Raw genomic sequence first — 72089 nt, 5'->3', positions numbered from 1 at the left:
TTTTTTTCATAGGCATGTATTTTGGGGGTGATACCTGACACGGGGATGCCATGGATATTCTGTGGTAGGCACCACACTTGACTGGGTAGAGAATTTAAAGTGCCGAAACCCTATAGGCAAGTGTATTCTTCTGATGAGCCCTTGTGTTGGGTTGTTGCCTCTGAATTATTTGTCTTTATTGTTTTTATTGTTTGGTGAATGACGACTTATACTGCCTGTCCATGGATTATTCTTTATGGTTGATTGTGTATGGCTATGCTGTTTGACCTATGTGGTTGTATGGATGAGTAGGGTTAAGGCCTCATTCAAGTGCTGGTCTATATTAATCACTAATTTAGGAAAACAGTTTTCCCTTTCTCCTTCTATCTCCTTTCTTTTTGTTTTTTTTTCTTTTTTTTGTGTTTGTGCTGTTGCATTGATGATTTCTCTTTTCATTATATATATATATAAATATATATATATATATATATATATATATATATATATATATATATATATATATATATATATATTTATATATATATATATATATATATATATATATATGTATATATATATATATATATATATATATATATATATATATATATATATATATATATATATATATATATATATAATATATATATATATATATATGAATGTGTGTGTGTGCGTGTGTATGTGTGGGTGTGTACTTACCAGTACGTGTAGCAAAACTGAAGCATCTTTGCTCTTCCTACCGTTCCTCAGCCTCGTCATGGCGGTAAGTCAAGAGTCCATGTAGCTTCTGATGGGGTCGAAGGTTAATTATAACTTTGCCGTCACTTCTTGAAACCACCGAGTGAGTCTAAGCCTGCTTTGATGCAATGAGCGATATTTTCTTCTGTCTTCCTTGTTACTTTTTCAACCCCAGAGAGGAGTGTGTCCGAGATGCTTTATTAAGAAAGATAAGTTCCGACTGACAGAGAAAACAGCCAACCATTGTTTTTATCTCTGTTTGATTACATTGTTGTCAAGGTATACTCTTCCTAGTGAATTTCGTGGAGTTCATCATTGCCGACTAGATCACAGAGTTTGACATCAACGATGCTTCTCATGCACGAGTATTGAATTTATGATTTAAAATCCTCCGATTCTGTTTATAAAAAAGCCAACGTACCTGAGCTAAGATATTTCTATATGAGCGACTATTTGATTCACAGTGGAGATAAGGTGGTCCTGAGATGATATATCTTATGAGCGATGGAGAGCACGGCCAGACCAGTGTAGTCGGCTTGACTTTGTTGAAGTTGTTAGGTCATAGCATTACTTATGAATATTTTTGAGTTCATCATTGCCGGCTTGATCACAGAGTTTGATGATTCTTCTCAGACGCGACTGGTCGAAGACGTTGAGAGCCCAGATGGAATTCCTGATGAAAAATATTCTGATTATTTTTACAAAGTAGCCAAGGCACTTGAATTCGCATACTTCCTGTATGAACGACTGCTCGAGTCACAGCGGGGATGGCGTGGGGAAAGTTCTGAGATGACATTTTAGATATCAAGACTTTTGTCTTTGAGGCTTCACGCCAATCAGAGAAAATACATCCGCCACATATGTTAGCAAAGACGGAACTTTTGAACCAAAAATTAGCTGTAACAAGATACTGAGCGAAGAAATAAAAAAAAGAGAAAGATGCTCTGCTAACTAGAGCCAGTAAGTTTAATAGATTGCGCCCAAATAAAACTCACGAAGATCATTTCTAACATATGAAATGGATAGATAGATTAAACAATATTTCAAAAAATTTTGGCCAAATATGACATGATTGTGAAATTAGGAATTACGAACTCTGAAACATGGAGATTGCAAAATTTAAGGGTTTAGGGTTGCCACTTGTCGAATTTAACCGTCTCACATTAATCCGTAGCATAGTTAAAACCGGAGGTGATAAATCATTTGAAGCAATCAATTCGGTTATGGAGGTTTTCAATGCATCATTATTAACAAATTACACACAAGTTCTCACCTTTCTCAGCTATATATATATATATATATATATATATATATATATATATATATATATATATATATATATATATATATATATATATATATCCATAGAATATCTTTTATGACAAAAAACGGCTTGAGCGAAGCAACAACGTAACCAAAGGGTGCATTTCAGAAATTTCTCAAAATAAGTTACTTTACTCCTAGGAATCCTTCGTGGAGTATTTTTTTTTTTTTTAGTTGTGAGTTACGTCTGCTGAGTCCTATTTGCATTACGGTAGTTGTAGGAAGCCAAACTTTTTATTCAGAGAAAATATGACAATAACTCCCCTTAAAATACTTAATTGTGTGCCTATTTCCTACTTTAGTCCCCTGATGTGACTATGTAGGACAGATAACCGTAGACAGTTAGAAAAGTGCTTATTTTGATAGCTTTTTGTCCTCCGTACCATAAGGTTCATATTTAGAGAGAGCCATTTTAAAGAAAATATAGAAATATGCCGGGGGGGGGGGGGGTAAAGTAACTAGTACGGATACATTCTAGTAGACAGGTGGACATGATACACATTTATGTGACCAGAATCATCCAAGGAATTTTATTCTATATAATTTGAAGGGCTGGGACTGGGGGTCTCCCCCCTCATGCTTGTACCTTTAGACATTTGTAACTGATAGGTGTTAAATTACCATTCCAACGAATCAAATGTATAGACAAGATATATCAGAGTAGGCTTTAGGGCTCAAACTTAAAAACTATAAAACTTGTTCAACAGGAAGTTACTTACACAAACGCAGAAGTTACGAAATATAACTCAAGATTTATTCCAAACTCTCTAACAATAAGTATATAATGCCACAAAGTCCCACGCTAGAATTCTAAAGTCAAAAGACATATAATGACACAAAAAGACATATATGTCTGCTATAGTTTTTTTCAGCAGTATAACTTTTTTAAGTAAATATCAACTTCTTATTAGATATTAAATTCCTACAGGGCCTTATCGCCGCATAGAACACATATTTATCCCGACGTAAGGGCTTTAGCAGAATAGAAGCGTTGTTAATCCGATACATACATTCATTGAACACAAACTTATCCCTATAGCAGTTTTGTTTATGATTTATGTTCCCCTGTAATTATATATAAAGTTAATTAGATATAGTTAATTAAATATAACGTTGCATCACTTTCGACTCACGATCTCTCAGGGATCATCCAGGGAACTCTTTCAAGCGACTAAATGTGATTGATTAAAACTTATCGCATCGCTAAATTAAGTGAAAATGTGAAATGTTAGGCTTTGTAGAAAGTGTCCAAGCCATATCAATAAAGAGCCAATTTTGCAGAAGTTATCCAACCCTAGTACTGATGCTACCACTCCTATTTATGACTACTACTGTCACCGCCAAAGGATACTTTCAAACGGAAAAAAACGATGTGTGCTTAAATTGAAAAATTCATATCCCGAAACACTTTTGATAAGCATCCTTCATGGGATGACTCAAATCAGTGGTTTCAATTTGGATAAATTAGGGGATGGGGGGTGAAACGTATTTTTTAAATCTAGAGAGGCTATTATGTTGTTCTTTCATTTTTTTTTTAATATAAGTACCGAAAAAAGGTCATTTATTCTTGGGAGGGACAATACCTTCTGCTTCTCCCCCCCCCCCCTGACACCACTGACACGAAGAGCTAGGAGGATAATAAAAAAAAATCAAAATCTACGGGGACGTCGAACACCTTAAAGCTGTAGCTATGGTAGTAATCATGATAGTTGGGGGAAATGGAAAAAAATCGTTTTAGAAATTGATCTAAGTATTTTCGTTTGTATAACAACTAAAATTACCTCACTGAAACGTTTTGTTCAAGAAATAAATCAAAAATAAAATACAATATTTTTAGAACTACGAAGAAAAACTGGATTAAAATAAAAATTGTCTCTCAATGCGTGCAAAAGTTTTCAAGAGAATGAAATGTGTATTAAAATGTTATTAAACAAAAACCTGGTCACTTTCACCCATCTCAGTGTGTGGGTCAATGATATGACAGTATATATCAGTTTGAAACCTTCTAACAGCTCAATCGAAAGACAACTGAAAAAAATAATTAACTATCAATCGATAAATTTAATAATTAAAAAATGGTAGACAACAATTTTACTTCTTAAGTTAAATATTTGCTATCCTTCTTCTTTATTTGTAAAATCGAAAGAACAAAGAACATATAAATGGTTTTTAATTTTGGAAAAAAAGATACAAATGTCATTTTCTTTTCAGGTTGGAAGCTTTAGGCGAGAAGAGGACAGAGCAGACGCTGAGCTTCGTCATATTCTTGCCAGTGATATGTCAGACACAGAATCAATGTCAATCAGAGGAAACTTATCGCTCTCTCTGGGAAGAAAAAATAAAGCTGGTTTGTTTCATTTTAATACCTAAATATCCTAGACCACAGTATCTGCAGTAGTAGATTCCTAGGAAATATCGGAATGTCTTTTTTCCTCTTTGTTATTATCTTGTAGATTGGCTATTGGTGAAAATTAAATGAGGGCTGTTTCGATCAGAAATGATGTAATTAAACTACTAAGGAGATGAGAACAAAAATGTTTTTACCCTCCCCCCTGGACTTATCTTAGGTCTATTCCGTTTTTTTTTTATGTTTATTTTCTCTGTTTCAAAATTATAAATCTTTTTACGCCAGTGCCACGTTCTTGTCAGTGTTGCCACGTTGAAGTGTGAAAATAAAAAAGGTAAAGCTAAAGATTTAAATTTGACAACGCTTATCCTAAAAATATTTGACTCTAAAAACCTAATTAAAATATTTTAACACTAAAAATATTTGATTCCCAAAGATAACTACGCCTCTTAAGCTGTTTAGGTTCGTATCTTTCACCATATTTTTTGCTGACCTCTTACCCATGGTTCCGTTATTTTGTTGTTTTTTTTATTTAATGCCTGTTAAAACCAAAAACTGCATGACTAGATATCGAGGTTGTTTTCGTCAAAAGTTGAATTCCTGATTATTCCCAACTTTTTAACATATATATGCCTCTTTAGTTCCCACTTGACCAATTCAAACAGTTATATTTCATTTTTACTTTCTTTGGAACTTTGATGACTTATGTTGGTTACAGTCGATACTCTTTTGATGGCTGCCTTGGGTTGATGGGAATTATTAGTGGTAGTGGTAACCCGATGATGGGGATGACTGTGAATAGTGGAAGTATAGGCTATGGTGGACTTAAGTTAGAGTTTGAGCGTCGACACTTTTCCACAAATAAAAACAAAGCGTTATTAATATACAGAAAGATAAAACTTGATTACACAATGGTTTTAAAAAAAAAACCTTTTCTATGGTGCACAGCTCCCTCTCCTCCGCAACCCCTAAAAATAGCTAAGTTGTAGTTTTTTTTTAACTTGAATCATACCTAAAACATTCGATAGAGGTTGTCCGTCAAGATGAAAAGAAGTTTGTATGGCGGTGGTGATGGTTTCTGGCCTTTATATAAAAATGAAAATCTTTAATACAACTTCAGTTTAGCGGGAATATGACGGCAGGATCAAGGAGCATTATTTATAATAATAAATGAATATTTACACAAGGAATTAAAAGCTAGGATAGTCTTTGACAAGAACCGAAAGATGATAAGTTTGTAAAAAAAAAAAAAAACTATTAAGAAATTCAGAGTTGCAAGCTCACATCTTTATGGAAAATCCAACTACCAGCTAGCTTTCTAAACTAGTAATCTGATGTTGTTTCTAACTTTTCTTTATTTATTTTTGTATTGTTTTCTCCTCTCTTTTGTAGTTTTGAGCTGTGTTTTTGGCTCCAAAATTTATACTAGCTTTAGACAGCTTTACAAGAGCCAACTTTACAGAAGAAAGGAAAAGCAGCACAGGAAATATGAGTTTTTCTCTTGTCCTGTTGCATTTGAATTTCGGCTCATACTTGCTTATTAGAAAGGAAATATCATTTTCTGGCAACAAAAAAATGTATGTTTTTGAAAATTAAAACATACGAAATATTAAAAAATTAATTAAAATGTATGTTTTTTGAAAATTAGATAAGAATCTGAATTAGATAACTTCGAAGACCACACTGCCTTTCCATGACGAAAGTATAACAGTTCAAAATAGGGATGAAGCCTTTTAATCGACAGTGAACAGATATAACATTTATTTAACTGGATATTTCGAACACATATACTGTGTTCATCATTAGCAGTAGTTTTACTGCATATCTGTTCACAATCGATTAAAAGGTTCCATCCTTATTTTGAACTGTTATACCTTAGAATCTGAATTAAATCTTGACTAATTTGAAAATAGAACGAGAACAAAAAGAGGTCTGAATAAAGGAATCATTTCTTTTACTAATTCCGTTGCCTTCTTTTTGTTGATCATAATAAACTGTATACAGGAATGAGAGATTAAACTTGCATAGTTGAATGATTTCAAGGGAAAACAACCAAAAACGGGAATTGTAAACATCAGACAAAGTCTAAATAAAATGAAACAACACCACACACTACAGGATATTTCATTAATAAAAGAAAGTCAAAGGATAAAATAAAATAAAAAAAAATAGTCTCATATGTCATCTAACTGATCTCACCAGACAGATAATACTAGCCTATGGGATTTTTACCTAGTAACGCCCGCCACGTTTGTAATTGACATAGTTTCTCTGATCCTCCTATCAGCATGGTCTGAATTAACATCGGACATCAGACAGAATCTGTTTTACAATTATATTATTATGGTGTCGATACATAATTCGTGCTAGTAAAATTTCAATTCCAATTTTGTGAAAATCTTCAGGCAAAAGAATTATTTTATTCTTGTACACTTTCCCCAGACAAATTTTTAAAAATCTGATCTCAAAATCAAATTGAACAAGTAAAAAATGAGAATTTATCGAATCGCATCTGCGTCACCTTTCTGTTGTTGAAAAAAAAAGTGAACTGGAAGCAAAACTTTAACCAATAGCCTTTTTTTAGGTCAAAGGTTGAATAATTTTGGTAGGTCAACATCACATAAGAGTGGAACCTCAGACGCATGTACCTCAGACGCGGAGGACGTTATTCTAGAGTCACTTGTAAAGACGGTCACGGCTCCAACGAAACCTCTGCTGAGAGAGAGAAAGAGAACTCGACATGCGGATAGAAAATCATGTAAGTCTTTCTGTCATATGCTACTCTTCAAGTGGAAATGCCCGATTTATTTGTCATATTTTTGCTGTCGTTTCACAGGATGAAAAATAATAATTCTATAAGAGCTATCCATAAATTATGCTTTTTAGATAAAATGTGTCGTTACCTTCATGAAAAAAATGGCAATTCTGGAATTCATTTTAATATATACAAAATGTTTTGGAAAAGCATTGATTTAAAATACTTTAAGCTGCCTAAAGAAGATAATTTAATATTTTCATTTTAAATCTTGAGGAACTCCTTTCCAAGGATGCCAAAACCTTTCCACGGATGCCAAAATTAACCTGGGAGTCAACGCCGAAAACCCTTGACACATTCCTGTATAAAGGGACAGGGAATTTCCACACCCAACTGTTTCGAATTACCCTCCTACCAGAATAATTTTAACCTAAATACAAAATTCTTAATGTTTCGACTCCCCCCTCTCCACTATCCCTGGAATAATCGCCTGATATGTCCATCCCTAGAAAAATTCTTTGGTACTACACTCCTCAAGAGTTTGACCTGTGTTCGCTTATTTTTTAGCTAATTCCTTTATTTATTTCTTAAGCTGTATAAGATTAAACCAAGTTAAGACATTATTCAACAGAATAAATAGTATATAACTAGAGCTTTTAATATAAGAATGTTTAAGTTGAATTTTAAGAAGGAAAATAAAATATCTAGAAAGTTAAACTAGTATAAAAAAAAATTTCTATTCACATTAATACAATCTAAGTGTTAAGAGATTTTCTTCTGCCTGCTCCTTTTTTTTTGTTGTTTCAACAACTTTGGTAAAAACAATATACGAAATCAAACAGTTCGTGGTAATGAACTGTAGTAAGGAGCGACCCGGCTCAATAGTAACCGACACTCTAAAAAATGGAATTTTGATACCAATAGCTACATCAAAAGTATCGTATTTTAATGCTGATTTTAGATATACAAGTTTCATCAAGATGAGTTATAGCCATCAAAAGTTACGAGCCTGAGAAAATTTGCCTCATTTTAGAAAATAGGGGAAAACACCCCCTAAAAGTCATACAATCTTAACGAAAATCACACCATCAGATTCAGCGTATCAGAGAACCTTATTGTAGAAGTTTCAGGCTCCTATCTACAAAAATCTGGAATTTCGCATTTTTTGCCAGAAGACAGATCACGGATGCTTTTTTTTTTTTTCAGGAGTGATCGTATCGACTGAGTGGTCCTAGAATCTTGCGAGAGGGCTCATTCTAACGGAAATTAAAAGTTCTATTGCCCTTTTTAAGTGACCCAAAAAATTGGAGGGCACCTAGGCCCCCTACCACGCTCATTTTTTCCCCAAAGTCACCAGATCAAAATTCTGAGATAGCCATTTTAATCACCATAGTCGAAAAACCTAATAACTATGTCTTTAGGGGCGACTTTCTCCCCTGCAGTCCCCGTGGGAGGGGCTGCAAGTTGAAAACTTTGACCTGTGTTTACATACAGTAATGGTTACTGGGAAGTGTACAGACGTTTTCAGGGGATTTTTTTGGCTTAAGGGGGAGAGTTGAGGGGGTGGGTGTTACGTTGGAGGATATTTCCATGGAGAAACTTCTCATAGGGGAAGATGATTTCAATGAAGGGGGGCGCAGGGTTTTCTAGCTTTATTTAAAAAAATGAAAAAATAAATATGAAAAGTTTTTCTACTGAAAGTAAGGAGCAACATTAAAACTTAAAACGAACAAAAATTATTACGCATATGAGGGGTTTACCTCCTCGTTATACCTCGCTCTTTACGCTAAAGTATTTTTAGTAATTTCAGCTATTTATTCTACGGCCTTTGTGATTAAGAGGTCATTCTTAAGGAATTGGGACACAATCTAAGCTTTAGTGTAAAGAGAGAGGTATCGACGAGGGTTGAACCCCCTCATATACGCAATACAAACCTGCGAATATAGAAGTTCGTTACGTAAGTTAATTCGTAAGTTACGTATATGATGCGTAATATACTCCGTATATGAAAGGGGCTTTTCCGCCTCAACGCCCCGCTCTTTACGCTAAAGTTTCTTACTGTTTTAAAAAGTTGAGTTAAGAGAAAGGGTCTAACTTTAGCGTAAAGAGGGGGGCGTTGAGGAGGAAAAGCCCCTTTCATATACGGAGTAATTTCTGTTCGTTTTAAGTTTTAATGTCGCTCCTTACTTTCCGTTACAAAAAATTGTTTGTTTTTTTTTTATTTAATAATGATAATAAATCCAAGTATGTGTACTTGGAAAAACTACAAATAACCTTCAGGCTTTTACTGGTAGATACGACCAATTGTCTTTACCGAAAAATTTCCAATGGACTTGTAAAATCCATTCGATGATTTTAAACCATTTCTTAGTGAGAAAACGAATGTAGCACATATCAGGGTGTTAAAATTTCTTTATTTATATCTTTCTTATTTTTCCTCTGTCTAAATAATTCTCTTTTTTATGAGAGTTAAGAAATGTAGAGCTTAAAATTGCTGGACTGTACTTCTATAATGTTTCTTATGACTGATATCTTATATAACATTTCTTGTTTCTTTTTCTCTTTCTTTTCATTCATTCTAAATTTTTTTTTCCTTTGTCGAAAGTTAATTTCTGCAAAAGGAGAGATTCCGAATTTGAGCACTTCTCTTTTTTAAGAGCTAGCAATCTGGAGCTGAAATCGCTAGACTGTAATTAGCTGATCATGTCATATAGCATTTCTAGTTTCTTTTATTTTTCTTTCTTTTCTACCTTTCTTAATGTTTAATTTGCTGAACAAAATATTAGTTCCTATAAATAAATAGACTTTCAATTAGATAACCTTCAAGGTTAAATGCCTACATCATATATTTTATGAAAAATAAGAAAAAACTAACATGTACCAGGCTATAAATGTAAGGGCAAATGTAAATTCGGAGAATTCTGTGTCGCCAAGTCGTGCAATCAAAAAATGTATTCATTTCGCAGGATATAATATTTTCAATTCCCATTTATTTTTACATGAGTTGAAAATTTTTTTCACCACACAGCAAGATTAATTCTAAAATAAATAAAAGTTTCCTGCTCAGGCACTGGTGAAAATGTTTTTTTTTTTTGCTTTGTTTTTTTATTAGATTCAGATTCTATTTTTATTCAAAAGGTATCTCTTTGTTTCGAAAAACTCTCCTTCAACGAGACATACAAGCTAACATGAGTAAGTTCTAAGCCCTCTGTAATGCTCGTGTGGCAATGTTAAACTAGCAACACACTAAATAAATTTTATTCCTTCGTCATAACATTTTCTTTTGGCCACCTTTTTTATAAGGAAAAAGGCTTCTAGTTGAAGAACAAATAAAATCATTACGTCGATTTTTATTAAATATATGTTGTCATATAAATCCTACTCAGGGTAATTACACCTGAATATTAAGTGATAAGTACTATCCGACAATATGTTTTAGGGGGGGGTATTCAGTTCACTAAAAGTTTTCAAAAGGACATTTTGTATGCAAATTTCTTCCTATAATCTATATAAAACATCCAAGATTTAATTTAAATTACAATTTTGGACAAGATAAGGCACAGAAGACCACACAAAAAACGAGAATTGTATTCGGAGGTAAATCTTATAAACCCTATGTCAAAGTATATTCCTCGCACAGCTTAGATACCAATATACAGTTATGAAAACTCGATTTATTTCTGGGACACAGTGCGCGGTAGTAATGCTAGCGGCTGGAAACAGGAAACTGGTATTGGTATCTAATTGGTAACAGGAAATTGGTATTGGTATCTAAGCTGTACATGCAACAAAACAAAATTGCGTTCCACCTATGGTGTTGTAGTACAATCTACGCGTCGGAGTGCGGACTTTGAGGAGGTGCCAAGTTCAGAGCTCTGTACCAAAAGCTTCTCATGGGCAAGATAGGAGTTTTCATAACTGTATTGGTATCTAAGCTTTGATTCCTCGTTAGTAAAAAACTAATATTAAATATTTTTACTTTAAGCTTTTTTGTGAAATCAGACTTCGATGTTCCAATGAGTTAGAGGAAAAGGTATATGTAATACAAGATTGTTTGCTTATTTCTATTCTCATCTGCTAAATTCTTAACACTCACGCTTTTTACTTTTTATCATTGCGTTTCTCAGATATTTTATAAGTGAGGAGCTAGCTTATAATTGCTACTAGTATAATTTAACTATCTGGTATTTAATTTTTAATAATCAAGTCTAAAACACGGGTCGAAGCCTCAGTTAAATCCTTAACAAAACTCATTAGCCTTGCTAAAAGGGATTCAAGACCTTTTTTTTTATCTCAAGATAGACATGGAATAGAAAAAGAAGTAGTGAATTAATTCAAATGATCTATTACAAGTTTAAATGGGAATTGAAGATAATAATTTTGGATTTGGATCCTGCAGCATTTCTTTATCGGACAAAAAGTCGCAAAAAGCGACTTCAGATAAATTTTTGATGAAAGATAAAAAGCTTCTTAACTTTCTATCTCTATCGTATATATGTATTTCTTCTATAGTGAAGCGATCCAGAACCCGTGAGAACAATGTATTTCTCCCACTTTTAGAAGATCCAGTCTGAGCATATTCGGTAAATAAAATGCATGTTATTTGTACTAACAAATTTGTTCTAAAAGGTGTATGTGGAATCACTGAGATTATTCTTGGACATTTTTCAAAGGTTAGTACCGTGAATCTTCTGTGACGGAGTTCAACAGGGAGTAAAAACAAGTTCTAAGTTTAACCTTTGATGTTTTTACGTTGAAACTGGAGTATTTATTAAAATAATTTTCGCATTAGTGATGGCACTGAGCCATGGTACATGGTAAAAAATTAAGAAATTTACGCCTGAAATCAGACATTGTTAAATCTTTCCAAACTTCACCGTTTTTTTTTTTTTCGCAATCAGAATTACCTTTGAACAGATAACATTAGTTCACACAAATAACCCCTTTTTTAATGTCTTTGTGTGCAACTAACAGATAAAACGAAAGATTTAAGAAAAATTTTACCCTGGTCAAGAAAATATTTAATAACCTTCACTTCGTAAAAATTCATATAAAATGTCGAAAAATGGATATCTGCTATTCGCAATGACAACGTGATGAATGCCAAAATGTGACTCAGTTTCTGTTGCTACAACAACATTACTACTATTAAAATGCCTTATTCAAGCATGGTGATACAATACAAAGGGGCATCCACACTTGGTCGAGATCAACAACAAAAGGTATCTACTGAGTGACTCTTTAGTCACTGTTAGTACCTTGTACGAAGTCAAGCAAGATCTTGCCTTTAATTGTCGTCTAAAGGGGAACGCATATCTGGTTGAGATTGACAGAAAAATGTGTCTATTGAGCGACTGTGTAGTTAGTACTAGTAACATGTACGAAGTCAAATGAAATTTTATCTACACCTGGTTGAGGTCGACAGCAAAACATCTATTAAAAATGACTCTGTAGTTAGTATTAGTACCGTGTAAGAGGTCAAACAAGAACTTATATTTAATTGTTTTCTAAAGGGGCACCCAAACCTAGCTGAGATCGACAGCAAAATGTGTTTATTGAGTAACTCTGTAGTCAGTATTAGTACCATGTAAGAAGTCAAATAAAATCTTACTTGTGATTGCACTCTAAACGGGAACCTACACCTGGTTGAGACTGCAACACTTGCAGTTTGGAACATAACATCTGAACTTGCAGTTTACACTTTCTTGCTTAATGTTCAACTCAGAAGCACACGCTGTCAATTCTGTTTTTTTTTGGGGGGGGGAGAAGGTGAAACGAACTAAAAATGCAAAAATCAACCAGTTTGAATATAGAAGGAAATTAATTTTTGATGAATTTTACAGAAATAAACCTCGTATTTAAACCAACGAAGACATCGGGTTTTAAATCCTGGTGAAAACACAGTAATTATTCTCCAGCTAAAAAATATACACTGATGGTATTTACTTAATTAGATCTTGTGTAGAACTAAATTTCTGACACAATATTTGTCTGGAATTATAACAATTTTTTTGTATTTTTAACATGCTATAACCCCCTGTTATGTGTCCTTTGTGCACGTCAAGTTTTGCTTTATTTGACAACACTAGTTTTATCTGTGATTCTTCTTTGACTATTTTCCAGATTTTATATTATGACAGAAGTTTTCTGATCTTCTTTCCCTTTTTTATGTTACAGGCTCAGCTTTTTCTCCTATTATACTGTATAACAAAGCTAGTACATCAGGGTCACGGTTTTTAGCGCCAGGCACTACTCTTCCCTGGCTTAAGTAAATAGTAATCAAAGGAAGAATAAAAACCTGTGAAGTGTCTGGGTGATTTCTATTCGTAACATGTGTCTTTCCCCGATAGGAGCCAAAGAGTATGGGCCACTAATAGGAGTAGAAAATGGCGCTAGTGTCGGGTGAAATAACATCAACGGCATCTAGCATTTGCCACCTCTCGATATTTTTTTCAAGCTTCGTCATCTTTTTTCTGTCAGGAACAGAGCAGCACTTATCGCAGCACTAATTTCACCAATTAGTCATTCTTATTATTGTACCGAAAAAAAAATGAAAGAAACGTCAAGTGCTAAATGGCAATGATAGTTGTTTTTTTTTAATTGTCGACACTAGAACTAGTTTCCACTTGCAAGTTACCCATACTCTTTGAATGAGAGTCACAGGGAAATTAAACCGAACATTTAATCCTCTTCTACAGGAAGACATGGCATTCTAAGAAGCTTGAATTTTGCCCCAAAATGATAAAATGTTTTTTTTTTTTTACCATCATAATCAAATTTAGTCATGTTCGAGTGAGGCAATCCTGAATAATTAGAGCATATTATGTAAATGCTAAGGGCAATCAAGTCAATAGGAAATTGGAACGGGCTTATTGACAAAAATTCTAATATATCTGCTAGAAAACCGTTTAACTCCCCTAAAATAAAACAAAAAATACCAGAAAATGATGATAATGACGATCGCGCTAAGCAGTTTACTTTGTTTTTGCTGGTCACTTGAGGCCAACCACCTACCACCCTCACAGAAGTTACATTTGATTTTGTTGGCAATTTTACATTATTTCTAAACAATAGAGAATTAATTTTCTATTTGGGAATCATTCAATCCACTCCTTGAATGTAAATAGATGCTAGATACCATACAAAAAGTACAACTAAGTCCGAATGGATTATCAGTTAGGCTTGGTTGGCAAATAAGTTTCATTATTCACATCTAAACATACTGGGAAAATTTTCCCCCTCTTAATTGTTGTCAATATTTTCTTGCGGAGTTTTTAAACTGAAAAATGCCCCTTTTTGATGTTTCCATTGGGAAAAAATCGAAGAAAAATTGTAAATTTGCCCCCCCCCCCTACATTTTTTCGTGAATTGACAGCACTAGAAATTATAGGTGATTATAGCTTTTTAGCACTTTTATTGAACTTCCTCGGTCGAAGATCAAACCTTTTGTCCCATGTTCCGTGCACTTTCTGTAGCTCGAGTGAGCCAAAATTGTGTACATTTCTTGATTTTCTGAAGTATTGGAGGTATACCTATAATCTTGAGCTGTTGAAGGTCATAAACGGTCCTTTAATAGGTATAAAATATGTATACAAAAATGTAAGTATGAAGAGCGAAAGTTGATCACAAGGTTTTCCAAAGAGACAGTATTTTCGCGAGAATAATACAAATGGGAAGAATCAATTTACCGTTTTATAAATTTGAAGTTAACATTGCCATTAGGTCGTAAATATTTAGATAAAAATAATCTTCAAACTCTTTAACCTTATTGGTTTTATCGATATAACTCAAATCTGTCAGTTGTCTCCTATTCTTTAATTGGCATATGGAGTGAAAAAAAAAGAAAAAACATAAAAATGGAGACTTATTTCAGGCAGTATATGATTTAGTTTTTCATCGTATTACAGTTTCATTACACCCATCACATTTTAAATTAGCCATTCCAGTACATATTTTTCTGTAACTTCATCGTAAATTTATATTTATTATATAATACATAAAGGAGATTGAAGAATGAGGTTGTAACCCGTCTGTTACTGCAACCAGCAATAAATCAGTATAGTTTATCGACATTGCTGTATCGATGTAATATTTGCTTCTTAATAATCGTGAAGCAATAATTGCTTCGCAAGTGGCTATTTTTGGAAAGTCTTAAAATTGTGAATTAAAACCAAATTGTATTATCAAAAGATAAAACGGAAAAAAAATATGATGAAAATTAATTTCCAGCACCTTAGAAAGAATGACCTTCGAAAAGACCCTAAAATAAGGAATCTAATGGCACTACCTTTATTCTATTAAGATGTGACCAATAAATTAATACTACTCATTAATTCTAGTACGCCGAACTTTGATGAACGATTTATCTGAAGACGAGAAGAAATTCCTTGCACAGTTAGCTTCACAGACAGCAGAAGTTATGTGAATGCCTGTGATTCTATGGACACACCCCGGTATATATATGTATATATATAGAAGTCTACGATAATGAACCGGTTTTAAAGCTGTGATACCGGTATATAATATTATGCACCAGTGATAATTTTTGTTGTTTATCTCTTTCGACTAAACTTTACCACAAAACGACCAAGTAAGAATATATTGCTAGATAATTTTGTACTAAAAATTATATTTCGACATTAGCTAAGGAAAAAACTATCGAGACAAAGAATTTTCAACTTCTACACTTAGAAACAAGGGAGCATACAAATTTCTGGCTATGTGTTGGAGGAATCCGAAAGATATTTAGAACTAGATTAATTATCAGTCGATGGTACTTATTGTAAAGTCATTTTTCTGTCCGCAAGGGTCAAATCCCATCCTTGCATGAACGGGATATCGTTACTGTTGTCGATGTCATTGATTAACTAAAGCATCTTTAGGATCTTTATAGCATAGCCCCCATCCCCCGGCCGACACCACTAGAAGATCTTGTTGACTATTCTCAGGGTTGTGGGAATCAAAATAGACTATTTATTTATATTTTTAGTTTAACGGTATTTGTTTTTTTACATAATAAATTAGATCTCGTAATGGCCCATTTGTTGAAAGGAATAACCTATTTTAGATTAATTTGGATCAGCCCTTTGCACTTTTATTAAAATTGCTGTATCTTTTTTTAAATAACATTTCAAACTAGGGTAAATAATGACAAGGAATCACTTATTATCAAGAAGACTTAATTCAAGTTTTGTGCATAAAACTTATACCATATAAAATAAATTAATAATGGAGGCTGATTTATGTGCAGGTTCTGAAGAGGGATCCAATTAATCCTTGTCTAATTTTCCTAATAGAATGTTGAAAAACCTTTGCAACAAATATCCGTAAAGGAGAATCTATATTTTAGTTGAAGTTTAGATATACTATGTTACTCTTTTTCCTTTGTTTTGAAATAACTGACTAACCGTTTAAATGTTACACGAAAATAATTGTTACACATATGTTGATAGCCTTGCCATCATTTTATAGCTATTATTGTATTTCCTTTGACGAATCTCCTCAGTAAATATTTCGTGGAGCTGCTATGGGACAGAAGCTTCTTTCATTGAAAACAAATGGTTTACTGTCGCCCATTGATTCTTTCCAACCCCAGCATCTGTGATTCATTTGTTGAATTCGCTTTTTTATCGCCTTATTCTAGTCTGTTTTTGAAATAAATCGCATGTTTGACAGTATAATAAAATTTAGTGAAAATTAGCTTTGCGTCATTCTATTAGGTTTTCTTTCTACTAGAGCGTAGTACCACTTTAGTTTCCTTTGGAGAGAGGGGGGGTCAATAGACAACGAAGTTCCAGAAGATGGGAGAAAAGACTGAACATCCTGTTTTTCCTCAATTTAGGGTAATAAAAAAAAAAAAGCGATTTGACAAATCTTCTGAATTTTTTTTGCCTGATCTCCCCCCAAGTAACATCTCTGATCTTGCCAAAAACTCTACGAAAGTGTCTGCCTTTTATAGACATAGTAATGCAAGAGGGACAAAAAGTTTTCCTAGTAAAATAAATACAATAATTCTCGCGTCAAGAAGAGGCTGCTATTGAATGCCAGAGGTTAGGTTAACCTAACCTGACATGAACACGCCAAACCCTCCGCTCCATTCTCTACATTAAAGGGAAAAGCTCTTACTCGGAAACGAAATATCTACTGCGTATCGAAAAAAAACAAAGTAAATATTCAACTACCCTCATGCAAATAGAACTGAGATTTAGTTGAAAAGTACTTACTACATCTAGCTATACAATTTTAAAAGAAAAATGCATGAATACCGTAATTATGTTATTTATTCATTATATAGTAACAAAATGACACATCCAATATTAACTACATCCAATAAAACTTCTCAATTTCTCTACCAATATAAAGCATGATAGCAGTCTATGTTGATGAAACTTTACAACGCCATATCTGAAAATAAAATGGAATAACAATCATACTTCGGTTATAGCCAACATCATTCAAAACCATATGAAACTCTGGAGGAGTCTGAAAATAAAACAACCCAGAAACAAAACTAAACATCAATTAGGAAGCTATGATGTGGCAAAAATCAAGAGACTGCTGTGACTGACAACTTTCTTTGCAGTGAGCTCAGTTTTTCTTCTACTACTAAAACATCAAGTTTATGAATGTTTCAGAAAGTTGTCATATTGTAACTATACCAAGGGGGAGATAAAATAAAAGTTTATAGTACCTGAAATAAAATAAACAGATTTTCTTAACATCATCCTTTGTTAAAGGGGGATAAAGACCAGAAAGGGTACATCCCTAATGCAAAAAAAAAAATTATAAGTCACAAACGTAATTTTTTAAGAATGTTTGTGTGGTAAGAATAGCGGTTACAACCTTCAGGATATCAAACAGTTCGTGGTAACTTTACTGTAGTAAGGAGTGAGCCGACTCAATAGTAACCGAAACTCTAAAAAACGGAATTTTAGATACCAATAGTTACATCAAACGAATTGTATTTTTATGCTGATGTTAAATATTCAAGGTTCATCAAGTTTAGTCTTACCCATTAAAAGTTACGAGTCTGGGAAAATGTGCCTTCTTTTAGAAAATAGGGAAAGACGTACAATCTTAACAAAAATCACACCATCGGATTCAGCGTAGTAGAAAACCATATTGTTAAATTTTCAAGCTCCTATCTACAAAAATGTGGAATTTTGTATTTTTTGCCAGAAGACAGATCAGGGACGCGTTTTATTGGGTTTTGTTTTTTCTTGTCTTTTTTCCAGAGGTGATCATATTGACCCTGTGGTCCTAGAATGTCGCGAGAGGGCTCATTATAACAGACATTAAAAGTTCTAGTGTCCTTTTTAAGTGACCAAAAAAACTGGAGGACAACTAGCCCCCTCTAGAGCCTTTTCCCCCTAAAGACATCTGATCAATATTTTGATACGCCAATTTAATTCAGAATAACTCAGAATAATCTAATTCAAAATTTTCTAGCATTATTTTAAAAAAAAATGAGAAAATATATAAATATAAGTTTTTTTAACTGGAAGTAAGGAGCAGTAAAACTTAAAACGAACAGAAATTATTGCGTATATAAGAGGGTTTGTCTCCTCCTCAATACCTTGCTCTTTCCGCAAAAATGTGTTTTTTTAGTAATTTCAACTATTTAATCTATGGCCTTTGTGATTCAGGGGTCATTCTTAAGGAATTGAGACAAAATTCAAGCTTTAGTGCAAAGAGCGAGGTATAAAAATACAACAATAGAAGTTCGTTACGTAAATTACATATATTTATTACTAATAAAAACGTTCGTAAAGAATATAAAAAGTTCAAGATGCCTTTCTAGGTAACCAAAAATTGGAGGGTAACTAGACCTCTAGGTGTTTTGATGGTGTTCCTTACTTTCAGTCGAAAAAAAATGTGTTCTTTTAATGTAATTTCTGATTGTTTTCAAATAATACCGGGAAATGTGGCTCCCTCTCTCTCTCCATGAAAAATTTCGGTGCTTGAGTATTATACGCCACTCACTCAAGTTTACGATGTGTAACTCGAGAACAAACCGGCTTCTTTGTGCGTTTCTTCGTTACTTTACAAACAAATTTGGGCTATATATTTGCACATTGGGAGGGGGGGGTAAAGTACAGTGGGTGTTAATGCAAAATGTGTTAGGTACAATTTTTCTACACATTATGCAGTAAGAATTGTTATCCAACTTCAAACTGTCCAAATACTTTCCTCCCAGCCCCCCTTATGCGCAAATATATAGCCTAAATCATGTATTTCTTATCTAGTCTGTCACTTGTGACAGACTGATGACAGTCTTGCGCTAAGCTGAAAGAAACTAAAGAAGAAACAGGTTTGCTCGCGAATTCTACACAGCGTAAACTTGAATCTGTAGCATGTAATACACCAGTACTAAAATTCCTTCCCTTACGGGGAAATAAAAACAACGTAATAAAAAATAATCAGATATATAAATAAATAAACACAAATAAAATTCTCAAATTTGGGAAGTCTTATTTTCCACGGGGGGTATTTTCCGGGGGAGGAGGGGTAAACACCGGCCGCCACAATGTCCGAAATACCTTTTTTCTCCAAGGATTAGGCCAACATTGCTAGTCGGCTTTTTCAATTCAATGCAAGGTTTGATGATGACAGGTTAGGTTAAATTAGGTTTGGTTGGGTGGCGTTGGGTCACCTTAGGTTAGGTTTTTAACCCATTTTCTGACATTTAAAACCAAATTTAACTTAAACTAACATTGTCTGAAATAACCTTAACTTTTACCATAGCGTGTTTGGTACTTAATAAATGAATGAATTAATTAATAAATGAATGAATTAATGTCAACATTGACCAGATTTTGGACATTCACGGTAACATAGAACTGACATTAGAAATGTATTTTGGGTAAGATTCCTCTCAAAACAGGTCATTTGAAAGCAGAAAAACTAATGAACTTTCCCTCCTTATCATTAAATCACTAAACAAAAACAAATTAGAATTAACGAAAAAAACAGCTTACTATTAGAAGTCTTGCATTGTCTAATGGCTTCATTGAACCCTTCACATAAGGTAAGGTCAGACTGGGTCTGAGCACACTGGAGAAACTGACTGATCTCCCAGGCACATGGACCAGATGAAGCTTGACCTTGCTGCTGTTGATAGCCAGGCTGTTGAGGGGCTACAGCTGGAGCTGCTTCAGCAGGCCGTGAGCCACCACTGAACATACCAGTCATGGCATGACCAATTGTGTGGCCCTAAAAGGCAATAAAAACAATCTTTAGTTATTTGAAACAAAACTTTCTTCCATCAAACACATAGCAAAATGAGTAGATGAAATAAGACGTTTACGGGCCAAGAAATCTAAGGGCCAATGGGTCTCATATAAAACTTGCTAATGTAGAAACAAAGAAAAACTTCATCAATTTTACTTTAAGATGCCTATAATGATGGTTTAAAAGCACTGCCAAGACTTGAGGACAAACCAGAAAGGGTATATACAAGTTAGGCCTCTACATCCACATTTTTAAATATGGATTCAGCCTGTATATTAATTATATCAAAATTTCCCAGAAAGCATAAACACTCCAAACCAATCTTTAAGGGGTGAAATGCTATCTCTCCCTCCTTAGAGCTTTGACTAAGTGCATCTACATAGTTATTATTCGAAATTACTTGGAAAAAGCCTTCTGGAAAAGAAGTTTTCTGAAGACAAGTAAAGGCCATATTAAACTTCAGAATAGAAGAAATTGAAACCTACAGTAACTCAAACTAAAAAACGACTATATATATATAATATTAAAGAATAAATGAAACCCAAAACGAACAGAAGTTAAATAAAACAATCATAGCAAGAAAAACATATAATAGGCATAAATGAATAAATAAACCTTAAAATGAGTAAAGCTGAAGTTGAATAGGCAAATCAAGCTTAAAACAAAAAAAAATAATTTGCTACTGAAGTTTAAAAAAAAACCAAAACAAACAGTAATTGAGAGGAATCTCTCGACTTTTCCCATGTAAATTCTAAAAGTCGTCTGAAAATCGTCGTATCGCCAATGCTTTCAATCACGGGGCAGGGGCCTTTTAAATTGATAGGGTTTCAAATAGCAATCAGATTAGTGGATGGGAACAAATCATAGAAAAAACAGCATTATTAGTTTTAATAATGAAAACTTTTAAAACTATTATATAGAAAACTTCAACTAGAAAACTAAACTTAAAACTTAAAAATTCTGCAAACGTTAACTAGTTAATAATTGAAAAAAGACTAGATCTCTCAATTTTTTATGCAATAAGCCTTCTAAGAAGTTTCAGCAACCATAATTTGAGACAGGGATGAGGAAGGGGCATTCTCCCTTCTATATGGAATAAATTTGGCCCCTGATAAATACAGAATAAATTCTGTATTTATCTAAAAGCTCAATGAGAGCTTGCTTCTTTGTTTCAGTTGGAATTTTTTTTTTTTTTATTATTATTATTATTTAATATATCCAAAGGATCAATGAGAGCTGGGATAATTTGGTCTTAAAATGCAAACTTTGAAGTATCTCCCTCCCTCTGTAACTACAAAACATCGGAAAGAATACGAACATTTTTCGCAGGGGACTGTTCTGTTGGAATTCTTCTATAAAATTCTATTTATTTGTCTTTCTTCCTCTCTGCAAGCATAATTTTACATGCTACAGCAGGATTGTCATGGGGAAATTCTGAGCAGGGATCAAATTTTCTGGCAAGATTTTTCCTTGGAAAACTGTGTTCAACAAAGATGCTGCAAGGTGACAACTCCCTTTTTATTGCAGAGAAATGTATCTGGTGTTCATTTTATACTTGAGAACTAAGAAGAATTAGGCTACTAGTCCCAAAAACTCATTTAATTTTCATTTGATTAAGTCAGGCTAAGAAAACTAGGCAACTGAAACGTCATCTTTTTGGTGTCTTACTAAAACGTCACCTTTGGTATCTTACTATATTCCTGCATTATGGAACAAATTTCTTCAGATAAGGATTAAAATAAACGCTAGAAACATTTTTGTGCAATAAGAAAGGAGATGTCATCTTGTAGCACCCCTGTGGACATACACCTGCATTTTACCACGGAAAAATATATTTAGACAACATGCTCCCCATTGAAAGAAAATTCTTCCTAGAAATTTTCTTCCCACAGGAAATTCCCCAAGACAACTTTCCCTACCCCTGCAGAAAAAAAAATACGAAAAATGTCCATATGTTTTTAAGAGCAGATACTATCTTGTAAGCAATGGACAAATTAAAAAACATAAAAGGCAATTAAACTTCCATTATGGGGTTATTTGATCATTTAGTAGTTAGTTAGGGAGGTCACAACTCACATTGAAGTTTTAGATAAATACATAATTAATTTTAAGGGAGAGACGAGGGGAGGGTAGGTAGAGGTAAAAATTGATATATAACCCTCAAGGGTTATAACAAAGACTTTGAATCAAGAATGGTTATTATTCCGTGGGGGGATACAAAAAAACTTTAACAAGAGCTAAAAGCTCATATGGCACTTGTGACGAGGCGAGAAGAGCTAAGAGCCAAGAGATCATATGGTATGAGCTCTAACAAAATTCTATGAATCAATAGATTGATTTAAAAAGAAAAATATGAGGCATAATGCCGGTCAGGATTTAAAATAAGAGCTCTGAGTCACGATGTCCTTCTAAATATCAAAATTCATTAAGATCCGATCACCCACTCGTAAGTTATAAATACCTAATTTTTTCTAATTTTTCCTCTCCCTTTAGCCCCCCAGATAGTTGAATCTGGGAAAACGACTTTATCAAGTCAAATTGTGCAGCTCCCTGACACGCCTATCAATTTTCATCGTCCTAGCACGTCCAGAAGCACCAAACTCGCCAAATCACCGAATCCCTCCCCCCAACTCCCCCAAAGAGAGCAAATTCAGTACGATTCTGTCAATCACGTATCAAGGACATTTGTTTATTCTATCCACCAAGCTTCATCCCGATTCCTACACTCCAAGTGTTTTTCCAAGATTTCCCCCTCCAACTCCCCCCAATATTAAACGATCTGGTCGGGATTTGAAATAAGAGCTCTGAGACATGAATTCTTTCTAAAAATCAAATTTCATTAAGATCCGATCATCTATTCGTAAGATAAAAATACCCCAATTTTCACATTTTCCAAGAATTCCGGTTTCCCCCTCCAACTCCCCCCAACGTCACAGGATCTGGCCGGAATTTAAAATAAGAACTTTAAAGCACAAGATCCTTTTAAATACCAAATTTCATTAAGATCTGGTCACCCTTTCGTAAGTTACAAATACCTCAATTTTCAAATTACCCCCCCCCCTTCAATTCCACCAAAGAGAGCAGATCCGGTCCGGTTATGTCAGTCACGTATCTTAGACAGGTTTTTATTCTCCCCATCCAGTTTCATCCTGATCTCACCGCTTTAAGTATTTTCTAAGATTTCCGGTCCCCCCCCCCAACTGCCCCCCCCCCAATTACGCTTGATCCGGTTGAGATTTAAAATAAGAGATCTGAGTTACGAGGTCCTTCTTAATATGAAGTTTCTTGAAGATCCGATCACTCCTTCGTAAGTTAAAAATACGTCACTTTTTCTTATTTTTCAGAATTACCCCCCCCCCCCCCCCAATAGATCGGATCCGTTCCAATTACGTAAATGACGTATGTGAGACTTCTGCTTATTTTCCCCACCAAGTTTCATCTCAATCCCTCCAATCTAAGCGTTTTCCATTATTTTAGATTCCCCCAACGTCACCGGATCCAGTCAGGATCTAAAATAAGAGCTTTGAGACACGATACCCTTCTAAATATCAAATTTCATTGAGATCCGATAACCCGTTCGTAAGTTAAAAATACTTCATTTTTTATAATTTTTCAGAATTAACCCCACCCCCAACTACCCCAAAGAGAGCGGATCCGTCCGGCTATGTCAATCATGTATCTAGGATTCGTGATTATTTTTTCCACCAAGTTTCATCCCGATCCCTCCACTCTAAGTGTTTTTCAAGTTTTAGGTTTCCCCCTCCCAACTCCCCCCTCCTATGTCACCAGATCTGGTCGGGTTTAAGCCAAGAGCTCTGAGCCACGATATCCTTCTAAATATCAAATTTCATTGAGATCCGATCACCCGTTCGTAAGTTAAAAATACCTCATTTTTTCTAATTTTTCAGAAATAGCCCCCCCCCCCCAACTATTCCAAAGAGAGCAGATCCGTTCCGTTTATGTCAATCATGTATCTAGCACTTGTGTTAATTTCTCTCACCAAGTTTCATCCTGATCCCTCCACTCTAATTGTTTTCCAAGTTTTAGGTTTTCCCCTCCCAACCCTCCCCCCCCCCAATATCATCAGATCCGGTCGGGATTTAAAATAAGAGCTCTAAGACACGATATCCTTCTAAACATCAAATTTCATTGAGATCCGATCACCCGTTCGTAAGTTAAAAATACCTCATTTTTTTTCTATTTTTTCAGAATTACCCCCCCCCCCCAACTATCCCAAAGAGAGCGGATCCGTTCCGATGTACCTGGGACTTATGCTTATTTTTCCCATCAAGTTTCATCCCAATCCCTCCACTCTAAGTGTTTTCCAAGATTTTAGGTTCCCCCCTCCAACTCCCCCCCAATGTCCATCAGATCCGGTCAGGATTTAAAATAAGAGCTCTGAGACACAATATCATTCCAAACATCAAATTTCATTAAGATCCCATCACCCATTCATAAGATAAAAATACTTCATTTTTTCTATTTTTTCTGAATTAACCGGCCCCCTACTCCCCCCCCAGATGGTCAAAATGGGAAAACAATTTAAGCTGGTCCCGTCCCTGATACGCCTGCCAAATTTCATCGTCCTAGCTTACCTGGAAGTGCCTAAAGTAGCAAAACCGGGACCGACAGACAGACCAACAGAATTGGCGATTGCTATATGTCACTTGGTTAATACCAAGTGCCATAAAAACTCATCAAAATGTAAAATTTATATTTACTCCATTATGATTTCTGGTAATATTTCTGTTCTGTGCTACAATTATCATGGTTGCAGCAGGAGCTGCAATCTAGTAAAGAGCAAACCACAGCCCATAGTAACCAAAAATTAAAAAACACATTTTGGAAGAAAAAAAAACAGACTAGTGAAAAAAATCGCCATCCCACACTGACTCAGGATGGTAACTATTATTTCAGTTTGTCTTAAAAGTAAAAGTTTGTTGTGAAAAGAAATCTATGGCGATTTCCAAAAAAAAGTCTGAAAGCCCTCAAAAATGGCGTCAGATCAAAATGAAAAGTATACCACTGGAATCAACATGGTTGAAAACCATGTACAAGGAAATAAAAATGCCCCTCCTAGAACAACCAGGAAAATAACTTTTCACCTTAGTGCTGACCATAACTTAGTTAATGTAATCCTAAGATCTAAAGTAATCCATATTTTACCTTAAATTTACCTAAATTGTAGCCTCTGGTATATGCATCAATTCTTTCATACCCTTTTCACTGTCATATTTGTTTTCATACAATATATTTAATCTTTAAACTATTTTGACAAAAATAGCTATCTCAAAACTTTGACTGGATGCATTTGGGGAAAAAGGACCTAGGGGAGGGGGAGCTAGTTGCCCTCTGATCACTTTTGACTCTTAAAAAATGCGCTAGAGATTCCGCCTTTCAATTAAATGTGCACCCTTCGAAGTTTATACAACCATTCTTTCAATAAAAACCTTATATAACCCAAGGGCACATTTTACAACACTTACCCAGGATTCTGTGGGACTGTTTTATCCCTGGAGTTTTGTTATATTATCTTTGGTCTATTTTGAACAAAATAGGTATATAAAAAAAATTCTACTGGACAAATTTGGGAAAAACATAGTTAGCAGGGGGGGGGGGCTAGTCACCATCAGATCACTTTTGACTCTAAAAAGGAAACTTCTAACCTTTTTAGTTCCCTACAAAGTTTATGCAGCCACCTCTTCCATAAGAACCTTATATGCACCCACAGCATAAGTTACAACCCTTCCCCAGGCTTGGGGGGGAGTATGTTGAAAAAGAAGTTTATGTTATCTGACCATTGGACTACCAATATCATCATTAGCATTGTTTTATTGCCTGTTAAAATGCTCTACCAAAGCTTTGCAATCTACATTACTAATATTTTGCCCTCTTTTTTGTCCTTTTCTGCATTGCTAATCAATAGAATCTCTTAGTCTTCCTCTTCTTTTTAGCAGAGTAAAACATTATTAGACTTCAAAAAGAAAATTCTAAATTGTATTTTTTTTCAAATAAAACTCTAGCATTAAAATTGACTGAAATAATAGTTACCATTACAAATCAGCTTCAATTGAAGATTTTTTCTGACTTGACAGTAGTTTTTTTTTCAAAATGTGGCTTTAAATTTTTTGTTACTATGGGCTAAAGTTTGTTTACTAGGCTGCACCTATTGCTACAATCATGAATATTAATTTATAGGAACTTACAACAGCTGATCCAATTGCAACTCCTCCAGCAGTTGCAGCCATCTGCTTCATTAGACTAGGCTGTTGTGGTTGCTGAACCATGGGTGCAGGTGGAGCAGCTTGAACTGGTGCAGGTGGGGCAGCCCTTACAGGAGCTGGAGCATGTCTAGATGGGGCTGGTGAAGAACGACCACGACGAGGCATTCTACAAATACATGGAGGAATAACAGTTTGAATACATTATGTAAAAACTTGGCTATTGAACAGTGTTACCCTAATGGGCTGAAAAATATACATCATAAGGTCCTAACTTTAGACAACAGGCATTCTAGACAAACAATTTGCTGCACCTACTAAATATCTCATTCTGTTCACAGTTCTACAATTAAAGACATCACTGAATCTCTACAAAGAAGTGAGCTAGAATGACTCTACCCAATTTCTGAAATAAAGACCTAAAAAGAAACATATTAACACAAATTAAGTCAAATTTTAGTTTGATTTACCACCACAACAAAAATCAAAAGGTCAGAAACAGGATTCATTGATATTGCTGCATCAGAATGTTAGTAATTAGTTCAAAATTTAGTAAACTGGCTAGAAAGTGCTTGTCTATTATATGTCTAACTCACACCAAACTTTGTCACCAAAGCATGGGATCCAACCTATTTAGTGATTTGGACCTTCCCAAGAGAATCTGAAATTAGAGTTCAAATGTACTCCTTCAAGAACAAATTCATAATCACAATCATTTAATTTGAAAGTTTTACTAGATCAAGATTTACTTGTTCTGCATGATTCCTCCTTACAATGGGGCTGTATATATCCCTCTTTAGAGAACTTCTTATGAGTTTCAAATGGTACTGCATATAAAATGGTCCATAAATAGGATTTCCAAGGAGAAGGAAACAATTATTATTAGTTTTTTTTTTAAGTTGCTCAACCTTTTTCTAGGGCTTAAATGGTTCCTTTTTACTCACAAATGCTAGTAATTTTTAATAGATTTTTTTAAGAGAATCAGATGGTACCTACTGTTTCTTGGTAGATCCTACAGTTCAACTGCACACGCGTAAGTTGTTACGCGCCATAACTACGTAAAACTTGCAAATATACAACATTCTTCACTGTCCCATTGTCTGTGCATATAAATAGATTGTCAGGTTTACCGACTCTTGAACATGCAACATATAAATGTCCATGGGAAAACAATCTGTATTCAGATCTATACCACATTTTTCTAATGATTGCCCTTGAGCTTTGTTGATGGTGATTGCTAATTGAATATTCCCTATGTCCCCGCCATCATTTATATATCCCCCCTGTGCCCTTCTGGCGTCCCCATTGTAGTTTTGTCCCTGTGTCCCGGTCGTCATTTATATTCCCTATGTCCTGGTCTGCAATTTCTCTTTGAGTGTCCCAGTCGTCATTTATATTACTTGTGTCCCAGTGTCCTGGTCTGTAATGTCATAAAGTCTTCATTCATGGCTCTGGTGGTGCAGCCAGTTGAGAAAGCTTAACTTTCCCTGAGGAGCAACACATTCCCATTGTTTCACCATTAGATTTCAAGGCCTTGCAATAGGAACAAATTTTAGACATAGTCCCAATTTGAACACATCTACTCAAGCTATAATCATTTACTGGGCTGTACCTGAATGCCAGGCAATAATTTTCACGTTGTTCTTGTGATTCCTCAGCATGCTTTCTTTTGGCATTATCTCTTTGAGCTGCAAGCCTGTTTTCATATTGTTCTTGTGATTCCTTGACATGGTTTTTTGGTAATTTCTCTTTGAGCCTCAAGCCTGTTTTCACATTGTTCTTGTGATTCCTCAACATGATTCTTTTGGTAATTTCTCTTTAAGATGCAAGCCTGTTTTCATGTTGTTCTTGTGATTCCTCAGCATGCTTTCTTTTCTTACTTTCTCTTAACTCTTTGAGCAGCTTCCTCAGCTGTTTCTTCTGCCATCGTAGGATTTATACTAAAATTTCTCTTTGAATTAACTCTTTGAGCAGCTTTCTCAGCTGTTTCTTCTGCCATTGTAGGATTTATACTGAAATTTCTCTATGAATTGCCCCCTTATATACTTATAATGACATCATATGTGCATAAACAAACAAACATACAACTTATTTTTACATATATAGATATATGTTGGACTGATATATATCATTACATCATATACAATATCAGTTATATATGATAACTGGTATATATCAGTTACAATTCACAGTTCAAGGTGAATGTATCTATCTCAAAATTGGATATTTATTGACAGTATCAAACAAGTAAGCTTTCTCAGCAATTTTTATGAATACTGAATTTTAATCCCAGTGAAGCTAGCTAGATCTTGCAACATCTGGCAAAAGATCAGTTTTAATTGAAACTTATGTGACTGGTTTGCTTTAATACCATTGCTGGATAAACGGATAATAAAGGACTTGAATTGAATTGTGATTTTTTGAAGGAAAAAGAGAGTTTTTCTAACTTTGTAGAAGGGAGCAGGAACAGTATAGAAGCGCCAAAGTACCAACTGTGCTTTTGTACTTAAACTGCTGGGGAGAGGTGTAGTGGGTCCTGCATTTCCCATTTTGGAGATGGCAAGCAAAACACTTTTTTGGAACACTGTTCTGAACAATGCAAACTTGTCAGCTCTGATGACATTGCAACAAAAGCCCTTCCCTTTTTTGGTATGGATTCCATTATGGCAGTTAAGGAGCTAGTGTGGACTTGTGCTAATTTAGCAACTTGTGTGACATCTAGAAAAAAACCCAGCTAACAACATGGAAGACATCATAAAAGCTATCCAACAACACAACAAAAAGAAAAATAGTCTCCCAAGATATGTTATTTTTGAACCTGATATGGTTCCAGAAATTGGTGGTGAGATTACCACTACTTTAACTAAAAAAGTGAACAAGTTGGTTGTCAAGTTTGACAACTTTGTTGAGTTAGTGGGTTTAGTAGAAATGACTCTGCATCTATATCTCCAAGTCCCTCATATGCCATTGTTATGAAAAATTCAAAGATGTGACAAATGTGGTAGCTTAGAAAGAATACTCAAACAAGGTTTGTGGCAATGATACTGTTAACATCATCAAACCGAAGCCTTGTAAATCTCTCTGGACAGTAATTGTAGATAGCAAGGATGCTGTTAAATCTGTAGCTCAAGCCTTTTCAATCTCTGATTCCCGCCTCAGTGCAAAAGTAAAATCCACCACTTATTACAGAATTGTGTGTTGACTACCAGCTGACTCTTGCTCTGAAGATGTTTGCGGTAAGATGGAAAACTGCATTTTTGCAGTCAAGACCAACACAGCCCACTCATATAAGCTTAAGTTTGAATGCAAACAGCATTTATTCACTGCAATGCACTCCCCAATTGTAGTTGGTTACAAGCATCTACCAATTGAAGAATAGAAATTGCTCTTACCCAATGCTATAACTGTGAGCAGTTTGGCCATATATCTTGTAACAACTCCTCCATTTGCTCAGTCTGTGGTAGAGGGGGACATTCCAGCTCTAAAAACAATCCCAATAAGAAACCTGCAAAATGTGCTCTTTGCAAGTCCTCCAGTCACCCATACTACAGCTTGAAGTGCCCTGTGACTTAATACCTATTAAAGCAGATCCCAAGAATATGATACATCCCTATATCAGTTCTATCATGGAATATAAATGACATTCACAGACAAAATTCCAATCTTGACCCAATTACTCTAAAAATATGAAGTGAACTGTCTTCAAGAACATCTTCTTTCAACAGATAAAAAAGAGCTTCAAAAATTTTCCCCAATTGCTTTTTATTTTTCTCCCCATCTATATTAACTGCAGCACTTGGATGCCCCTTTGGTGGCCTTGCCATTCTGACTGCTTTAACATGCAATTGAACCTGGTGATCAAATTCTTGCAGCATCATGCCAGGATATTTTAATATTAAACATGTACCTCTCAACAAATGAAACATGTACCTCTCTACTGCAATGAAAACAATATTAAACATGAACCTCTCAACAAATGAAACATGTACCTCTCTACTGCAATGATTCAAAGTTTCTAAGCACCCACAAAAAAGTGGGTTGTCTTGTCAAGAAAGAGGAGAAGTCATCTTACTCACAAACTATAATCTTCAGTGTAATTGTATATCATTTTAACCTAATTTTTCCTCATAACCTTGTTTTTTCTAATTTTTCCTCTCCCTTCAGCCCCCCAGATGGTCAAATTGGGGAAAACGACTTTATCAAGTCAATCTGTGCAGGCCCCTGACATACCTACCAATTTTCATTGTCCTAGCATGTCCCATATTCACCAAAACACTGCCCCCCTCCAACTCCCCAAAATAAACAAGATTTTTTATCTTATTTTAACAATCTGGTCACCCATTCTTAAGTTAAATACCTCAATTCTCCTATTTTTCCAAATTAACACCCCCCTAACTCTCTCAAAGAGAGCACATCTGTTCCAATTATGTAATCATGTATCTAGAGCTTGTGCTTATTCTTCCCATCAAGTTTCATCTCAATCTCTCCACTTCAAGCATTTTCCTAGATTTCTGCTTCCCCTCTCCAACCTCCAGAGGGTCCTACTTTTGATGACCTTTAAGAACAACTTTGCTTAATCCCAATTTATAAGGTCCTAAGGTCCATGCACTTCCACAATTGTATTTTTACAATTTGCTGTGAAAAGTTTACAACATCCTTTTTCTATCAATCAATCTCAAAAATTCACAAACTAAATTTATACTTTCAACCAATTGTTCTTCAGTTAATGCTCCTGCAAGTAATTCTTCACATAGTTTTATTTGATGTTCTCTCATAAACCTTCTAATGTCCGTCCTGTAACATTATGTGCAGACACAATGGATGATGAGGTGTGCTAAGGTCTCTGTCTGACCACAATAGATGCAATTCGGATCTTTTCCATAGAAACAAGAAAGATATGATCTTGTAGCTGCATGTGTCACCTAAGTTGAAATGCAATTTTTCCTTCTTCTCTTGATAAACTTTCATATAACTTATTTCCTTCTGGTCTTCTTTGTAATCAAAAGATTTCCAGAGAGATTTCTATTTTCTTCAAAGCTAAACTGTTCTATTTGCTGTATTATGTCTTCTATCTGGAATACCATTGTTGGTGTTGTTGTTTGCATTATTTGCATGTCTGCACTGGCAGCCATTTTAGCAGCTAAATCAGCTTGTTCATTACCCTGGATTTTCTTGTGACCAGGTATCCAATGAAGCGATAGCTTTATTCCTTTAGAAAGCAGTTGTTACATGGCTACAAAGCATGAAATCACTTCTCTTGATTGATTTGCTCCATCACTGAATTCATTTAAACATGAAACAGCACTTTTAGAGTCTGTACATATTCTAACTTGATCCCTATGCAGTAAACTTCTTAAAGATATGCAAATATATTTCCTAAAATTTGAAAAAAAAAAAAAACAAAAAACATTGATATGGCTCAGATTTCTTCTCAAATAACAGGAATTGTATTTTCAGACCTAAAGGCATGGAAAAGACAACTGGTAACTGAAAATTAAGGTAAAATGCTGTTTTGTCAAAATTTCAATAGGAATAGACCTGTCATGTAGGCAACTTTCAGGGCCCTCTAGAGAGAGGAGTGGAGGAGGGTATTTTAAAATACCTTCCCAGGATATAGCCTACTTTAGCCTGTAAACCCATCCCCAAAATTTCATTTTCCTAACCTAACCCCTTTCTGAGATAGCAAGAAGTCACTGAACTAGAACTTTACCAAGAACTTAAACTGTTAAGCAAAGGTAGCAAAACATACACTATACCAAATTTTGCTTTACACATAGCCTAAAGCTATATCTGGAGCCACAGGGAGAGGAAATTGTCAGAAACACAGGAGGGCTATAAACATCATAAGATGATGAAATCTTTTTTAGTGTTTACTTCTGTGATAACCTACTCTACCATTTTACCATTCCTAAGCTAAATCATGGGTAAAATTCTAGTTAATTGACTTCTTGCTATCTTGAAAAGGGTTTAGGTTAGAAAAATGAAACTCTCAGGGATGGGTCTACAGGCTAAAGTATGTCCCAAGAAGGTATTTTGAAGTACCCACCTCTACTCTTCCCTCTAGAGGGCCCTAAAAATTTGCCTACATGACAGGTCTATACCAATTGAAATTTTGACAAAACAACATTTTACCTTAATTTTCAGTTACTAATTGCTTTTTCTCTGCCTTTAGTTCTGAAAATGCAATTCCTGTTATTTGAGTAGAATTTTAAGCCATATCAAAGTTTTTTTTTCAAAATTTAGGAAATGTATTTGTATATCTTTAAAACCTTATAAAATGGAATTGAGCAAAGTTATGAAGCTGAAAACAATTTTGTTGTACTTCAATTAAACAGAAAATTTATTTTGCAAGGTTTCACTTTTATAACACATATATTTTTAAAGGTCATCAAAGATCAAGGTACTTTAAAATACCTTCCCAGGACATACTTTTGTCTGTAGATTCATCCCTGAAAGTTTCATTTTGTTTACCTAAACTCTTTCAGAGATAGCAAGAAGTCAATTAACTAAAATTTTACCAAATTATGTTCTCTAAACACATAAATAAACATCCCAAGAGGGTTACTCAAAAGCTGTCTAGGACCTAGGCTACCAAGCAAATGCAGGGATAACCAAACCCAGTTCTGCACAGGCAAAACAAGCATCCATTTGTTCCACAGTATTTCAACATAAAAAAAACTCCTACTTGAACTAAAAAACAATTCTTACTTCAACTAATAATATAGTTATCGAGATTAATTCACAATGATAAATGTTACTTGTGTAACAGAATCTGCTGAAAACTATATTGCTGATACTGAGGTAATTTGTTTCTAGAAGGTTCACAATGTTTCTGAATAAATAGGTAGCGCTCTTGTATGCCACCATCCGATTATTTTTCTCAAAAAAAGAAATTTGCGATCCCAACGCCTTTGGAAAATAGTTTTCTCCTTAAAACTTTGCCACACCCTAAATTTACGGAATATAAAGTGCTTTTTGATTAGATTTGTTTTGAGTATGAATAAATGGAACAACATCATTGTTGCAATTTAAAATATGCCGTTTTCCTCCTTTTATGTTTAGTTCTCATTAGCAGGGTTGAATTCAAGGGGGGGGTGTCTTCTTTAGAACTCACCCACAATTTTTGTCAGAATCATAAAAAAATTAAGGAAAATACATATAAACAAATTTTCATTACGCTTTGTTAAGTTTTTTGTCAAATTCTAGTTTTTAAAGTCTAGAATCCCTTGATAATAACAAACAACCTTTTCCACTTTCATAAATCAGAGAAAATTGGACTTGAAGGGTTGAAAAAAATTAACGCATTGAGCAGAGACCTGTTGGGTATGAAACATTTATCTTTCAAGTCGCTCATTAAAAGGTATATTACCTTGAAGTACAGAGTCTGATTGAACTAGATGACTGATGTTGTGCTTACCGGTTGTTGTATTTGAAAGGAAATACTTGAGACAAATAGAAATGTCTTAAACTAATTTGCTTCAAGCACTGGTTTTACACTGGGGAGGTTAAGGTTCATGAATCTTGTGGAAAGTGAAAATTATGATATGTTTTTGCTTAATTTGCTCTACTTTTATTATTTTTAATCTTATGGAGTGTCTCGTATGTCCCATAAATCAGTGCAAGTACCTTATAAAACAGCGAACTTTCTAATTTAGTTTGCCCTGATAAACAATTTACAATGACTAGCACTTTTTCCATTTGGAGAAAAGTTGAGTCAAAAGAGGCAGAGTTTATTTTGCCCAGTAGTCTTTTGTCTTAATACGCTGCCTCGCCGTCAATACTATCAAAGACTACGGCTAACACAAAAATAATGCAATCAAATCTAGCCTTCACTTTGGAAATAGTGCGCACTGCGTACAGTCAGCGATTCCAGACGATCTATTCAAGCTCCAAAACTTTTTTTCCTGCTAATTCAATAGGATTCCATATATAGCTCATATCATGTGTTGCTGTAGACACGTAAATTCTTTGGATCAGAGAGAAAATTCAGAAATTTCCCTGATGCTTTTTTGGCATCTAGTAAAAATCAAGTTTAGTATTTTGGCGTGACTATGTACATAAAATATAGGAAGGACCTTACTCCTAAGCCTTGCTTGAACTCCATAAATTTCTCATTCATAACAGGTGGGCCATCATAACATAGTGCAATGCACAGCACCAAATCATTACTTTTCCATTGGTTATGTACGTGAGTAAGACTGCTAATTGTTCTTTTCTAGTAACATGTTTTCACTCGTCGAAAAGAAAAGCAAAGTAATTAGCTGATTCTACTTCTGAGATGATGTATTTGATCAAGGCTTTTTTTATTAGTGTGACCGTGTCATTTGGGTACCAACGACTGCAATAGTAGCCATACCGGTGCTATAACTTGGATTTCAGCTTCAGTCACCTTTAGAAATTTCTTCCATCTGTCAAGCAAAATTATCCTCCTTTGCTTTTTTTTCTAATTCGTCACCACCCATTAAAGTTAGACGCTGACAGCCAAGAAAAGCAAAAAGCACGAAAAATGTACTTGACGTGATCTTACATCTCTTGAGATCTGGATTGGATTAAGGCATTTGCTATAAATATCAAACCTGAAAGAGGATCTTGACTGCTACTCGAATTAGAATTTGCAATAGGTTCAAGGATGCAGACGAAAGCTTCAAGTCGACTGTGGTCATTTATTGTTCCTTTAGTTTCCAAAAGAATGTCGCAAGTGGGGGGATCTATTTCCGCTAGCCTGACACTTTGTGTGCTGACATTATTACCAGTTTCTTGCGCTAAAGTTTCTTCATTTTCTTTTTGCACTTTCACCGCAAAAAAAATCCAAGTTTATTGTCACTTTTTAGTTATAGTTTGATTACGAATCTACAAGAAAATTATAAATAAAATGACTAGCCGACTCTTAGTTTTGATTGGACCTTGCTCAGAGACCACATTTCCGTTCGAGAATAGGGTAATAAAATAGTGGCAAAAAACTAGTTGCGATAGATATTCTACTCATTTTTTACGAAAAATTAGTGATGCATAAATGTGTTTGCCATCGGCTACTAGACATAAACTGAATGATGTGGTAAAGATTATGCATAATAGTGCTGTGGGGTCTGATTAGAATAGAATATGATTTATTGGATAAAATAGCACACAAGCTAGCATAAGCACGTCAGAACAATTACAATGATAAAATAAATGTTAAGGGATAAACATAGTTACAAAGTTAAATAGATTATTAAAATGCGAAACAAAATAGGGAACGAAAGAGTTTTTGTACCTCATTGTCAACATTTGGGGACACAAGTCAAGTTGAGTATTTGGAGCTCTACGAGCACTAAGTCTTGTATTGGGAAGGATTGGGGGGTTTTCTTTGAAGGGGGGAAGAAGACGTCGATGATAGTCAGAACTAAGGCACTTGTGCCCAAAGTTCATGGTAAGGAAGTGACGTTGTGATTCCAATGTAGTGAGTTAAAGTCTAGCCAAACTTTCATCATAAGTAGTATAGGACGTCCCAAGTATAATTTTTATAGCTCTTTTTTGAATGCTTTCAATTTTAGAACATTGGGATTTGGTCAACCCAGGGAGCCAGACAGGGCAAGCATATTCAAGACAAGGTCTTATATAAGAACAATAAATTATTTTAAGGTTCTGGATTGATATGGAGAACCGTTTAAGAAGGAAGAAAGATCTAAGGAGAAAACCACTTGTAGGAGAAAACCACACCAAGTAGCTTAACCATGTTTAAATTTGGAACGCAAAGGTAATTATTGATTGGGGGTATATTTTTTAGAAAGTAGAATAGCATTAAACTGCTTTTCGGTATGCTCAGATTGAGTTTAACATTGTCAAGATCATTCTTTAAGTTGTTAATGAGTGAGTCAAGTTTAACGCCCAAAGTGTTTGAGGTTTGACAAAGGTTAAATAATTTTAAATCTTCCGCAAATTTAAAAGTGTTGTCAAAGTTTGGTAAAACATTGTTAAAAACAATTAAGAATGCTAAAGGAGCCAATTTAGTCCCTTGAAGTGCTCCACAGGAAATCGAGGTAAAACCTAATGAATCTCCGTTAGGGAGGACTACACACTGCTCACGACCAGATAAAAAACTAGCTACCATACGTAAAAAAAAATTTCTGACACCTAAAGCTCCTTGCATTATCAATAACTGTCTGATGATCCAAGTTGTCAAAGGCTTTACTAATATCAGCAAAAACAGCCTCAACGTAGGAACTACTTAACTCAAGATGTTTGAAAACAGTGTCAAGTATATAACATAAACAATGGGTGGTGCTATGATTCGGCCTAAAGCCAAACTGATTTGGGTTAATTTTAGCTTGAATATCGTCAAAGAGGAAATTGTAAATAAAACTTTCAAAAATTTTAGAGAAAAGAGAGGTTTTTGATATTGGTCTTAAGTCATAGAGAACTTTTGGGGTCTTGTTTTTCGGTACAGGTGATATAATAGCTCGTTTAAAACACACTGGAAAAATACCATCTACAAAACATTGGTTAAAAATTGCAGTTAGAGGTACACTTAAATAATGGGCACATTTCACAATCAATTTGGTAGGGATATCAGCTGGGTATACTGACTTATTTGTATCAAGATTTTCGAGTTTAAGCCGAGTCTGATGTATTTCAATCACAGGAATGTCACTTACTGCACTGTTGGCCGGCATATTTTGGAGTGGCGGGTGAGTTTTACAAGTTGAAGTAAAATAATCATTTATGATGTCTGCATTCATTGGGTCGCCATTACTATCCAGTAAGAGAAACTTAGAAGAGACCTTTCCCATGAGATCTTGGATACATTTGTGGAAATTCTTAGGGTTAGAATACAGTAAACTATTGAGCACGTGAGCACCATGCTCTTTTCTTGCTTTACGGACTTCACTAATAACAATGTTTCGAAGTTTTCGAGATTCCTGGAAAAATCCTTCCTTAACGAGTCTATCACGTTCATTTATTAGGCACAATTTTTTTTTTATTTATCCATGGTTTACAATTGGATTTGCAATTGACTTTTTTCACTGGAAAGGTGTCACAGTATAACTGGAAAAGTTCTGCTGAAAACTTAGAAGCCATTTCATCACCATTGGTAAGACATAGGATATTGGCCCAGGATTTGGAGCCAAGTTTTACTTTGAAATGGGCAATCTTCTCGTCAGTAATGGGTCTATATGAATAACTGATCAATGGTTTAGGGGGAAAGGATGATAAAGGGGTCCAAAAGATGTATAGATGGTCACTTGTCCCTAATGGAAGGGCTATTTTTGGGGCACAGTAGTAATCTTCAATGTTGGTAAAAATCAAGTCTAGGGTTTTATCACTGCGTGTAGGTGACTTGACTACCTGGTCAAGACTAAGAGCAGCGCTAAGCCACTTTTGGTCTAGCTCATTAAAATCACCACATAATTTAATTGCAGCATAGGGGTACTTGCGGCGAATTCTGTCAGTATAAAGTTGCAGATATGCCGTCAGCTCCTTCTTAAATCTACTACGAGGAGGGTAATAAATAATACAAAAAATCATGCAAGATACGTCTTTTGGGAGGTTTTTAGGTCTGGTCCAGAGCCATAAAACTTCAGTTTTGGAGTTGTTCTCTATTTCAGAAAATGAAAGAATCCGATTTGGGACTTAAAAAAAAGCCACACCTCCGCCATGGCATAGAGGAATACCATCTTTGTCCAATCTGGGCTTAAAATGGGAGTCATAATTAGGAATCGAGCAAGAATCTTCTGTAGCAGACCACGTTTCTGTAAGGCAAGCAATATCAATCTGGTTTTTGCCAAGAATAATTTGTAGTTACTCCATTTTATTTACTAGTGACCTTACATTCGCAAGAAGGATTCTCGGAAATGAGTAGGAGTGACGTGTCATACAAGGGTTATTGACAAACACTTTCCTAGCCGGGTTTTCTTTCCCTTTGTCAACAATAGAGCTGCTGCTCATGGTCTTATACTCGATTAGTTTTTTGGTCCTCTTGAGAGAGGTTCACTAATAATACCAGCTGTTCTAAACGGTTTGGGTAAATCATTGCGAAAGAATGTCCTAAGAAGTGCCATACTAATCCACTTATTAAAGGAGAAGGCAAGAATAATGTGCATAATTACAGGAGGATTTCCCTCTTTTCTGTTATATCTAGGTTTTTGGAAGAACTTATAAAGATTATGGTATATGCGTTTTTGGAGAATAGATCGTTTTTTCGTCCTAATCAATTTGGTTTTCGTAAAGGGATTAATACGGAACAGGCTGTTTTAATATTGACTACGTTTGTAAATGATGCTCTAGACCAGAGTTTTATAATGGCGTTATTTTTAGATATTTCAATCATTGTCGATCAGCAAACCCATGTGTTGTTGTGAAATTTAATTTGTGGATTATTACCTCAAATTGTGAGTCAATACCGCCAAAATTATTCTTCAATAATGTGGAAATAGAATTCGCTGTAGAACCTAAATTTCTAGGAGTAAAACTGAATTTCAACTGTGTAGAACATTCATGTAAGCGAAACTTACTCATCCTTAAGCGCCAGGCGGGGTCATAGTGGACTAATTCCCAAGAAATACTCTTTGATTTTTACAAGAGATTTATTTGTTCAAAGATTGAGTATGCTATCGAATCATATGGAGAATGCAGCAAGACTGATTATTATTATTATTTAAGAATTAACGACGCTTCTTGACTACGAAGGTCCTTGCGTTGGCCCTGCAGTGCATTCCTGCAGCGTGATTCGATCTCTGGGTCCCGTATTACCAAGCTAAGGTCAAATCCACTGCACACCACAGGACCACAGGACATTTTGCAAGACTGATCTTGCCAAATTAGAAACAATTAAAAATACGGCTAGTAAAATTTGCCCTAGGGCTTCATGCTCAGTGCCCCTCTAACAAAGTGAAACCCTTAACCGGTCTGCCCTCTATTTTAGAAAGATGGAATATTCAGATCATTAAATATTACAGCAAGATACAAGCAATAGGTCACGATGATGATATTTTTAAGCTAGTTTTTGCCAAAGATGGTATCTCGCATAGTTTGACATCTATAAGGTCATGGAAAATATTTAACGAGCTTGTCCCATCTTGGAAACGTGACTCACCCTAGTCATTTTCTTGTCACCCAGGATGGCAAATGTCACCTCCAATTGTTTTACTAGAGTTAATGTCCCTGAAAAAGACAAATTACCTGCCAATCCAAATTCAAGTACTTTTCATGAGAAAATGACCACTTTGTATCCAGACTCTCTCGAATTCTAAACTGATGGCTCAGTAAAAGGCAGCAAATATGGCTGTGCATGAAATATCCCAAGTTATTCACTGAATGTAAAAACCAGACTTCCTAATAATACTTCAATCCTCACGGCAGAGCTATCGACCATAAAGGAGGCTTTAAAGTTAGTCAATATTAATCCACCGGCTTCCAAAAAGGTAGTATTGCTCTCAGACTCCAAAGGCGCCCTTCAGCTCACTGATAATATCCATTGAAATGCCATGGATACAGACCTGAGGACATTCAAAGGTCAATTTCAGTCTGCAAAATAGCGGTCAAAGTAGATTTCAAAATATTGACATCAAGTTCCAGCATATCCCTAGCCACCAAGGCATCGAATTTGATATGGTAGCAGACCAGCCAAATAATAGCTCTTTGTATAATCCAGTCAACCCCAATTTGAAGACCCAGACCTTTGGAAACATATGGAATCAAAGCAACTTTTTGATCCTGAGAAAAGAGGAGTTTACTTGGCATAAATGAGCCTATCCGTATTGTAGACTTTGCAACTCTATTCCAGAATCCCTGAACAACCTGGTTTTTGAATATCAATGCATCCAGAAAGAAGTAATCAATATTAGGAGATTCTTCAATGAGGCAAACCTCCAGCCTGACATCCACGTGTTGCTGCTCTCAGGCCTACCGGCTAACACTGAAAGGTATCTTTACAAAAGTATCAAGACTTATTTCTGATCCATCATCACCTGCAGAGTGAAAATATACATGAAGCCAAAAGGAGACCGAAGTGTGTACTGTAGACCATGTAATTTTAGTGCGGAAGCTAGAAAATTGTAGAATTAAAAGAAAGGTACTGAATTAATTCGACTCTTTTTTTTATAGGTGGGACCCACTGTGCAGGAATTCCAGAAGCTAAGTCGCGTGAAAGAATAGTGGAATTTGAAGTACCATAGGGTTCTGCTTTATGTCTACTTTTATTTCTAGTATACCTTTTATGCTTTTCTTTTATGAATTTGACAGACAATGCCCAGGATGTATATTCTAATTCTAATTGTAAGGTTATGCTTCCCAGTTTTGCTCACAATACCCATTTTACTGTGGTAGCGAAGACTTGAACTGATTTAATAGCAATAATGAAAAAGGCTAAGTTATGTATAGACACTGATATACGTGAATTACTGATACAAAATAGATAATTATGTAATCAAGCTTACAATTAACATGCGATACCTTAGTGTTGTTGTTAATGAATGCCTTAGTTTTAGAAATCATACATCTTTTATTAATAGTAAGATAGCAACGAATGTTGGAATGATGAGGAAGTTGTAGATTATTTTCCCGAATTAAGTGATAAGATTAGTTTATTTTTCTTCAGTCTACTGTCAACTATTCAGTATACTACGTGAGTATACGATCTAGAACGTTTTCAGTTCATTTGAAGCGATTACTTGTGAGGAAGAATATGACACTGCGAGCGATGACTGGAGATAATAAAAGCACATTAATTAGACCTCAATATGCAGAGTTAAATATTATCCCCCTGTTAAGTCTAGGAAAATTTTACATGCATTATTCATGTATAAGTATAATGCAAAGACACTTCAAGTTGCTAGTACTTGATCTTTATTTTCAATAGGTCACACTGGACTAGATGTTTGAGTAATTTGCCGGAACTTTAAAATTGTCAGCTAATGTGTGTGATTTTCGCGGAAATATTAGGATAATTTCTCTCCGGTTGTACGAATTTTGAAGTGTAGTTAAACTAAATTGATTTACTCTAAAGCTCCCCATAGAAAAAGAAAAAAGTTTATTTTTCGAAAAAGAAAACTTAGAGGTTTTGGGTGTGTTGGTAAATGGAATGAATTGTTGGTAGGATGGGATGCTGCAACCGAGAGCTGGGTATGTGCATGATTTTTCTCTTTCTTTCTTTTTTTCTCTTTCTTAATTTGTTTTTCTTTTTCAATAATATTACGAGTATATATGGTTAAGAGGTTGATACACTTGAAATAAGCAAAAGCTTAAAGGGGGTTACGTATTTTGTTGTTTTTTTCTTTTTCAATGGTATTACGAGTATACATGGTTAAGGGGTTGATATATTTGATATACTTTTTTAATCAAAACCGTAATCAAATTAAAAAAGAATAGTTTTCAGAAAACAATTCGTAACATTGAAAAACGGGCATTCTGTTAATGCTAGCTTGTGTTTTGGCGGGCAAATATTTGATACCTAAAAATTAGGATTACTCATCCTCGTTATTCCTCTGTTAATGAGATTGATTCAGATGAATTGTACACAAAATGAGAGGTAATACTTGACAGTGACAATAGCAAAGAATAAGCTGTAATGTTTTAGGCTTCTGGAATAATCAACAATTACTTAAGAATTAACTGTAGTAGCCACAAGTTAGCTTAGAGTAGCCATATAGCGACTTTATTATGTTTATAGCTTTTAAAAAAGTCAGGAAATAAGCGTTGGTTCCCGTTACTGTAAAACTACCAAAAAATATTATATGTCTGAAATCATGGCTAAAAAAAAATCTTATCTCTGCTTAAATTCCTCCCAAAACAGAACCATCTATACGTCTTCATCCAGATCAATTTTAAGCAAATGCTAGTCTCCAAGATTATTTAATTCTAAATTTTTATTGGTTTTTCGAGATCAAGAGTAATTTTGTTACAAGTAAACAACGAGTAATTCGTTTAATCTGTCACCTGAAGATGCAACTAGGTAATTTTTTGTTTTACCTTTGGGCTTTTAATAGCTGCATAATGACGTTTATTCAGATTCCTTTTTATTGTATAAAATTTACGGAGATGCCAAGATCACTAGAATTGTCCTTGGTAAATAGTTTCACTATTATATCAACCTTGTTCCATCTAATATAGAGAAGGATAAATTTGATATATATATATATATATATATATATATATATATATATATATATATATATATATATATATATATATATATATATATATAATAAATAATTATGCAAATCCTAAATAGATTTGAAGTCATAAAGGTGTTTTGAAAAAAAATTCCTAAAACTTATTGCTTAAACCTACACGCCAAAGTAGTTGGTCCCTCTCGTTTCTCCTATTTTATTTGATTTTCATGATATGTAGAAGTTTCTTTGTTTCCCAGAATCCATTACATACTCATTTCTCACTCACACAAATAGCTGGTAAGAGAAACCTTAGGTATCAAAATTATGGTTTCACCATCCTGGATGCCAAAAAAATGTTCCTTTAATAATCAAGTCAAATAGCCATAAACAAACTTCCGGTTTTTACCCTATCTTGTAAAATTTATGTTTTAAAAATATCGCCTTCTGGATCATCATAACCATCGACGGTTTTAACCTATCTCATTAGTAGATATAAAGTAGCCTTTTTATTATTGAAGATAAACTTAAGCATATGATATTGTTGTCAATCGAAACTATTCGCCGAGATAAGCCACCTAGGCCGGACGAACTGGCAAACCTCCATGAAATTCTCTCATATTTAAATCTTCTGGCTTGACCACTTCCCAAGTAATGCCCAAAGATTTTAGGATTTCTTTATAACCTCATTCTAGCTTATATGGAACGTCAGGAGTTTAAATCCCTTTACAACATATTGAATAAACCTATGCACACACTGAGTGGGTTCATACCACTTGGCTTACATTTAGTAACTTTCTGCCACTCATTGTTAGGCTTTGCGCCTTCAAATTACAGTAAGGGACAAATTTATATTTTTTGGCTCAAAAACTCTTCTCGTTTTATTATTTTTTGTTGGCTCGTATATTTTTGCTACTGTACACACCTTAAATATAAACTCTTTTTCTTTATTCTCGAAGAAATCCAATAAATCATCCAATCAGGACTTCCCTTAAAAATCTGATTTTGCTAAACAAGTTTTCAGTTGTTCCTTTCATTCTGCATGCTGATTTTTTTTTTTTTTTTTGGTTTTCAGTCATTTCAGAAGTAAATTGGAATTGAAAATACCCAAAGGTAAGTCTGAAAAAAAAAACCGAAACTTCAGATGAAAAAAAATTAGACAACCAAGGGTCTCTAAAATGTTATCACTTAATGAAACAGTGAGAGTCATGTTTTGAGTTTGACTATTGAGAGTTTCGAACCGAAATTTAAATGAAAAGTTTTAAAACTCTAGGTTCTTCTAAAATTTTTGCCCAAATTATAATATATGTTTTCCGAGACTTTACTATTTATCCATTCTATTAACCGTTTCAAAATTTTCGTTTAACACAGCCAATCAGAGGTCAGTAAAAAAAAAAAAAAAAAAAAAAAAAAAAAAAAAAAAAAAAAAAAAAAAAAAAAAAAAAAAACAGTTTTTTTCAGTTTCATAAAAGCATACTGAGAAGAAATGTTTGGGATCCTATATTTTAAAGGAACTCTGATTTCACTTTTACCGCGAATTGCTGCAAAATACGCTTTTCTAATTTGTTCTGACGAAAGATGTAAATAAACCAAAATTTATTATTTTAATTTTAACAATTCCAGAGAAATTAAAAAATTAAGAAGTTTGAAAATCGTTATTCAGAAACCTAAAAATTACATATGCTAGGATCCTGATTTAACTGGAGCCAAATCTAAAGCGTCAATGCAGACTTGTGCTGCAGCTTGCTCAGCATATCTCTTGCTTTTAGACCTGAAAATATATAAAATATTTAATAATTAATACAAATAAATTACATGAATAAATTTAGGCTTATGTATGGCAAGATAATGCACAAAAGATTACCATTCAGCCCTTCACGTTTGAGCAGAATAAACATTACATTTAGCGAACAATCAACCAAATTAGCTACAAAAGTAGTTCCTTTTAACATCGTATTGTTTACTAATAGTCTTTGTGTAATAAAAACAGACGAAATATAAAATTATTCATTCATTATGAACACAGCCATATAGTTGAATATACAAAAAAAAAGTGAAATGGAGCTGATGATACAAAACTGAATTTTTATGTTTCTAGGCTTAAAAAAAATTATGTGTAATTATACCAGTAAGTTTTAATAAAGGTTGTGCTATCACATTTCTTGAGTTAGATAAGTTATTTCTACTAGAATATATGTATTGAAAACAAAATTCTTCATGGTATTTCAATAATTCATGGGGAGGAGGCAAGAATCGGAATTTTTACAAAATATTAGAAAAATAGCCATATGACAAACCCTTATCCTTTGCTCATTGCCTCAAATTGCCAATTTTACACATAACTGCAGAGCTATGTTAGAATAGGGAATAAGACACAGGAAGATTTCAACAAAAAGAACCACGGAATCCTTCCTGAAGGAAAATTCTTTTTGAAAAGGAAGAAAAAACAAAGTAAAATACATAACAGCCTTAATATCTATGTTAAAAAGCCTCTTTCCCTGTTTTAGACATAGACTAATAGTTACAAAGGTAAACTGATAGAGAGAAAAAAAATGAGAGAGGGAGAGTGTGAGGGAGAGAGAGTGAGAGCGAGAGAGAGAGAGAGAGAGCGAGAGAGAGAGAGAGAGAGAGAGAGAGAGAGAGAGAGAGAGAGAGAGAGAGAGAGAGAGAGAGAGAGAGAGAGAGAGAGAGAGAGAGAGAGAGAGAGAGAGAGAGAGAGAGAGAGAGAGAGAGAGAGAGAGAGAGAGAGAGAGAGAGAGAGAGAGAGAGAGAGAGAGAGAGAGAGAGAGAGAGAGAGAGACTTACCCAACAGATGAACCATAGATTTTTCCTTCAACCGTTACTATAGAATAAAATAGCTTTTCAATACTCTTGGTTTGGTAAAGAGGTTGTTGTAACCCTTTTCTTTGCGTCCACATATACAAAATACTCTTAGGTAGCAGAGTTTCAGCTTTCTTTACTTCACCGCGATGAAACACTACTGGAGCAAGTTTCATACTGTCTTCATTTCCATCAACAATCTTCAGACGCTTATAAATAGGTTCTTCAGACAGTTTAATCCCGCGACTTGGCTGATATAAACCACTTTTTCCGAGTCTACATTTGAATTCTTCTTGCTTTAATCTGTAGTAAGCATCTAAGCTCCAAATTTGGCTGAAATTTGGAACAAACATAAATCCACAGCTTTGTTTTGAACCTCAGGAAGTCTTAAAAAAGCTTTTTTTGCTACTAAACAAGTTCACACAGACTTTTTACCCCTAGATACTTAAAAGCCATACCTGAAACATTGAACGAAATCCAAAATGGAAAATAAAGAGTAGAATGTCCTCTTTGGAAGAACTTAGTAAAAGTGAAAAAAGCACTCACGATAAAACCAGCTGAAAATAGGGTATTCCCTTCGAGTATACATTCTAAGAACGTCGTGTAAAACTTTCTCGTCTGCAGTCGAAAGTTTGACAGTGGTAAATCATACAAAATCCCACCAATAAAGTTGGTTTGGAATTAGGACACATGAAGTATTACCAAAAATCCCATTCCAATGATTTGAGATGCCTGTTGCTAAATCTCCTGCCCTTCACTTGGTTTAGCATCTATGTCGACAGGACAAGATGCTTTGTCGTTTGACTTTTTTTCGGTCAACACGGCAGGACTTCGAATTAAAAAACTTAATATTATTCAATATTTCTTTACCTTTTGACGACAGATTACAAAATGTTTACTGTTTTACTTGTCGACATTGAAATTAGAGATTCAAACAAAAAATTAAAAATGGAAGCTGAATTTATGGCAATTTTTTCCTAAACAATAATAGTTTATTTGTGTTCAACAATGGTAAGGAGAATTAGAATTAATTAAGCAACTAAATAAAAGCTGACGGTTGATTAATTCAGCATCAAATAATATTAATGTACTAAATTTGAAACTACCAAGAAAGTGCGTTCGACTTTCTATCCCCAGTTGACATAGAAAGGCAGAAACCAAACGTTATAGAGTAGAATGTTAAGACAATGTTTGCTGAGCATGAAATGCTATATTAAACAGAGCTTAGGTGCCACCTTCTTTATTTATTATGGTTAAGGACATGAATAGAAGCAAAGGACATGAATAGAAAATCCAGAAGCATAGCTAAAACAAAAACGGAAAAAAACTTATGTCAAGCATTTGAAAATTATCGACAAAAGTTTTCTTTAAATTCCTTGCTCTTCACAGGCTGCAAGTTGATGCTTTCAAAATGTTAAGACTATACTTGAAATAAATTCGCACTACTTATCCGACAGAATCAGACTCTAATAACATTAAACCTATAGATACACAAAGCCCCAACCTTTAAGGGAATTGAAAGTTTTTATTTTTATTTCAGGAGAGAGGAAAGTATACGCAAACAGGTATACAGTCGACATACGTGTCCAGATATCAACCACTCTTTCCCATTTTCTACCACGTTCATGCTTCTCTCATACTTTATTCATTAAATTAATAACCAAAGGAAGGTTTAGTCGATACTTGCACAAAGTGTGAGCCAATTCTTGAACAAAGAAGAGAGTGAATTCCCCTCGGGGTTGGTTCCGAAGAACCCTCCTCCTTTGCCCTCGAAAACTGACAAATAGTGGCCTAAAAGCAGTTGTTTTGTATTTTGCTCCTCCACCCTTAAAATGAAAATAATTTAATCCCTTTTCGTGAGTTAGACCTCTGCATTTATGGTTCAGCCTATAGAAGGAACATTACAGTTTTTTTTTCCCAAATGTGACTTAGAGCTTTACCTTCGCCAAAGAGTACAAAAATACCTACGTTTTTACAAATTTACCAACACAATATTTTAATTAAACATATTGCTAGTCTACTAAAATACATTGCCACTTAGGATTCATTTAACAGGTTCCGACTTACCATAGGCTTTCCAAAGTCTGGCAATCAAGAAGTGCCTTTCCAACATCACTATCCTGTAAATCCCTCAACATTGACTGAATGCAGTATTTTGCGTTGCCAACCAGGCTATCATAGTCAACCACATACTTCAAATACGACTTTATCACGCTTTCAAGCGGAAGAGACCCTTGTCGCCGAAAGACAGAGCAGTTCCACTGAGCGGCCCTGGCAATCATGATTGCAGCTGCGTTTGTCCGCTTTTTAAAGGAAAGTATGTCTTCGTAGCATTTTATGTCGTTAGATCCACCACTAAAATGACAGAAAGCAGGAATTATTAGTCAAAGCTGATTAAAGTAAAACAGTTCAAAATAGGGATGTTACCTTTTTATTGACAGTGAAATATAAAATTATTTAACTGAATATTTCGAACACATATACAGTGTTCATCATCAGCAGTAAAACTTTACTGCTGTCAGAGTTTTACTGCTGATGATGAACACTGTATATGTGTTCGAAATATCCAGTTAAATAATTTTATATTTCACTGTCAATAAAAAGGTATCATCCCTATTTTGAACTGTTTTACTTTCGTCATGGAAAGGCAGTGTGGTCTTCGAAGTTATCTACAAAGCTGATTAAAATGAAATACATCACTATACTCATGTTTTAATCTTCGTATTATCTTTTTTAGGCTTTATAACTCCTTTTAGGACTTTCCCCAAGAGCACCTTTCCAAAGGAAGGTGTTCAACAACACCATCTTCAAGAGATTATCTTATTTCAGACGATAAAATTAAAATTATCTGTTTAAAATATTCTTTTGTACAACCTAGTTTTTAACCACCTTTAAAAAATGAAGCTGAATCGAATGATTCGGTCCATTTCCTTACCAGGAGTTTTTGGTATCGCCAAAAACCATTACCTTTATTTTCAGACATGCAAAAACAGTTGTAAAGACGTAAATGTCTTATAGCTTCGTACCTTTCAAATTACCACAGGAACATTTTCCCCTTTTGACGAAGACATTTTTTATTTACTTGTTTTTTTTTGGTTCTAGAAGGTTCTAACATAAATAACTCGTCAAGGACAAATAGTGTCAAACAAGGTGGCAAATTAGTCCATTTCAAAACATTATTTTGGGTATAAATTAAAAACAGGAATATTTTAGTGAGTCCGCATTAAGCTACTGCCGTAGTAACAAATTGAAAATAAAGTGGTATCCTCGCTCAAACTCCCAACCAACTTTTACGTTAAGCTTACATATGTTATACTTTTTACCATTTATTTCTTAACTTTTATAGCAAAGGTTGATTAAAATCCTGTTCGAAGTCTATTAAAACAGGGATGACTACTAGATATTTTGTGCGATAACTGGTTCTGCGCCTTTTGAACTTTAGTGATCAATTAGCGAACATATCAGAAAAGTCAGTGGATCTACGAAACAGGGTTTATGTTCCTACAAGTGATTAAATACAAAACATTTTTTTTTCAACTGAAACAACATTGAAACTTAAAACGAACAAAAATTATATCGTATATGAAGGGGCTACCCCCTCCCCAATGCCCCACTTTTCACGCTGAAGTTTTACATTACTTTTTAAAAAGCTTCTGATTCTAATTAAACGGCCCTGATGTTTCAGGAGTAGTTCTCATTGAGATGGGCAAAAAGTACGAATTCCTTGACTTCTTAAGGCGCGTTTCATCCTTTTTCAAAAATTTGGAAAAATTTCCTACGCTCACAGCTTTTTGTGCATAATATTAAAATTAATAAATTTCTTTAATTTGAAGTCAACATAAAAAGCCAATTCTTTTTATGTGTCTATTGTTGTCATGATTCCATTTTTTTGCGTTTTGGTTACTATTGGACCAAGTCACTCTTTACTAAAAGTTTGTTACCACAAATTGTTTGATCCCGTTCAAAATTCGATAGTTAATGATAATTTATTGAATTCACACTCGGTGGCGCAATCCATGAAAATTAAGAGATACCTAAAAAGGTATTTTCCAGTGAAAATACCAGAAAAAGTACTATTCAAAATCTAGGAGAGGCAAACAACTAGGAGGGGGTTGCCCATCTTTCAGAGCAAAGATATAAAATACTCAACTAGGGCTGGTAATTGCTTTGCCATTCTGGCGGCAGAATTAGCGATCGACAAACAAAGGGTTGGTAGATGTTTGATAAAACTCAACTTAGGAACACCCGTTTTCTCTTAGATTTTCCTATAGTCCTTAATCCGAGAAGGCCAGCCACGAAAAAAGTGGTAGAATTTAAAATAAATTCTGATCAAGTTTCGCCGAATTCACCAAGACTCTTTCTGAAAGCATTGTGCAAAAAGTGAACTCTATACGTCCTAATAAGAGTTCTATACGAACTCTATATGTAAAAATGGGTGTCAGTTAACACCCATTTTTATGGAGTAGACGGAGTAGACCAGAGTAGTCAAAATTATGATTCCTTATGCTTGTGAAGTGTGTGTTACAACTAAACATATTCAACAACAAGCTCTAAAAGTTATATACGATGCAAAATACCCCGATTACACAAGTTTATGGTTCTCTTTCCTGGCCCTTTCCTATGCAGCTAGATCTAGTCTGAAAGACATACTCTAGGTTTTCTAGAGGACTTGTTTTTATATGGTTTCTTGAAAAAAAAATTCAAGTTGAAAAACGCGACAAAATTCTTAGTGTTTTTTTTATCCTATGCATAATTAGCAAAATTAGCATTAGCCACACTTACCTTTAAACAGTTCATATATGTATTACCGGGATGAAAGTGTTTCGCATTTTTGTGTCAATAACACATGGTCAATAACAATCAATGACAATAGACTGATCCCCTAGAGAAAATTTCAGCTTCCCGAACAATGTTGATATTTTTCATATTTTGCTCACGTTCCAGTCTGTTTACCACTGTGAGTAAAATAAAAATTCTATTAAATAATGCATCTGTAAGAATAAGGACACGCCTTTTTTAGTTGTATTTGGCATAGGCATCATCTGGGAATGAATACTTTGCATTTTTTCCCTTCTGAGGGAGCCTTCTCCCTCCCCTTTGAGCGACCTTAGCTAACCAGCACACAATTACAATTAGTGGACTAGGGACGGAAGATATCTTGAGACTTCTTCTAAATCTCTATTTTTCAATGGTTCATCAGTATTTTGCTAGCTAGCAAAAACTATCGAAAAACTAGCAAAAAAAGTGGTAAAAAACTATTTGAAAAACTATCTGTTTTTGGAACCCCAAATATCAAAAAAAGAAAAAAGGAAATCCCTTTCTTGAAAAAGTTCTGAGTAAGTGAAATAAGTTTACCTTATTATAAACTGAACTGTGACGTACGTGTGATTGGATTTCGAAATTCACATTAGATTTTTTCAAAAAAGTACTCGCATGGTAAGCGAGCACTCTACCGTCTGGTGCATGCTTCCGAGTTTTAAGATAAGACTGATAAATTAACAATTCTTACATTTATGCGTTAAAATAAAATCGTTTGGTAGCAACATTGCAGCTACTGTTGCAACCCAGAGGTATTGTAAACCTTCGCTTGGGGGTTTGTGTTCGTAGTATTTTGTTGTTTTGTCGCACTGAATGTCAAGAATTTGTACTTAGCAGCACCTTCATTTCTTTTATCAATAAAAAAAAAAATTTTAAATATTCATTACGGCTAGTCCTCTTAAGAAATTCTGCGGAAAAAACGTAAACACAACAGTGCAACCTAGGCTAAACTTCAGCTTCAGCAAGGTGGGGGCCTGTTATCCTTATGTAAATGTTTTTCGGCTATGGAAAACCCCATAGTCCATTCTTCTTCCGATGAACTACCGTTTTCCAGGTGTTTTTGCTCTTTTTTCAAAATTAGAAGTGATAACTGGGTGAGACCAGGAAGAAAATTTTACTACCGATTACTATATTAGACTTACTTTGCAATAACCGGGATTTTCAACTCCTTAGAAATGGCTCTAATGTAATCATCATGATTATTTTGGTGTGATCTTTCCTCTTTCCTTCTGCCATGAACAGCTAGAGCCGAAACACCGCAGTTTTGAATCATTTTACATAAATTCAAAGTTTCTTCAAGACTGTCAAGTATTCTTATCTTACAAGTGACGGGTATCTTCACATTCTGGACTAGGGTTGCTAAGATTTCTTGGATCTTCTCAGGTTGTCGCAAAAGGGCAGCCCCCATTCCTCCTTTGATTGAAAAATCTTTCGGACATCCCATGTTAACATCAATAGCTGCAACATCAGCTTCCCTATAAACAAATAGTGTAGTTATTTTTGTCCATTGAGATAAAGGAAAAGAAAGAAAGAAAGAAAGAACGAAAGAGAGAGAGAGAGAGAGAGAGAGAGAGAGAGAGAGAGAGAGAGCAAAAGATTTTCAACCGTGAAAAGTACTGCCAAAAATTTTGCCTTTCTGTAACCATTCATAGTAGCCCAAACTCACTTCTCTTTCAGTCTCTGCCTAGTGAACGGCAATGTTTATTGAAAGGTACACTTCTTACTGGTTATAGTTACGAACAAGATATCAAACTTTGAGAAGAGACACAAGGGATCTATTAAATGTGATAAACAAATACTATAAATTTGCTATAAGGAACACCTTCGGGTTGTCGAAATACCTAAATTGGTCTACGGACATAGACGCCTTAACATGAAGCTGACTTATCAGGTCCTGTCAAGCATCTTTTTCTAATTGAGCTATTACCTCCCAGAGCCAAGTGTAAGGACTCATCAAACAATCAATTGCAGTCAGTACTACCTCATTGGTCATTCAAACATCATGTCAATAAACAATGGAAGAAGATAAAAGGGAAGTACAATTGAAAATGGATCCCAGCATCAACCCTAAGACTGCAGAAATGCAGTGTACCTCAAAACTCTGAGATTGACTAAAGTGATGCTAGTTTCGAAAGTTTCCCATACGTCCACCATACTTCGCTACACAATAATGTGCGACGGTAAAAGTGTCAGAAGTCCTATAAGCCTGATAGTGCAAATAATGCTTACAGTGAGTGTGGAACTCACTATACTAGTAGCGCGCAAAATTAAAAAAAAAAAAATCTCAAAACCTCTTCTTTGTCTATTATCCTTTTAATAAGATATTTAATGCATTCATATGTAAGTTCAGAAATGGCGGGTGTGAATTCAATGCACTTTACGGTAACGTATAACACATAAAGGTATTATGTGTTGTAATCGGTATCTACAAAATTAGTCATGAGAATACTATATTAAGTTATGGGCCATTTTATGACCTAATACTACATTGAATATAACTAGATTGTTACATCTACACAACTTTAGCGGTCTGTAACCGTTACTGTTTTTCTTTCCAGCACCAAATTCACCTAGATTAGGATACCATTTACCCCTATTTCTACCAACCTGGTCATTAAAATTCCCTAATAATACACCATGCTTTAATTGGGACCCTGTTAATTTTTTCCTGTAGCTGTAAGTACATTTATCCGAGTCACTACTATCTCTGTCAGTTGGTTCTACAAGGGCAAATAGCACTATGGATGATGCACTTTTTATTTTTTGCCTTTTTTGTATTTTTTAGTCATAAATGAGCAACTAGTATTTCATTATTAGTACTTTCCAAACCTAAACAGACTTAGCAGCTTCCTTATTCATTACGAGCCCCATTTCCGACCTATGCCCTTCTGCCTTTCTTCCTGAGTAAATCAATTCTATTTCACCTAATTTTATATTTCCTTCTTCTAGGATTAATTTTAAAATCAAATTTTAAAATCAAACATCAAACGCCGCCTAGCTCTTGCTAGCTCCAGTTTTAAAAGGCTCACAAATATCTGGAAATGCCGAAACCTGTCGAACCAGCTGAAAGTTCAACTTTTCAACAGCCTGATTGTGCCAATTGCTATATTTGGGTGTGAGACCTGGACCTTGAAGATCGAAAATGAGCGCAACCTACTGGCATTCGAGATGAGATGTCTCCGTCGCATCGCAAGAATCACCTACACTGAACATGTGACCAATGAGGAGGTGCGAAGACGGCTGAAGTCCCCCGACACAATCCTAAATAAAATCAAACGACAACAACTGCGATGGCTCGGGCATGTCAAGAGAATAGACCACGACCGTCTACCAAAAATCTCCCTCGAAGGAACCATAGACGGATCTCGACCACGAGGAAGACCTAGCAAGAGGTGGATTGAAAACTTTGACCAAAAGCGCATCGTTGAGTTGACTCGAACTGCACACGATAGAACAACGTACCGAGCCCTAGTTCACGCCCTGTCAAAAGAAGTGGCCCCAAAACGTCCCGCGAGGATGGACGGGACTTAAGTAAGTAAGTAGTCTTTTCTGTTTATTAAAAAGCTAAATTTAATTAAAACTGATATGTCTAATTTTATATTCGTTTGATAATTGAGATCGTTTATATATGGTAGCAATAACGTCAGATGATAAGTTTTATTAATAAAGAATAGTTATCGGTAATCAGTATTAGTAATATGATAGGAGTAGCCGTGGTAGCAGTAGCCTCGGTAGCAATCGGAGCGATGGGAGTATTTGTCACAAGTGCAGTCACCATAGGAGTTATATTGGTGGGAGCAGTAGGGTGAAAGCGAAAGTAACAGTGATATCTGTGGCCGGAGTAGCACCTGTAACTGCAGGTCTCGATGGTTTTTTTTGTTAAGTTTGGTTAGATACTATCTAACACAAAGACTTCTCCAAGAAGAGATTTAGAGTAGTAAAATATTTTGAAAACTTGGCCGGATCCAATGTCGGGCGCCAGAAACGAACAAAGTTGACCTCAACCATAGCAATAGCTACATACTGAAGTTTAAATTTTACCATAGTATTTTTCAATCAGTGGCAGCATACAACCTTAAATACACTCTAAGTAGCAAATAAGCCACCACTTAAATATGTATTTACTCTGTTTTGCTTAAGGATATCTTTGTTACAATATTAGCCTCAGATTTCCAATGAATTAGTGCAAAACCCTTCCACACAAACCGTGGCGACATCAGAAGCTATTTCTGAAGACCGTGCTTGAGGTCCTCGAATTTTACAGACAAACAATTATTCATACGAAATGATCCTTCGGCCAAAATCTACTTGTTTTTAACATCCAAATTACAATTTGAGCCATATTTTCATTTTAGTTCGTTTATTAATTCCTATCAACTGTTACCTATGTACTTGTTGTTGTCACTGTTTAACAGAATGCCTTCGCAATTATAGCTTTGGAGTGCTTCTGGTTAATTTTTATCGTCCTTCAGTTTATAACTGAATGATCAAGAGTCGAAAGATGTACAGCATCTCCACATTTATGATATTTGGGAAGGGCGAGGGCTCCATCCCTAGGGACTTCCTTTTGACCTCCTAATTATACATATGTATCAACTCAAACTGCGGGTGAAACTGGTGTATAGGACGCTGACATTCCAATATTAGCCTTATATTTCGAATTAGTGACTTGAATAACCCTTAAATACCAATTTGGGTTAAAATGAAACACACAAAGTAAAATACATTTTTAATTTATCTTCGTTCTAAACAATCATCCAACTATTTAAGCCATTCTCTAAAAGACCTTTCAACAATCCAGAGTAAAAAGAAGTACAACATTTGTGTTTTAGTAAAGTCGGCACAGAAAAACTCCAGGTCCTTCGAATGTATAATCCATACAACTTAAAATTATACAGAGCTAAGTATCTTTCCATAGAAATTGGAAGAAATTTATTAAGTATGCAGGCCTTTTATTAAACATACACCCATGCTGTGTTTTGTTTATGATCTCTATATTGCAATTTTAGAATATATTTCATTGCCGTCATTTGGTTTAGGAAAGCCCGGCCATTTAAGACCGTTCCCGAAGTAATCTCTGAGCGATTCCGACACGAAAGAGGTGCAACTGAGCTTGTAGCCATGAAATGGGGGAAGGGGGCTCCGATTCTAGGGCTCTTTAACTATTTCGGTAATATTCTGTGCACGATGCAGAATTCACCAAGGCATAACACGTCAAATATTCTCTTTATTTTTCAATTCTTTATTGCGGAAAAAATGATGGAATAAAAGAACTGTATATAAATGTTTTGGCTATAGACTGAGTGAAAAAAAAGGCAAATAACTTAGATTTGCATATTAACAAAATTAAATCTTACTTTATACCCTTTGAGGCTTGAGCCCCAAAGATTTTCCAACTTCCCCCTTGTCGGAGGCCCTACCACCACTTCATAGCTGCAAGTTCCTAGCTAGAAAAAAACTGCGAAATAATAAATTAGTTGTCTGGTCTAGTTAACATATTTAACTGACATGTTACAAAGAATATAAAGAAAAAAGATATTACACTTTAAGGGCGACTTCTAAAGCTCTTTTTGCATCAGCTGTCCCAATTTGGAATACAATACGGTCTTTTTCTCGGCTACACGTCCGAAAAACAACAGAGCCATCTGTTTCACTAACATAGTCAATAGTGTCCAGAATCTCTAGAAAATAAAGGCAAAGATTTTTAAAATCCGAAATCTCTTTTGAAGTATCAGTAATAGTTTAAAAGAGGGATAAGAAAAAGCTAAACACATCTATTGGCACCTTCCTTTAATATAATGCATGTCTCTGGGTATAATGATATTAATATGAGTTGTATTTCAATGTCTCCTCTACTCATAAAAAAAAAGAAAAGAAGGTTGTCATATAAAGCAAAAATGCTCCCAATTCTTCCATCAGAAGAGTGAAATAGTCCCTGAAATTTTAACTGCGTCAGTCAAGTCTCCAGCTCTCATTACAATCGTCAAAGGTGTTCCGCTAGAAATAGATGAGTCCATGCTCATGAAACTTATTCCAAACTTCTCTAGAGTAGTTCAATGTGGTAGAAATAGAGCGTTGAAGGTTTATTTTAAGCAGCAACTTCATTTACATACAGTCCTGAATGAATCTGTCAAAATAGACTACAAAAGACTGCCTATTCAACAAACCATTTTCTGGCCAATATCTTTTTATTTGTCACCAAGTCGGTCGCAAATCAGAGGAGAGAAAAAATGTGACCTTGTGTTCAAGATGCGGTTCTGCCGAGCACATCTCATTCCATGATAACTCTTGCTCTAAGACTATGTTCTAAACTACTTGCGAGGTTTTTGGCCACACTTCTTACAACGTAAAGTGTCCGTTAAATCTACATAGTAAAAAAAGAATTTGTGATGCAGCCACCAGGGATCTCTACAAAACAGTACCAGGACGTGAAATATGTTTCATGGAACATGAATGGTGATCTGTTGGATAAAATAATATTTTTGAAAGATATGCTGCTGAATAATGCTTTAATTTGTATTTAGGAGCTTTTCCACAGATATCCTAGCCTTGTTTTATTCGATATGAATAGAGACTTTCGAAACTTTTTCCGCTCCCACAAAGCTCCTTCATTCCCAAGGTCGGTCGTCAACCTGGAGACCCGGTAATTTCAGCTTCAGCAAGCATTTTTACACGGAGTCATGCTCCTTCATACGTCAGAAAGAGGCGTTCATCCCTCTGTTATTCACACCTTGAGAAATTTATATTCGTGGACTAAAGTGCGCATTAAAATTACAAATCCACTTATGTTACCGTTTTCCAGTTCATCTTATCTAACACGTGCTCCACGAAATAAACTTTCCAGTAGCCTACCGAATAATCTAAATAGTTTTGTTTCTGTTTACAAGGATACGCGTCAAGGTGCTATCACTTCGCCTACTCTTTTTAACAATGGTGTCTTAGACGCCTAATCAAAATCCAAATCCTCATGCATTGAGGCAGCAACAAAAGTGACACTTGTCTGTTATGTGGATGATGTCCTTAAGCTTAGCAGGCCGATAGAGCGTATCGAAGAAAACTTCAGCATACTTGACAGAGAATATTCTAAACTAGGGTTGGAAATTAACTATTAAAAATCTGAGGTGCTTCAATTTCATCGCGACAATTTGGGTCCCACTCCGTCAGTCCAGCTGGGACGTTCTTTAGTAAAGCCAGCTGAACAGCATGTTTATCTTGGTCTTCCGATTGGGCCACCCCTAAAGCAAACGCGTTTGTTGCTGATTTATTACTATTATTAATAATTACTACTACTACTAACTAAAAATTACTAGTACTACAAACTACTACTAATGATAACTCATCACAGCACCAATCCACCTAAGGCCAACACAGCTACACACGCTCTTTCTCCATCCTAATTTATTCCAACCTCCCAGGAAGTTCCCATTTCCTTTAAATTTTTATTTACAACATCCTCCCACCCCAAACACGGACAACCTGCTTTCTGTTTAGCCCTAGACAGTTGGCCGAAAAGGGCAATCTTTGAAAATTTATCATCCTTCCTTGCCACTCGCAGAACGTGCCCTAGCCATTTCAACCTTTCTTTCATTATAGTCGTAGGAAGCAGGATTATCACTTTTCGTATAGCCTACTGTTTGAAATAGTGTCAGTCAACCGGAGAAACAAACAAATTTGTCTCTCCAGGCAATTTTTCTGGAAAACATCTAGCAAATCCTCCTGTCTTTCGGAGCGTCCACGCTTCAAAACCATATTTGAACACTATCATCACTTTAGCTTCCAATATTCTAATCTTGATTCATAGTTTTATCTTCCTATTCTTCCAAACTTTTTTCAATGGTGAAAAAACACCCTTAACCTTAGCTATTTTACTTTTAACATCTTCACTGCTCCCACCGTATTTACTAATAATAATACACAGGTAAGTAAAGATATTCACTTGATAAATATTTTCATCACCTACCGTCACCTTTTCGTCTCCACTTATTCCTAGCCTGCTAATTTCCCACCTTGAAAAAAGGAATGGTGCGTCCTATGCTTCAGTTATCCGAAATAAAAAAGGGGTTTAAACCAAATAGTTTTCGTTTAGCGAAGTTTAGCACCATTTTCGAAGATCTTCTCTCAAACAGATAAACGCAAACTTCGTTTAGTACATTTCAAATTCGCAAAACATTTCCTTCATTTACACACGTGGACCCGAAATTCAAAAGCCGACCCAGCAATTTTGAAACATAGCCGCAAAATCAGTTTTCATCCATAGTATCCCCTTCTTATGCAGCGATGTTTAAAGTTATATGTATGTAACAGTTGTCCAGTGTTTTATAGATGATCTTTATTAATTGCTCTGATAAACGTTGTGATGTCTTTTTTTCGTATTCCAGTTTTATAGCCGTTTTCCCTATTTTGTAATCAGTCTCTGTTTACTTTATTTGTATTGTCTGATGAGTAAGAAATAAATAAAATAATGGTGTCGAAAGGACGTATTTGGGCGCATTTAAATTGGTCTCAGGAACGGCTATGGGTATTAATTTGAAACTTTAAGGGAATGTTAAAGGGGATGTTAAACTAATCAAAAGACACTATATATTTATCATTTTGTTAAAACCACATGTATGCTGTCAAAATCTATGTTGTCAAAAGGGCATAATTGTAATATCTCAGGAACGACTAAGGGCACTAAGTTTAAACTTTCAGGGAATGTCAAGGGGTTTACTGAACAAAATCAAAAGACACCATATGTATTCAGGTTGTCAAAATGACATATCTGCAATATCTCAGGAAAGCTACCTGGTTGAAACTTTCAGAGAAAGTTGAGGGGGGGGGCTGAAATAAATAAAAAGACACTTTATGCATCAAGGTTGTCAAAAAGGCGTCAAGGTTGTCAAAATCTCATGAACAGCTAAGGTGTCATGTTTGAGCTTTCAGGGAATGTTGAGAGGGATGCTGACCTAAATTAAAAGACATCATATGCATTCAGGTTGTAAGAATGCATCTTCTACACACCACACAATGTAAACTCTTATATCAAAGTCATAAATAAAAGAGCTTATAAATTCAGAAATAAAGAGAGCTAACTGACTGATACCTCTGATATATATTTTTTTTACTCCATTTTCATTTATATGTAATTTGTTAAATACTCTTCGAACATCAGCTTTTTTATCGTTTACATTATCTAGTACAGGGCTTCTTAAACTATGGGTCGCGGCACCATTTGGGGTCGCATAGCAAAATTATAGGGTCGCGAGTGATAAAAATACAATTTAACAAAAAATGTGTTTAACTTGTAAAATTAGCGTTATAAAGAAAAATAACAATCATCGTAGATAAATATATCATAAAATCTTCTTGTTCGGAAAGACTGTTTCCTAACAAGAATTTCTATTCCGACCATTTCTGTTCCGATCATTATAATATCTTGTATAATTTTACTATGAATCAGAAGATGTTATAGAGATTTATAAAAAATGCAGATTTACTTTTGTCAATCTCTTAAAACTGAAATAATCCTGATAAATATTATCAACAAAATTTCTAAGTGTTATTTTGAAGAAACTATATAAACATTTCGTGTTATTTTCACTTGGCCATTGTATGATTGTGATCGAAATGCATGTCATTCTGAATTAGTCAGGTTAACCCTTTCGCGACCGACGGGACCTTACAATCCTGACATGTAAAAGTCCTTTGGGTGCTTCTTAATTGATTGATAGCAGCAGAATTGAACAATGTGCTTCAGGATGCTGTTAAGGTCATAAATTTTATTAAGATGTATGCCCTTAACAGTCGCTTATTTTCAAATCTCTGTAAGGATACGGATTCCAACTACACAACTTTATTATTACATGCAGAAGTAAGATGGTTGTCAAGAGGTCAAAGTTTAAAAAGATTATTGTTATTAAAGGACGAGATCGAAATATTTTTAACTGAACGAAAATGTGAATTTGCTGCTTTTTTTTCAAAATGAGTTTTTCAAAATGGCTATCCAAGCTGTGTTAATTGTCAGATATTTTTGCGAAGTTAAACGATCTTAACTTGTCTTTTCAAGGAAAAAATTGCGATATATTTACTTCAAACGATAAAATTGAAAGTTTTATTAAAAAGATCAGCATTTGGAAAAGTAGGGTCGAAATAAATTCGTTCGAAATGTTTTCCAGTGTCGACAATTTTGTAATTGAGAAAATTTATTGTAAAACTTTTATTGCAAAAACTATTGTAGATCACTTAAAAGCGCTAGAAATACAGTTCCGGGCATACTTTATATTAAATATTGATTTACAAAAAATAGTTTGGATTCAAAAGCCGTTTTGGATTGGCTTCAAGTGAGATTGATCATCTGCCACTGAAATCTCAAGAAGAATTTGCTGAGCTTTCGTGTGACTCAAACTTAAAACTACAATTCCAGAAAAAAGCCCTTGACTGAATTCTGGATCGGGACTACAACTGAATTTCCCACAATCACCAATATGGCGTTAAATGTACTTCTGTCATTCAACGCCACATACTTATGTGAAGTTACTTTCTCAGCTCTAACAAACATTAAATCCCAATATCGTTCAGCGATAAAAATGTTGAAGAGGTCTTACGTCCAGCAGTTTCAAACATTACACCAAGATTTGATTTGTTATGCAATAAAAAACAGGCACATCCATCTCATTAAATTTTTAACGTAAATTTTAATTTAATATTTACCACGCAACTACTTGGATATATTCGAGAGAATTAAGACGGTCAGAATCCACTTTTGTTTTTGTAACTGTAATAGAAACATTTCTATAACATTTTGTGCAATTTTCAATTTAAGATTTTATATGTTTCAAAACGAATTCTAAATTTACATATTTTCATATGCATATGTATATTGTTACCTAATAAATATATCTTCAAAAAATATTAATTTATTTTTCTTTTATATTTGTTGGGGCCGTTAAGAAATTCGCAATCATAAATGGGGTCGGGAATTACAAAAGTTTAAGAAGCCCTGATCTAGTATATTATCTTTGACAGTAATACCTCGCCGTTTGAAGTTTGAATTATGATAGGACTTTTTCCTACTTGCCTTAAACTTTAACTTTAATCTTTACTTTTATTTGAAAACTTTCTTTTTTGGTGTTTTTTTTAATCAATTAAAAGCCAAGATCATCTTCTATTAGAATATAAAATCAATTCAAAGTTGACATTTAGGAAGATAACTAAATTCCACGTAGTTATGATGGCGTTACAGTATGACACTTTAACAGTTGGATATAAATACGAGCAGCTTAGAATTTGGTACAATATTGTAGAAGATGGATGGAATGATTTTATTAAAATAGTTTTCAAAGTACCAGAAGCTGTATTAAGAAGGAAGTTGAGAAAAGCATCCAGGAATTTTATCTAGAAGGCTCTATACTTGGTAGAAGTTATAAAGATTTGTCATAAAAGGTAAATCTTACAAGAATAAGAGGAAGTACCTAATATTTTAAGAAAAGCTCTAATTAACTTCTAGTGGCGCAGTTTTCATTTCAGTCCAAAACTATCTGGAGGGGTTTTAGAATATTTTTTCGAAATTACAACAAGTAGATTTTCGCAATAAAGTTTTACCATTAAGATTAACGAAAATAACATTTACTATTCCAGAATCAGTTTCAAATGGCAATTCTTCCTTACTCAATAGTTTTTCTTTTCTTTCAAAATACGTTTTTGATGCTGCAACCATACATGTATCTAATGCTACAACCACGACATAAACAAAAAATAATAAAAATTTAAACTAGCATCAACAATTTAACTGTAAGCATGGACTTATCAAAGTGGCTAATATGAAAATCAGTAAAAATATACCACAGTAAAAAGAGGGAGAAATTGTTTAGAAGGGGCAAATAAAAAAAAAATCCGTATTGACTTCTATCCGTAAAAAAAAAGAATGTCTGATATTTAAAATGCAGCAAATATAAAAATATGCTAAAGTACATGAAGAATTTAAAGATTCCGAGAAAGTTAGAATTCAATTAAAAAAAAAAACACACACCACAAACATACAAAATAATTTTGATAACTAAATAAGTAAACCTGACAAGGAATTCAAAGAATTTATAGCAGATTTTATAGCACACGTGGTAATTGTTTTAAATTTCATTTCATTTTATGTTTCATTTATTCATCCAGAGTAGTATCTACCATCTTAAAGCTTGATTTTGTTTATTTATTTTCGTTTGTGTTCATTTTAAGTGTAGTTTATTTACTATTAGTATGATCTGTTTGTTTTATATTTGAATTCATGTGACTTTATTTCTCCTCATTTTAGGTTTAAATACTTCTTTACCTTTTTTAATTTTGTTTTGAATTTTTAATCAGTAAAATACAGAACTCACGATTTTCTACTCTTGTTGTGTTAATCATTCTCCAATCTATGATTTCTTCACCATAAACAATATCAGCTCCATAGTCCAGTGACAAAAGCCTTAGAGGTAGAGTCCCCATTCTTACCATTGGTGCTAAAATCAGTTTGTCCCTGTAGTCCATGACCAGAATTTAAGTTAATCGAATTTGTCTTAAACTGACTAGGTTTTTCAATCAGGAGATAAATAAGCTAAAATATATAAAAAAGATTTGAATAGAACTTGAATAGCTTTAACAAAATTACCTTGGTGAGATCGTGCACCTATTTTGGCAAATATAACTTCAGGGTCCAGGAGCCTTGCTCCCTGCCCCCACCCCCACCCCACCATAGCGTCACAAGCGTCAAAACATTGCACACTTTTAATTTACAGCCGTTCAGGGACCAGTTTTGGAGCTGTCTTAAATGATCAGGTGATTGATCCGTATCAAAACAGGGTAAGAATACGTTTCTAAAACTGTGTGTGATTGTAATGGTGTCTAAAAAAGAAAAAGAAAAAAAGAATTGATGAACTCTCTGATCTGCATGTTTAAAGCACCTAAAGCAGGTTCCAGGGACCATTCTGATCCTCCTGCTTCAAGTTCATAAACAATGACATATTTTGTGCTGTTTAACTCGTTATCCTTCAGGGATCATTTACAGAGTAAAATTTGAAGACTTAAACCAAGGCTCTGGGTTCAAAGTCCCCTCCGTTCTCTATACTTCATAAATATAGGCGTGGTTGACCTGTTTTGAAATGCGATTATTCAACAATGATTTAAGGACCAGTCTTAAATGACTAAAGGCTATCCCAAATTTATATAGTAAGTACATATTTCAGAAAAGATAATTGATTTTTATTAAATCCAGTAGCCTATCTAACAGATTTTGAAAGTCAACAGTTGCACATTCTGGGTTAAATTACAATTTTATTTAAATATCAGCCAGCAGACCTTAGATTGAAACTGAACAAGGAGTCCAAATTAAAGGAACTGCTCATTTCAAAAATTAAAACTCAGTAGATCATAAAAAAAATATAAGCCTACTTTGGTCTCCAACAACGTTTTTGAGTGGAAGATGTAAAAGATGAATTTACTCTTTAGGATTTAATAAAAAAAAGGGGGATAAATTAATCTTTATCATTATTAATAACAAATTTAGCATCTAAACTATGACTATTTTATGCTGTGTATAATTTTCCCCCAAGTTACTGTGTATTGAAGGGTTGATTGTATGAACTTAAAAGGGGGCTCATTTATTGGACACTGAAAGTTATAGAGGCTTTTTCAAGAGTCAAAAGTGATCAGAAAACAGCCAGCCCCCCTCCCTCTCATTCCATTTTTGTTATCCAGATCTCCCCTACCCAATACATCCAATCAAAACATTGAGATAGTGATTTTTTTAGAGTAGTCTTGACTTGACAAATTTCTTGGTTAAAAAAAAAAAAAAAACAATTCATAGCAGTAAATTGTGTCTAAAGCAGAAAATAATTGGCAAGCTGAATTTATCAAGTAAGAATAATCTGAAAGTCCCATTATTGACACAGATTTGTACTGTATACTACAAAATCTTTCTTGGCCTCAAACAATTCCAATTCACCAGATTTCTTTTGTTAAACAAATATTTTCAAAATGAAAAATCCATGTTCAATAGCATTGCATGCAACTGGGTCTAGAAATTTCATTTCTAAAAAATGACAACCAGAAGCTGGGTCAAATTCACATTTCAGCAAAAAAAAAAAAGAGAAAAAAACAGAGAGAAAAATAAACTTGTAGAATTCATAGCACAAATCAAACCTGATAAAACACAAGGGCAATTGTCTTTTGAGTAAATAAATGTAATCTAAATAAAACCAATAATATGGCAAAAAAAACGAATTTTAACCTGAACATCACAGAATGAGTGGTGAAAAGGGAGAGGCTTAAACAACTCACTTATTCAATATACAATGTACATACAGGAATGGGTTCTTGTATATCTTTCTATGGAAAATTGGGTCAGGTAAAAATGTGTATTTGTGCTGAAGCAGAGCAAGAAAGATGATGATGAAGGGGGGGGGGTGACAAGGAAAAAGTGAATTTATCCATATTTATGGAGGACAGCATCAGTAAAATACAGGGAATTTTCGTTTTTGTTTCTTCTAGGGTGATCTAATTGGCTTTCTAAAGAATGAAAGAAACAAAAGACTTTACCTCATTTAAAACAATACTTATGACCTATTGTTGGACGAATTCTACTCTGTCCAACAATTCACTGAGAAGGTAGCATTCCAAACAAGATAAGGATACTCAAGAGGGAAATAGAGGTAACAAATGAGTAAAAATGAGAGGAAAATTATAAAAGGAAGGAACTTAGGACAAAATTATTCAGGGATTTTAAGGAGGAAAAGTGTGCTGTTTGCATGTCGGAAATTACCATTAATTTGGTAATCCCAGTTTAAATTGCTTGAGATAGAGACATACAGTTATTTCATAGGAATAAATAGGGCAAGTGAAAGAAGGGGAGTTAAAAGAAGGAAATTAGTTGTTAAAGTTGCTCCATTCTGTCCAACGATTCATTGAGAAGGCATTATGCCAAACAGGACAAGGATACTCAAGAGAGAAATTGATGGATAACAAATGAGTAAACATGAGAGGAAAATTCTAAAACTGAAAGAAGGGAGTGACGGACGGGATACTCTTAAGGAGACGAATTATTAAAATTGAGGAATTTAAAGGATTGACTGTCAAATCATTCCTAATAGCTTCATCTCATATCCCTTCCAAGATACCATTGGGCTACTTTTTAAGTTTTTGAAACATACCTCAAATATAGTTAGATCATCAATAAATTTCCATATATCTAAGAAATCAAAACCAAGATTGTTTATCATTACAAGGAATGAATTTGGGCCAAACAGGGTTCATTTTGGGATTTTTCCCTTAGGGACACAGTAGTAATGGGAGAAGGTCAGAATGCATATTTAGGTATTTGACAATTTGTGTTTGATCAGAGAGGTAAGACACAACTTGAAATTTATTTAATAGTTTTTCTACATGTGTATTAATTATAAAAAGAATAAAATACTTTCCAGGGTCATTACTGGCCCTTAGGGTATCAATTTGACTTTTAAGTTACTGGATATTTTCAACAAGGACAGCCAGTTTTCATTCATAAACCAAAATCAACAAGACCATCATTTATTAATAAATGAAGATGAATTGGTGCTCAGGTTCACTCAATAAATTACCAATTATTTTTACACAGTCAAGTCTTTCATTTATATAATATATATCATAAAATATAAAGCAGTTTTCATTTGTAAACCAAAATCAACAAGACCATCATTCATTAATAAAAGAAGATGAATTGGTGCTCAGGTTCACTTAATAAATTACCAATTATTTTTACACACTCAAGTCTTTTTTGTCCTCTAATTTGATTCCACTTGCTCTTACCCATGGAAATGATAGATGTTCTGCTCTGAAATATAAAACAGTTTGTGGTAATGAACTGCAAGTAAGGAGCCTTTTGGCTTAACAGTAACCAAAACTTTAAAAACATTATTTTAAAACAATAGCCCATCTCCTATATACAAAAATGTGGAATTTTGTATTTTTTTTTTCCAGAAGAAGGATCACAGATGCATATTTATTTGTTTTCCCAGGAGTGATTATATCAAACCAGTGATCCTGAAAAGATCGGAAGAGAATTCATTTGATCAGAAATCAAGTTCTAGTGCCCTTTTTAAGTGACCAAAATATTGGAGAATATTTTGGTCACTTAAAAAGGGCACTAGAACTTGATTTCTGATCAAAATGAATCACCGGAGTTTTATTACAACCAATCTGGAAAAATACAAATTTTCCTTTAAAGTCATTGTTCTTGTAACCTAAAACGTTTCAGTCTGATGTTTGACATGTATTGCTTGTCTTCTAACTGCCTGTGTCTTTGCTCTTCAGTTTCATCTTTGACATGCTTTAATTCCTGTTTTTGCATATCTTCTAACCACCCATGTCTTTACTCTTCATTTTCATTTTTGACTCACTCAGATTCTTGGTGTTGCTTGTGTTCTAACCAAGTATGCCTTTGGTGTTTATTTTCATTATTGACTTGTTCAGATTCTTGTTTTTACATATCTTCTGACCGCCCCTGTGTTTGCTCTTCATTTTCGTTTTTTACATGCTCTAATTCTCGTTTTTTATTTCTCATAACTGCCTGTTTCTTTGCTCTTCGTTTTTGAGTAACTCAAATTCTTGTTTCTGCATATCTTCTAATTACCTGTGTTTTTGCTGTTCATTTTCATTTTTTACATGCTCTAATTTTTCTTTTTGCGTATCTTCTAACTGCCTATGTCTTTGCTATTCATTTTCATTTTTGATACTTGCTGTTGCAGATCTTCTAACTACATTGTCTTTCTCCTTCATTTTGGATTTTGATTACTTCAGACAATTTAGCAATGCCCTTTGATTTAGTTGCCCATAATGGTTGTCCAGGTTGTTCATTTTTACCCATTATAAATTTAATATGCTTGGGCTGTCCTTTTGGTCCTATCACATTTGATAGTTCAAGTGGTTCTAAAGAATCATAACTTGTAATAATTGCAAATTTTCACTTTTTGGGCCTTCCTATTGACATTACAAAACTGGTTGTGCTCACTGGTTATGTTCCATGTAGCAAGTCTCTTTTATTAGACAAAAAGTCAAACTAATTTAAAATTTTCAGGTGTTTTTAACATTTGAAAAGAAACATCTAAATTATTGCTCAGGCACCATAAATATTTTTGCAGTTTATGTATTAACTTAAGCAATTCTAAACTGACATATGGTCCATGGGATTTTTTTTTTCTTTTTTGAATAACAACATTTGTAGATGTTTTTTTTTTTCTTACTTTGAAAATTTTCAAGGACTATAAAATGAAAATAGTATGACATGGCACTCTATGTCAACAAAGCTTCAAACTTTTGTTTTTTTTTAAGATTTTTGAATTAATGTAATCTCTTGTTGAAACATGTGCAAATATTTTTGCTCTTTAAGCAATTTAGTGTAAACTTTTCCGTGCATGAAAATCATTCATTTTTCCAGATAAGTGTGACAACATCATTGTAATGCTGATGTATATAAAATGACATTACTCACATAATTTTCTTCTTTTAAAATTAAGGCTCTTAACAGATTTTCTCAAACTTCTTACCCATCTAGATCATTTTTTCATTCCAAAATATTCCAGGATGCCAATTTTTCCCAAAAAATATAGAGTTATTTTCAAGAAAAAGTAAATAAATAAAAATTATACAATTACTGCTCAGTTGTAAAGATAATATATATATACTAAGTGAAAATAGACAAAGTTTTAAAGCAAGATGTACTGTTCATGAAACATAGATAATAACCAACATAGTAATTTTCAAAAACTATTTGAGGGAATAAAAAGAGCTGCATATGGCTCTTAAAGTTGCACTTGAGTATAAATAATATAGACTATAAGCTTATAATCCCACTTGCCAGCAGAACCACATTTTTAGGTTATATTCAACAATGTCAGTAGAACAGCAGATCAATAGAATCTGCTTAGTGAATTTTTTATGATTGGCCACTTCTGAAAAACCATGGTTTCTGAAGGAATAAATATCCTTCCTTATTGTTAAAAAAGGAACCACAATATTTAGAAATGGCATACAATAATAAATATAATGGTTGTATAATACTCTTACTTATTTGGCATATTTCCTTTAGAAGTAGTCAATTAGGTCTACTAAATTTTTGCCATTGTTTTTGTTTTTTCAATAGAAAAGGGCTTATAAATGGCCTATTGAGCAGGAAATGATGGTGGCTAGGATGAAATTGTCATGGTAGCAACCATTATTTTTGGAAGCAGTATTAAAAGGAATTGAAATGAAACTCCTCTTCTTTTAACATAGTTTACAGTTCATAAGAGGACATGTATAAGACTCTTATCTCAAACATTTCTAATTAGTAGGTAAAGCACAACTTTACTTTAATTTCTATTTGCTATCTGGTTACATCTATTGTATTTAAATTTTTTGAACTACCTACATATAAAATATATTCTTAAAAAATAGTTAATCTACTGTTTCATTTAACTTGATACCTTTATGATTGGGGCTGAATTGAAAGAAAGGTAAATTAGAGTATTTTTATATAATTTAGCCAGGAAAAAAAGTTACTTCATTACTTGATGGCTTTTTATGGTTTTATTTCAAATTCAATAATTGCCTCTAGGGTAAATTTCATTTTGAGCCCTTGAGGAGGCTCAAAACAGCCTAAAGTAATCAAAATTTTAAAATGATTTGAAGAAAAATTGCCCTTTGTAGCTGATTCATTAATACTATTTATTATTTTTATTAGTCTTAATAGTAAAATGTTGTTTTGAAAAAATTTTTTACAGGAATTATTAAAAAGAGCCTGAAACTCTCAAGAATGGCATTAAACCAGAACAAAAAGTAGCCTATATTATTTGGGTAAAGATTATTAATAGCAGCTATTTGAAACAAGACATGCTAGAAATAAAAGAGACATTTTTAGACTACTAATTTTACAGTTTTGAATATTACTTTAACAGTTCATACCCAGAACCCTTTAATGGTCCAATATAGGCTAGGGTAGTCATAGGCTATATAAAGAATGAGCAAGAAACATTTTCCTAACCTAAACCCTTTCTGAGATAGCAAGAAGTCAATTAACTAGAATTTTACCAAAGAAACAAAAAAAATAAAAAGATGGAACTTTTAGTTTATAGTATGCAGCAAGTAGCCTATCAATGAATCACATTTTCTTGCTTTTCCTATTTTTATCTGCTTTTGAATCAGTTTCTTTGAACTATTTTTTTAGTTTTCCTACATACCTTAAAGCTATACAAGACCATTAGAGGAGGGCTTTGGATGAATAGTGAATATAAAAAACAAACCATGAAAATATGCTATAGGCTACTTGCAATTAGAAGACTTTTGTTCTAAAATGTCTTCTTCTGAAGAGGTGTTATTACTAATTGTTAATCCAGACCCCAGTGATAAGAACAAAAATAATAATTATGAATAAAACAAATGTAACTCTTTTTGTTTTTTGTTCTTTTTTCTCTTTGCTGCAAAATGGGCACTAAGAATTCAGAGGGAGTTAAGGCCTTGTTTAAAAGCTAATTCTGATATCTAATAGGCTCTGATATCTAATAATTCTGATATCTAATTTTGAAAGTTATCATCATATTCTAAAAAATATAGATAAGGTAAAGTTACCTATAGGCCTCAAGTGATGCACCCACTTTCTTCAAGTTAAATGATATGGATATGTATAATTTTACCAGAAAAAGAACTAACAAATTTTACCTTCAAATAGAAGTCCAAAACCACGGTTCGAGTATTTGAATTTTCACTTACAAGGCTGGGAAATTTTCGGCAGAACGTGTAGCCCAAACCCACGAAATTTCTAGCCCAAAAATCGCGAATGCTATCATAACCTTATTTGGCCCAATTACATCGCTACTATGAGCAAAACAAGAACAAAACACAATCGGCATTAGATAACCTACACATAAGTGTTGATCAAAAGCGAAATAAGAGCCCCGTGAAAGAACAAAAATTACCGCCCCTTGACGTATGCCGCCGTTTAATTGACTAGCACTTTGCTGAAAGTAAAAAAAAATATATATAGGCAAATTGTCTTTTACGCACTCAGTTAATTGCATGCATATCTTATCGTAGCTTGGACGATCTTTGTGCTACAAAAATAAAATTCCATAAATAGATCGACAGCAAACAGCAGCCCCAAAAAAATTATTTAAAGCCCCACTACTTTGCTAAATCTTGATTTACAAGCTTTTAAAGAATTTAGAAAATTGTTCTCATTACGAAGTTTGTAATTAATTGCAATTAGTTATTGAATAAGAGCAGGTGTTATTCTTTACTGAATGTCGGTTAGACAGAAAATTAGTTTTACATGAGTAATTTCAAAATTGTAAAAAAAAATGGTTAAGTCTAGTAGTCCGGCTTACCCTCTCAATGCATGTATGTTGCTCCAATTGTGCCAAAACTTTCAGTTGAAATGAAAAAAATATATATATATAAATAAAAATCTTGCACCTCCATAGCACCTAATAAAATAGGCTCCAACAAAAAGTTCTTAACTTATCTTGACGCATAAATACCTCCAGAGTTTTTTTTTTACAAAAAAGAAGAAATTGCAGCATATGGAGCTCTCACACAAAATCAGCAAATAATTAAATTAATAGTTTTCAACAAGCACTATTGAGAAAACTTCTTTAACTGTAACTGCCTATTAAGCACAAAAAATTACGAAGAATCAAGCGAAATAAGGTTATAAATTTGTAACAAGCTTTAAAGACACTAAAATTCTTAGTCTGATCATTAATTGTGTTCTCTATGCCTAGAGTAAAAAAAAAATAAATAAATAAACAGACTGAAAACGAAATTCTTTCCGAAGTTAAGACAGGTATATAAACACATCTTTTTAAGGCAATTGCCTTTGTGTAGTTATTTAAGCTCTACAAAAAAGGGAAGGAGTAGAGAAAAGAGATGAAAAAAACACCCTTGCGGTCGCGAAGGCTATAAATTCACTCCTGAAACTTTCAAACTCAGAATGAAAGGACTTTTCAAGACAGCAAAAAGCCCCTCATCTTGAATGCTACTAATCCTCTATTCTTTCTTGCCATTTATTCAATAGCATAGATTAAATAAAAAAGGTTCATTCCTCTGTTCTTCTTGCACTGAAGTAAGAAGCACAGAAGCAACGTCACTTTTCCCTGATTTTCTCAGAATATGAGAATAAATGTGTTTCCATACAGTTCAAATTATTATACGGAAACTGTTTGAAAAACTAGACAGAGAAAACAATTCAACTTATCTACCATAACCTTATTGAAAAACGATAGTTTTGTAAACTTTAGAGAATACCTATTAAACAACAGAAAATTCACATTTGCACTGTCTTGTTTCAAGCTTTTAGCATACCACTGGTGAATTTACCAGATAAGTATGCTTCGTGGGATCAGGGGTGATAATTTATAGTAAGTATTGCCACAGGCGGATCTAGGATTTCTTTCAGGGGAGGGGGTGCATAATAGGTTTCTTTGATAAATCTGCGAACAAAGAAGTAGCTGAAATTTAAAGGGAACTTCGACAATTATGTGTCGTAGTTAGGTAGTGGAAATGGTCGTAAATTTAATCTGAAATCTGGTTAGGGATAAATCTTTAACAATTCTGCTGAAATTAAAATGGTATAAAAATATTGATACAAAAAAAAAGAACGAAGAGATAGATATCCATAGAAGAAATTTAAAAAGAGGGTTTTAAGTATAGGCAATAAAGCATTAACCAATCAATGTTTCTTTTTAAAAGTAGTGTTTTAACAAACAGTGTCAGCTTTGACGAAATCTCAAAAAAGTGTTAATGAAAATTTAACT

At 34.2% G+C, this 72089-nt stretch overlaps 3 protein-coding genes across 12 annotated transcripts in view; 1 reads left to right on the top strand and 2 right to left on the bottom strand.

The window, feature by feature from the left end:
• The window catches only part of LOC136028152 (uncharacterized), a 202470-nt gene extending 185626 nt beyond the window's left edge, over positions 1–16844 (top strand). For 6 of the 8 annotated variants that reach the window (XM_065705822.1, XM_065705821.1, XM_065705820.1 and 3 more), the window contains 3 exons: positions 4255–4390; positions 6975–7148; positions 15485–16844. In XM_065705822.1, coding sequence (XP_065561894.1) covers positions 4255–4390; positions 6975–7148; positions 15485–15570 — 396 coding nt within the window. In that variant the 3' untranslated portion in view covers positions 15571–16844. Of the gene's footprint in view, positions 1–4254; positions 4391–6974; positions 7149–11130; positions 11179–11657; positions 11729–15484 lie in introns of all 8 variants that reach the window. The other 2 variants (XM_065705823.1, XM_065705824.1) reach the window with 2 other exon arrangements.
• Positions 16845–17407: 563 nt separating this feature from the next.
• LOC136028151 (coiled-coil-helix-coiled-coil-helix domain-containing protein 2-like) lies at positions 17408–33421 on the bottom strand. Of its 3 annotated transcripts, none has more exons than XM_065705815.1 (4): positions 33305–33421; positions 26582–26765; positions 20123–20357; positions 17408–17549 (listed from the first exon to the last, which is right to left on the bottom strand). In XM_065705815.1, exons 2-4 carry the CDS (start codon positions 26762–26764, stop codon positions 17536–17538), a joined length of 432 nt encoding a protein of 143 aa, XP_065561887.1. In that variant the 5' UTR covers position 26765; positions 33305–33421; the 3' UTR covers positions 17408–17535. The 3 variants fall into 3 exon arrangements, with proteins under 3 accessions (XP_065561887.1, XP_065561889.1, XP_065561888.1); XM_065705817.1 differs by having other exon boundaries at positions 33355–33373; XM_065705816.1 differs by having other exon boundaries at positions 33282–33370.
• Positions 33422–44262: 10841 nt separating this feature from the next.
• On the bottom strand, positions 44263–70062 carry LOC136028150 (tRNA-dihydrouridine(20) synthase [NAD(P)+]-like). The gene is made up of 7 exons (XM_065705814.1): positions 69997–70062; positions 62670–62887; positions 55862–56000; positions 51462–51794; positions 47569–47856; positions 45487–45834; positions 44263–44452 (listed from the first exon to the last, which is right to left on the bottom strand). The coding sequence occupies exons 2-7, from the start codon at positions 62818–62820 to the stop codon at positions 44365–44367; spliced, it is 1347 nt and encodes a 448-aa protein (XP_065561886.1). The 5' UTR covers positions 62821–62887; positions 69997–70062; the 3' UTR covers positions 44263–44364.
• Positions 70063–72089: the final 2027 nt, after the last annotated feature.

The sequence above is a fragment of the Artemia franciscana genome, chromosome 6, assembly GCF_032884065.1.
Source record: "Artemia franciscana chromosome 6, ASM3288406v1, whole genome shotgun sequence".
NCBI lineage: Eukaryota > Metazoa > Arthropoda > Branchiopoda > Anostraca > Artemiidae > Artemia > Artemia franciscana.
Note: the sequence above shows the minus strand (reverse complement) of the source record. Positions and strands in the feature narration are given on the sequence as shown.

Excerpts from the sequence above, each read along its gene's own strand:
- LOC136028151 (XM_065705815.1), bottom strand. The coding sequence starts at position 26,764 with ATGCCTCGTCGTGGTCGTTCTTCACCAGCCCCATCTAGACATGCTCCA. Across the intron at positions 20,358-26,581 it reads TTGCAATTGGATCAGCTGTT|GGCCACACAATTGGTCATGC; the intron begins GTAAGTTCCTAT and ends ATTGCCTTTTAG.
- LOC136028150 (XM_065705814.1), bottom strand. The coding sequence starts at position 62,820 with ATGGACTACAGGGACAAACTGATTTTAGCACCAATGGTAAGAATGGGG. Across the intron at positions 47,857-51,461 it reads AAAATCCCGGTTATTGCAAA|TGGTGGATCTAACGACATAA; the intron begins GTAAGTCTAATA and ends CTGTCATTTTAG. Across the intron at positions 44,453-45,486 it reads ATCTATGGTTCATCTGTTGG|GTCTAAAAGCAAGAGATATG; the intron begins GTAAGTCTCTCT and ends ATATATTTTCAG.